Genomic DNA, 72,089 nt, shown 5'->3' with positions numbered 1-72,089 from the left:
GAGGAAGTGGTAATGGTAAACTCAATGAAAGAGTTCAAAAGGAGCCTGGACGTGTTTCTTGAAAGCAATAATATTACAAGTTATGGATATTAGATTAATAGGGACAGAACGTTGATCCAGGGATTTATTCTGATTGCCATATTTGGAGTCGGGAAGGAATTTTCCCCCTGGTATGGGGCAATTGGCATCTGCTTCATAAGGGTTTTTTGCCTTCCTCTGGATCAACACAGTAGGGACACAATATGTATATAGGTTGAACTTGATGAACTTTGGTCTTTTTTCAACCTTATGAACTATGTTACTATATAGATTAGGTTTACCTAATGGATCGGTTCGTCTCTCAGTTCTAGTTTTGTCAGACCTTTTGGCACCATTTTTCTGGCCTTAAAAATGAGTGCCGTGTTATATATAACACGGCACTCATATAGACAGCTCCAACTTCTCCTGATAGATGAAAGCAGTCATGACTGTGTTGAGTTGCTAGCAGCCTCTGGCCCACAGACCAAAAAGAGATTTGGTACAAGCTCCTGCGCAGCCTGTGACAGGACACACAAACCCACTTAACTTGGAGGTAAAAGAAATGGAGGCAAATATAACAAAAAGGAGACTGAACAGCCAATCACAGCTCACTCTGTGACCTAAAGCCCTCCCACGCTTGCTGCCTGGGTGCAGATGGAGGCTGGGAGAGAGGAGCCGACTCCGCACCTGTTGTAGAGCGGCTCTTCTCTGCCGGTGTCTGACCGTCTCTCACATTAATCCAGAGATTATGGCAGCAAAGGAAGCAGCTCAGACTACTACCAAATAAATCTACTCCGGGACGGCGGCTCAGGGTCCCCCACAACCCTGGGGCCCTGGAGCAACTGCCTTATGGTTATTCTGGCCCTGAATGGAAGTGAGCATGAGGAGGTAAGTAAAGGGGGCTTTTTCAAAGAAACCCATAACAGGAAGATTCTGTGAACCTTCCTGTTAATATAAATAAGGTTTGCTTAATCATCTTCTTACAGGTTAAAGTTACCAGCTAAGAAGTAAAATTAACTCTTCGAACTACAACTAAAATGCTGGAGCTCCCAACATATTGATTGCAAAAGAGAAAGGAAAGGTTACTATATAAACATAGTGAAGAAAGAAAAGCATTATAAACACCCTTTGACTGTCTTCACGCTTATATCATTAATGGGCTCCCATGCGTTTTTTGTCACCCAAGACACTAATTTGGAACTTTCACAGGAAAGGAGAGCCAGCACAATGCTCTACAGCCGTTATAGAATCGCCACTCATCCATCAAATACTGGTTGGTTGATTGTCCTGGAACTTATGGCCCAACAACAACTGGGAATCTGCTTGGCGCTGGTTCAGGTGATGTCACGTTCGAGGAACAGGAAGGACTCCTCAGAGTTCTGTCAAACTCATGTAAAGACAAAATATAAAATAAAATACAAGTGCAGTTGGTTTATTCCCGTGAAATAAGTACAGTTTATATTGCACTCAAAAAAGTTTTTTTTGATCATTATATCTTTAAGATTTAATATAATCTGAAGATTCTATGCAAACAAATTAGTTCTTTAGTTAGCAGAATAGATCTGAGTTCAGGATCACAAATTCCCAGACTCTGCGCTAGAAGAAACATAAATTATTGGACCAGATACATTTGGGGAGATTTTTAACATTGCCACGAGTGCACACGATAAATAGAAAACCTTGCGCTTGTGCCTGTTGTGAATGCAGTCGGTTATGACGGTAAATACTGGTTAATTTTGGCAGGGGGGGGGCAAAATTCCACCAACTTTTTATAAATAGAATAAAGAATCATCTGTAGTCATAGTCACATAGACCTTCTGGCTGATTAATCATCTCCACTAATTAATCATCCAGATTACTTATGACCTTTGCAATTCTTAACCCTTTGCAATGCTTTTCACAGGAGCGGAATGAGTTAAATAAAACCCATGATGTGGAGTCCTCATCTTTACTGATTAGTTGCTTGCCAGGCACTTAAACAGTTAAAATCATCTATTTGGTCACATCTAAGTCCTTTCGCCCCGAAGCTTCCATTGGAACCTATTGTAGCTGCGGCCGGATGGATCATATAGCTTAGATATATTTAAACAAACTTTCTACGCAACGTTTAATTATTCTAAAGTGTTGTTGATGAATCGATAACATATTATTTCTCTGGATCTGAGACGTCCCAGCGGCTGGGGCCGGCGACCCAGAGTACTACGGGCTCCAAGAAAACATCTTCAGATCAGTAACTTGTCATCCTGGAGGTAAACAAAGGCGCGCAGCAACAGCGGAGGCAAAAATAACATGTGAAGAGCGAGGCTGTTAACCCCCTCTGTGCGGCACACTGAGAATATCATGTAAAAGAAAGGTTATTAACCCTTTCCTGCTGCATGCCTATAACATGCACAAGAGCCTGTAAAGAGCCTGTTAACCCTCTCCCTGCTGAGATAATTGAAAAAGAATACAGAAACTTGCTTTTTTTGGGGGGGCTAGCGTGATCCGTTTCTACTTTTAACCCTAAATATTTATTAACATTACATACGGGGAGCTGCAGTTATTTTTATTGATTTATATAGCAACATCCTATTCCACAGAGCTGTTATTCCAGGCAAGCATATTTTATTTTTAATAAGCGCTGGAGTAAAGGGAGATACCTTATCACATTCCGGAACATCCAGGGCCAATTCGGCCTTCATGCTGCACAGCGAGGTCGGTGAACTGAACTGCTTCACAAGACGTCACCCTCAAATTAGTGAATAAGCTCCTATGCATTAACGATCTTTCCGCCCTGAGGACCCCGTGCATTTTATATACTGTGGATTAAGAAACATGCATTGTTACTGGTGTAAAGTTTCAAAAGTTGTCTGGTCACCATAGCAACAATTGGAATTATCCAGTGAGCAAGAATATTCCATTGGTGATGTGATGACAAGACCACTTTTCAAATATTCCCAGCCTACAGTGTGTGGGACGTATAAACTCATGTTTCGCTCAGCAACTAGGGAAGTACGTATGCATCAGTCAAAAAAAAAATTGCTGATATGGCAACCATAGCTGCAGTCCTATTGCATTTTTTATTCTTTACTAGACCTACTCCTTGGACGCCAGGTTGCAGGAAATAATTTTCACAGCCTAGATATTGACAAATATATTATATCTTAACTGTCACCTAACTTTGACCCTTTTGTGAATTCCACTTTCTTACTATTTAACATTTTCTTTTGGGTCATACCCCAATCACATCTTCCATGTGGTCACCTCTCAAAATACCAAAGCAGAGCCCGGGGGTTCTGGTCCAATGTGCGTCATGTAGGTGGATGGTCCTGCCACCAGCCTCAGCTCTAGCCCTACCACCGTTCTCTCTCTAACCCCTGCCCCAGATTACGGTGTCATGCTTTGGAGACCTGAAATGCTGAGAGTTATGCTGCGGTGCCATCACGGTGTCCTTCTTCTCCCACGTAAACCTTTCCGAGTTAATGAGGACTTTCAGAGGACCACAATTAGTCAAAACATGTGTTGTCTGACTTTTAAGGCTGTCCTGACCAAATCAGGACTGTTGGCACCTATCGTATTATATATATTTATCTACTTCAAAAGTGTACTAAAATTATCCCCGAAAACACTGCACTACTATAATGTAGCACAAAACAATGAGAGAGAACATTATTTCAGGTTGGAAATGAGGGTTAGTATTTTCTCGAGCAGTGAGAAGTTCTCTTCTCATTGCCCACAAATGCCAAGGAAGTGATTAAATCAAGTCCTTACGTGACCCAGCGATCTAGCGTGTGTTATATGCATTTCCATGTATTTATGAAGTGCTTATACTATGACTTTCCTTTACAGACAAATGGGAAAAAAGCACGCGGATCGAAGTTACAAAATATATTAAAATATCTAAAATGTTTAGAGGAAAAACATTGTCACAGTATCTGAATATCCAATGAATTGAGATACAGAATACAAAAGGTTAACTTCTGTCCTTTGTTTGGATTTTTTATAGCAGATGGGAGAATGGGAAGCATCAGCATTGGGTCTGTGTAAGGAAGTTTTATTTTACTGAGAGGGTGGCACATAAGTGGAACAGCCTCCCATCAGAAGTGGTAGAAGTTATTACAGTGAGGGACTTTAAACATGCATGGGAGGGGCGTAAAGCTATCCTAATTTAAGACAAGATTAAGTATTTAAAAACTTGACTAGTGTGCATTTCTAAAAAAAATAAATAATAAAAAAAAAGGTAGAAAGACTGTTGTTAACCCAAAATGCATTGTTGTATTTGCTTATAGGAAATCTGGTCTAGAAGAAAAGGGGGGAAAAATGTCTAAATTCAAGAAATCTGCATATTTTGTGTTGTTGCACAAAGTGAGTCACACGTCTAAAACAATGTTTTTCTGCCCCAAAATATCTTGTACTAGCTCCTTGTGCCAGAAATAACATTCTTCAGAAAGAAGTGTTTTGCTGCTCATACATTTGAACTAAAAATGTAACTGCATTCCACGCGAAGGATTATTCTCAAACTCGCATTCCCCGAAGAAATAGCCGTTATTAATTACATTTTCATCATTTTTAGGAAAACGCTATCAAGCCGATTTAATTACTTCAATGATTTCTGTGTAAATGGGGAAGATGACAAAAAAAAGGGTTAGCTGCAAGTTAAAGTGAATCTGTCACTTTTCCTAAATCTTACATTTTTACAGAATTAACTCTTTATGTGCCTGAGGAAATGACACATTTCCTGGCAGCTGAAACCCCGAGAAGAGTCGTTACCCAGATGAAAGACCTAACTTACTAGTGCTACAGTACATATCACCTATAGAACTACACAGATTACCACCCAAGTAAACCCAATTTTATTAATTGCCAGCATGCAGAATTCCTCCCTCTGATGATATAGCTGATATGCTCATAGCTTAGCATGATGGCCGTGCCGATTAGACTCGGTGGGCTACCTAGGGTCTAGTAGTCAGTGGTTCCGCAGAACACACACTCCAACATATGGTAAAGTGGCCAAACATTGGATATAAAATGACTTCCCTTAATGCAAGGCCAACTTTGACATAAGAACAGAAAAGCACTTTAATAATGTATTAGATGCAATGAGAGTTCTATAACCGGCGATACCTGAAAGTCGAGATGTTTGGCTACATAAAAACCACATGCGTTTTACAGAGCTTAGGACATTTGTATGTTTCCTATCAGAAGACCCAAACCTTCCCTATTCATTCACCAGTAGCCTTGGGCATGTTTCGAACACATTCATTAGAGACGTTGATTTGGACTATAGATAAGAACCAGTTGGCTCATCCGTTCTCCCCATATTAGTATTGCCAATGTGCAGCTCATTTTGGCGGCAATCGCCTAGGCACGTTACTATACAATTTAAAAAAAAATCCTTATTCTTGGGATTAATTAAAAACAAAATCAACTTAATCTAACAATGGAAGGGTTTGTGGAGTTCATTGGCAAGAAGCTCCATCTCACTCTGCTTCGTAAACAATACCGGCGTGTCGCGGAATATTATTCTGGTTTATCAGATGCATCAAATGGATAGAAATTAATAGAAAGAAAGACATTGTATTTGTTTAAGTACACGGCTAAAAATGTAACTGTAGCCGGCTCTGTGAAGCGTCAAGGTCTGACGCTCGGTCTGACGCTCGGAGACACAGGTGAACTCTCTCAATGATGGAGCGACGCCGAAGCAGCCAATGCTTCGCTGGTCCGAATATAAATGGGAATCAGAACCTTTTTGATTTTATAACTCCTGTAATTCCGCCATTGTTACAAGGCTGCTGTTATACCTGCCTGACTGAATTTAACCCTAACTTACCTAAATGAATTCGTATTCAGTACTGCTGAAGGCTTAAACCCGTCACAGAAATAATATCAATTCATGTTAAATTTTGGCTCATTCAGACTTTTTTCTTGGGACCGCTTAATTATTATGTGTCAAAAAAAAACCTAGGCCCCAACAGGTCATTGCCATAGAAACCATAAAGTTTCTTAAAGGTTGAAGCATTATTTTTCTGTGATTAAACCATCAAACGAAAGACTACTATCCCTTATACCCTTCTTTTTATTAGCAGTTGGCTGATATGACTTATAGTCCAGCAGTACATACTGTGGTAAAGTGTATGGGAGAGTGGTTGATGGGATATATATCCCACCTGGTTTCCTCAGCCAGGCACGGTAGCAAACCCAGGAGCCCTCAGGTGAGGCTTCCTAAACTCATTACTGGGGAGGAAGCCTTAAAAGAGAGGGCTGTTAGGTTTGAAAGGGGGGTGGGAGGAGAAACTGAGTGAAGGAGCAGCAACAGCCAGCGATGCAGCCCACCAGGTATGAAGCTTTATCTATGGAAAACCTGTTACTTTGCTTTGTGCCAGACCTTAGGCTTGTAGAGAGGGATCCGGATGTTAAGTTAGAGCCGGACAGGCTTAGAGTTTGTTTTGTTTACAAGGTGCTCTGTGCCTACAGCATCCAAATAAACACGCTTTACGTTTCAAACCTGTGTGAATACTGTCATTGCTGCCCCATGCGTGAGAGCGCATAAGCATATAGAGTTATTTCATGTTAATCTGATATTCTAGTTTTGGACATAAAAGATATATCATCCATCTTTTCAAAAAAACACGCCATACTGTGTATTTTGGATGGTCCTAATCGTCGACTTAATTAAATTTACAATGTTACGCTCAAGTTTCAGTTACCGGGGATTGCGGCTTAATAATTCAGCTGTTCAGTCAGCTGCTCTGCCTATTCAGGGATCTGGGATTCTCAGAGGTTACCAACTACTCCTGATTCATGGCCAGAGTTTCCACAAATACATCAAGTGACAATTCTTGGTCAAGCGCAGGTCACATGTCTGGGACATTGCATATCTGCATGCCTCCCCTGCTAACATGTTTTTAAAAAAGAAACATGCAACCGCTACATAGAACTAACAATGCACAATGGTGCAGACAGAAGATTGCAAAATTCAAGGACATCTGAAAGCACAGAACATTATTCTGCAACTCCCAGGGACGTCCTTAAAGTGACATTAAACTTCGCTTCCCAACCTTAAGAAAACGATTAAGCAAACATTACTTATATGAAAATAAGATTTCTGCAACCGTTATCTTAAGGCTAGGTTTCCACTTGGATATTTTTCCTGTGTTATTTTCTTGATGAAAAAAGCCAGGAAAAACGCCAAGAAACCTTTTTTTTTCTATGGCGTTTTAGCCTTTCTGTGGAAATTGCTTTTTTGACCTTAGGCAGTTTTTCCAGCCTTTACAAGTTAGAATTTTCACCCAGCTAAAAGGGATTAGGATAAATGGCAAGTATCTCCCCCCTCCTGATGTCATTTCCTTGGTAGCGTTCTACTTAAACGCCCTGGCGGACACTTTTGTCTCTTTTCTGTGGTTTGTAAGGCATGCTTTATTCCGAATGTCTGCTCCTCTAGGAAGATTGGCCCCAAATGATGGTGCAAATTGCAAGGGATACTCACTAACTGAATAAGCTTGGACTCATCAAAGACAATTCTGGGTGCCATGCTGCTAATAAATTACACAGAGACAGCACACAGTGTACAAGCAGATAAAAATTTTACCACAGTACTGGGAAAATGGCAGCTCCTCTTCCTGGGTCCTGCCCCTTTTTTGTAACTGTGGGAAAAAAACGCAATAAAAAACGCCAAGGCAAAACCCACATGGCTTTTTCATGGTGTTTTTTCTCTCCCATAGACTTCTATTGGAGAAAAACGCCAAGATTTCCTTGCAAAAAACGCCAGAGTGTCAACATGCTGCGATTTAAAAAAACTGCCAACGAGCCCAAAAAAAGCAGGAAAACGCCAAAGAGGACTGAAAAAACTCCAAACAAAAAAACGCCAAGTGGATATGGCATTGTGCGATTTCCTATTGAAGAACAGCTAACATCTGGCCGCAGTGTTTTTTCACTAATAAAACGCCGTGTGGCTGAATTGGCGTTATTATGGGTGTTTTTGCAAAAAATACCCAAGTGGAAACCTAGCCTAAGTATTTAGGTAAAAAATCTGAATTACTTACCTTCCGACAGTGAAGATCCAACGGCGGGTAATGGACACTGCCGCTGGAGAGGGAGCAGGGAGTGGTCTGCGGCAAGGTGAGTAAGGGAGGTTTTATACTCAAGCCTTACTTTTCATTTAAGTAATGTTTGCATAATTATTTTACTTAGAGTGAAAAATTAAGTTTAAGATCACTTTAAAGCAAAGCAAAATGGGCAGCCGGTCAGGACCGTACATAGAGTTTCATTTCGCCCAAGTAAAAAGGAGGAGGGAAAAAAATGATGCAAAGTAGGATGGAGAGATAATGATGAAAAGTAGGATGGAGAGATAATGATGCAGCGAGATAGGAAAGATAAGCTTGGTATCGAATGAATCTTTTCACACCGCTTTCCTAAACTTCAACTTTTTGAACCCACTTGATTAGGTTCAGTGAGCCACCTGTGCAGCTCCTGCCTCCGCACTACAGGCAGAATATTAAAGGCCTGACTCCCTGCCCTTTTTGGAAACTTTAACCCGTTGGTGCCCCGTTAAGAGGAAGGGTTAATACACCCTTTTTGGTATGGTAGGCATTAGGAAAGCTAAGAATAATAATAATATTAATAAGAAGAAGAATACAGAGAATAATGGAACGGAATGCCACTGGAGACATTCTCTGCTTGTGGATGGATTAGGAATCCAGAACATACTGATGCATCGAGTCACTGGATCGGAGACAGTTCTGCCAAGTTTTTCAGAATACACAGCAGGGACCCTGGGGGGACATTATAATGAACTTGTACAAACATGCAATGGAGTCTTGAGATGAAGATGATACCTTTTAACTGGGACAATTTAGAAAAAGTAAAGATACATCAGCTTTCAGGACCTCAGCAGTCTCTTGTTGCTTTTTTTTACAACAAAAGACCTCTGAGGCCCCAAAAGGTTTTTAACAGTACATCATCTCCTCTGTTGGCCCAATAAAGATTTCGACTTATATAAAGATATTACCCCAAACATTTGCACTGGAGTCTTTCATGTGTCCTGGCCTAGGGCAGCAGGTCCAGGGGGTGGCAGTCTCCTGGTTGCCCTATTGGGTGACCAGACCAGCCGTTGTACTGCTCCTCAATGGGACAGTTACACACTAGACCTCTGACTTCCCCAACCGGCCCATTAACGTTTACCAAGCCACCACAGCCTCCATAGACTGAACTAAAAGACACAGAGCACTGGATATGACATCATATCGAGAAGCCCTACAATGTGAGCAGCTGGGAGCGCTGCACAGCGCCAAAGGTAAATCTGCCACTTAGAGTTGCCAAAACAATCAGCTCCACGGCGATCTCCTGGAGCGGGACATGGACCGCCCATGTCCCCCTACAGATCGCAATGCGTCATGTGATATCTAGTCACACACTGCACCTACTGTCTGAATTGAAAGTTTCTGCTCATGTGGTCATGTGGCGGTGGACTTGGTTTTAGATTGATCTGGACCTATATATAATTTTCACTTATTTTAAGTTTTCTAATATTTTTAAACTCGTACCTAACGCAAACAAATTCCATACTAACTAACCCCTACTACTCAATATAAAAACATAATCATATTTAAAATCCATAAAAGACAATTAAAAGCAATTATTAGGTGTGGGACACATGGGACCATTGGCTTCTGACTGTTCTCCGTCTCTCTCCAGCTCATGATCACAGTGACAGAGAGGCAGAGAAGAGACAGAAGAACTGCGCTTATGAATGGCTGCGGAACTGATCGCAGACACAACAGTGCAGAAGATCTGTGGCAGACTGACCTTTTGGGTCATGGAGCAGTCACCAACAGCCATACCCCGCGATAATGGTGATCGCGGCGCAGTGGGAACGTTTTAAACAGATGATGTACCAGGTACGTCTTGGGTCCTGTAGGACCAGCTTTTCATGCCATACCTGGAACATCAATGGTCGCAAAGGAGTTAATGTACATATTTTTAATCAAGTAATGATTGGTTAAGTAATACATCGGGTGCAAAACATAATCATTAAATATACTATTGTATGTTCCTTATTTTATAGATGCACCTGTTGTGACACTTCTAAAGTCAAATATTATCCTGCACAAGAGGTACATTTGTGCTGTTTTAGCATACCTCCACACTGTCCTGTTTTTCACAGGACAGTCACGATTTTTAAGCAATGTCCCGTGGAGCTGCCCCACTGTGCTGCTTTTGGGACAGCCCTTTTAATCGGCACGGATATTTCAATTAGTGGTATCATGTTGGTTATTGGTTGAGGCCTTAGGGGACATTCATCAGTTTTTACACGGTAAATATTTGGATTCTGATGGCAATTAATGCAAGCGTCTATTCTTTGTGTCTTAAATCCTATCTGATTGCAATTATCATCTACTAAACTAGCCTCCTTCTGGCTTTACTTTAATACCCAATAAATTAGCCTTCTCGTTGTTTTCTTAAGAAAAAGGAACAGAGCCAGCAGAATTCTGCCTGCCAGCAGACATGGCCAAGTACGGTGTATGACTGGCAGGGAAGAGTCCACATTGGTGTCAATATCCTGTTCAGGCTGCATGTTCCAAAATCCTGAAATCTTACATACGTGTAGGGCTGCAACAACTAATCGATAAAATCGATTATAATCGATAATGAAAATCGTTGCCAACGAATTTCATTATCGATTAGTTGAATCGATTTTTATCGATTATAAAATGAGGGGTTTTTTCAGAGCAAACGCTCTGAAAAATACCCCTCATTATATAAACCGTTTCAGTGACTCACAGCAGCAGCTCCTACTTACCAGCCCCTCCCTGTAATCACTGTGACAACTGGCCCCGCCCCCTTCCTTCTCCCAGAAGGCCAGAACCACATGGCTGTTACACTCATCTAACTGTAAGTATAACATTAATATTTGGGCTGCTGAAAGTTAGGGGAGGTGGGGGTTAATTTAGGGGCAGTTATGGTTAATGGGGTGTTTAGGGTTAATTTAGGGGAAGTTATGGTTAATGGGGTGTTTAGGGGCAGCTATGGTTAATGGGGTGTTTAGGGGCAGCTATGGTTAATGGGGTGTTTAGGGTTAATTTAGGGGCAGTTATGGTTAATGGGGTGTTTAGGGTTAATTTAGGGGCAGCTGTGGTTAATGGGGTGTTTGGGGTTAATTTGAGGCAGTTGTGGTTAATGGGGTCTTTAGGGTTAATTTAGGGGATGCTGTGGTTAATGGGGTGTTTAGGGTTAATTTAGGGTAGTTGTGTTTGATGGGGTATTTAGCGTTAATTTAGGGGTAGTTATGGTTAATGGGGTGTTTAGTGTTAATTTAATGATGAGGACTGAGGGTTAATTTAATAAAGTTAACTTAAGGCGCAGTTAGAGGTAAAGGGGGGCAGACTAAGGGGAATCTAAATCCTGGGGGCAGTGAAGATTAACCCAGTACTTATTTATAAAAGTATGGTGTCAGTGTGATGCGAACAGGTCTGTGACTCTGAGGGGACTATGAGGTATCTGGGGGTATAAGGCATATCTGGGGAGGATGGAGTGACATATCTGGGGGTATAAGGCATATACGATATATAAGGCATATGTGGGGAGGGCAGCGTGGCATGTCTGGGAGGCAGTGTGGCATGTCTGGGGAGGATGGAGTGGTGTATCAGGGGGTATAAGGCGTATCAGGCACAGTGGCATATGTGGGGGTAGAGTGGAGTGGAATATGTGGGAGGCAGCGTGGCATATGTGGGGGCAGCGTGGAGTGGAATATGTGGGAGGCAGCGTGGAGTGGCATATGTGGGAGGCAATGCTCTGAAAAATACCCCTCGTCTTCTAATCGGGGTTGTCTTATAATCAGACCTCAAATAGAGGTCTGATTATGAGACTAAGATCCAGATCCCCCGCTGCAGGGGACCTGGATCCTCCTGTCTCCCCCCCCCCATTTAACACCCCCCACACACACTTACCGGTGCTTCCTGCTGTATTGCCGGGGCAGCAGGTTGACGTCTACGCGATACGCGTACGCAACGTCCGCTGCAGCCGGAAGGAGGTGTGGCTAGCAGCGGGGGTTGTCTGCGTCCGTCGCGCATACCTTCCCCGACTGTCAGATTACAGAGTTCCCCGCACCGGTGCCGCACTCTGATCTCTGACAGCCAGGGAAGGTATGCGCGACGGACGCAGACAAACCCCCGCTGCCAACTCCACCTCCTTCTGGCTGCAGCGGAAGGAGACGTCAACGCGCTGCCCCGGCAATACAGCAGGAAATTGGAAGCACCGGTAAGTGTGTGTGTGTGTGTGTGTGTGTTAAATGGGGGCATAGGGCATTTCTGGAAAGCCTTTTACCCCTATATGCCACTCTTGCACTTAGGGGGTTAAAAGGCATATTATGGGGCAGAGTGGCATATAGGGAGGTATAAGGCATTTCAGGAAATTTCTGAAATGCCTTATACCTCCCTATATGCCACTCTGCCCCATAATATGCCTTTTAACCCCCTAAATGCCAGAGTGGCATATAGGGGTATAAGGCATTTCTGGAGGCAGAGTGCTCTATACAATGCCTTTTAACTCCCTTAATGCCACTCTGCCTCCTGGAATGCCTTATACCTCCCTATATGCCACTCTGCCCCATAATATGCATTTTAACCCCCTAAATGCCAGAATGGGATATAGGGGTATAAGGCATTTCTGGAGGCAGAGTGGCACATAGGGGGTCAAAAGGCATACCATGGGGCACAGTGGCATATAGAGGGTTAAAAGGCATATCATGGGCCACAGTGCCATATTGGTGTGGCAAGCCTGGGGGCAGATGTGCGTAACTGGGGGACAGGTTGGAAAATACAAGGAAATAAAAACAAAAAAAATATTTTTCTCAATCATAGCTTTTATTTAAAAAAATAGTTTACATGAATTAACATTTACTGGTAAAACTTTTTTCCTTTAGGGTTGTCTTATATTCAGGCTTTTTCTTTTTTTCCTAAGTTAATATTCAGATTTTGGGGGGTCGTCTTATAATCAGGGTCGTCTTATAATCGAGCAAATACGGTATATATGTATTTGGGAGTGTATGTGTAAGTGTGTGTGAGAGGCCATGTTAGCATGGATGTGTATGTGTACAGTAAGCGTTTGTGTGTTAGCATAAGTGTGTATGTGTTTGTGTTTTAGCAAGTGTTTGTGTATGTGTGTTATTGTAAGTAAGTTTGTGTAAGTGTTTGTATAAATGTACATACTGGGGGGGCAAGGAGCGATGGAGCACAGAATTTACAAAGGATCTAGCACAGATACATATAAAATACTATCTCTCTAGTTGCACACTAAAAACTGGTTTCAGAATCATGGGCATGGCAGCTAGTTTTGGGTCAGTCATGTGATCTCCACGTTTCTGACCTAAGAGTCTATAGGTCAAATAAAATAATTATCTTTGCTCATGCATCAATATGTAATCACCAAATATAGGGTATGATATAAAAACTAAACAAAACACAACATAGTACTTTACACATTCACTAATTGATACTGAATTTTTTTTTTTTTCCAAAATCTGTATCATCACAGAAGGCAAGGAATTACATTCTTCTGCCTCGAAAAAAATGCATGAAACACTATTCTAAGATAAAAACATTTTTTAGGATTGAAAAGGAGTCATCTGTACCACCAGACATCTCCTATTACATCGATGGCTCAGATTCTACTGATTGACTTATTCTTGTTTTTATTATTTTGTTTTTCTATTGGAGTCTATAGACAATTGATATTCTTTACCAGAGATGAACTTCTCACTGGTAATAAAATATGGTTCCATGTGTGCTCTCCTGTCCTTCACACTAACAATCTTTTATCCTTCTTCACGGTAAATAATTGAATAAGGAGATGAGATCATGGTTCTTTGGTATAAGTTTACAAAAGTATCCCCCTGACCTTGGATGATATCCCATGAACCCTTTAAAAATCTCTTATTGTCATGATTTACCAGCTTCTGATAACTCAGTTCTCAGCCGTTATATCTAGAACTGTACCAGGTGGGTTGGGTTGGGTCTACAAAAAGCCTTGGGTTCTAATATAGTTTCCATTCCGTTTTCAGAATAACGATCAACGTTATACGATGATAAATAAACTAACCAATACCAAAAGGTTTTTTGTTAATACTCTGCCTCTAATTTATTTTTTCAGCCACTTCCTCTACAAATAATCTAATTTGTTCATTTAAAATGTTCGAAAGAAAATGCAGCGCTGTACAATGGTATATAATATGTTCTCACTTTTCATATCAGATGTCAAAATACTGATATAGACTACGCTGGAAACAGATGAACTTGAAGTTCATTAACATTCTAAAAGTTTGTTCTAATGGAGTGTCCGAATGAAGGATCTCCGAAGCAGCCAATAAGTTTATAGTAATGGACACGGAGTGACTCTTTATAAGCGAACGCAGTAAAGCTAATTAGTATTTGGTAACAGCGCTGTGTCAGAGGTGAACTGAAGTAGAGAAGGGTGCTGGAGTCAGGTTATTCTGCAATCTCCAAGGTGTGAAGTAGCCGGCAGAGTAATCGCATAAACTGGAAACTCACACATATACTTATATACATTATATATTATATATGACCAGCATGCAGATATAGATATAATATATCACACAGTTACACAGTTTATGCTGTGAAATGGTCCACCAGTGTCACCAGCCGCCCCCTCTGCATCGCTTCCTTACTGTTGGGCAGCCAGCATATGACGTATGGAGCGTTGGCTTCCTCTGTGGGGTCCTGCCATGGACTCCATGCCTGTTCCATGTTCTTATGATCTGCCTCACCTGGTCCCTTGGGGGGGGGGGTGCGAGACCTGGAGCCGCTACTATGCAGCTATCTGAAAACACTACATTCTGCAAAAACTACAACTGTACTATAACAGATAGACAGATAATCACATTAATGAATGCACGAACTGTAATAAGTATGTATGGTGCATGGCCTAGCCAACCCATTGATGGATGTCGGTGAATATCTGGAAGCTTTCTAGATCTGTCCTAGTGGCCCTGAGAATGGGAGCTGGTTTTGGTGTAGTCATGTGACCTCCAGAACCTGACAGGGTCAAGCTTTTTTACCCAATCCTAACTTTTAAATAGGCAAGTTGGAAAAGACACCAAGAAAGTTGGGTTCATTGCAGAGTAGTTTGAGGACCCAAAAGCTTGTTGATAAAATTCAGGACATGCAAATCTCACCCTACCCTGCTGAAGGTGCTCTTGTGTTGGCATAAATCCGAGCTGCAGTCATGAAATTAACCTTACCTTATAATTAAAGTTCCCTGCATGATTACAGGTATTAGTTAGTTGACAAATATGCTTTGGTTACTGTAACTACAGCAAATTAAGGGATTCATATTTTAAATAGTTGCCCCCATTATACTGATTTGTCTCACTATTTATAAATGAAAACATAACAATATATAAAGGGTGCTGAAACAGTCCTGCTAGCAGTGAGGTCCATATATATATAAGGAACATTTCTAAAAACCTTAACTCTGACTGGCCCGTTGCATTGAGATAACTACTACAAAACATCGGAAAGAGATTAAAACCCTTTTTTTTTATTTTTTTTATTTTTTTACATGGATCAGTGTTTTTTCTTCCCCTTAGCATTGTTTTTGTTCTTAAGAACAGAGGTGTGTGTCAACTTAAACAAGATGCTTTAATCAGCCACTACACACGCCAGGATTTCTTTAAAGTAGATCGATCAGCTGTGATTTTTGTCTCTCATAAATATTTACCTTCGGGAACTGCATGGAATTAAGTTGTAAAATTTCTTACAAATGCTGCTGTTATTCAGTCATCTGTCCTGAGGTCACCAACCTGTTCTTCACACCTCATACTGAAGCTGCTGTAGTTTTAGTATCAACAACATTCCAAATCATGGAGAGAATGAACGTTCTTAGCATGGAGAGGTTCTGTGAGGTACAAGGACCACTTGATAAAAAATAGGAGAGGGAATTGGTGTTTCCAAAGCTGAATGTTCTGTTGTCCTCAAAAGTTCAAAGTGCCTTGTCTACTGTTTCATTGTTTCATCTTGACCCATGACCCATGTCCCATTACTGACTGGTGCTCATATGCTTTGATGAGGCTTAAACATTGATTCTGGAAACCTGATCACCAACTCAAATCATCCCATGGAGTTAGGTACAGGCAGGGCCGGCCCTACAATGGAGCCGAGTGGGGCAACCGCTCCAGGCGGCACTTTTGAAGGGGCGGCACTTTGCCGCCCCAAGCCCTTTTTTTTTTTTTTTTTTTTTTAAAGCGAAAGAGAGAGAAAGGGGCGCCAAGTGGTTTTGCGCTTACCAAGCTGTCAGTACCCGCTCGGCGCCCCTCTCTCTCTCCTCTGCGGTGAGTCTTCCTGTTCGGTCTCGGTGCCGGCTTGTAATGCTGAGTGCCGGAAGGTTAGATAAGGGGGGGGGGGCGGCATTTTAAAATTCGCCCCAGGCGGCATTTTGCCTTGGGCCGGCCCTGGGTACAGGTGTGAAAAGAACCAAGGTAGCAACCCACAGATGCCTTGGAAGTACATTGTCCATGAGGTATGGCTGAAAGTAGTCCTTTCTTTAGTCCCAACCATGACTTTTACACCCAAAAAACAACAACATTTGAACAAGGTGACCATAACGTTTTAATATCTTTGCAACTTTCTACTTAGAAAATACACAGAAAGATACTACTGTATTGTATGTAACTGTTGTGAACATGTGGTTTCGAACCCCAGTTCTTCTGGAAACATTGATTTATCAGATATCTTTGAGGCACTTCTGTATTACATTATGTATTCATTATCAGTACAAAAGCCAACAGTTGGCAGCCTCCGGTGTCATCAGCCCGCCTGGAATATAAATGGAGTTAGCAGGTGATGTTGTGACTGGGAGTTCCAGGTAAGATGACCATGACCTTTCTTCATGCTTTCCTACAAACCGGCTCAGACCAGAGAGGCGTTCTTGCCATCCAACGCTTAATGCTCTTCAGGGTATGTGATTGATCCTCTCCCTGACAGACTTTCCTAATGCCCTGGAACTGGTGCCTATCCAAACAGTTATTGTTATTGTTTTATATAGCGCCATCATATTCCGTTGCGCTGTACAAAGGGTAGACCGGACATAACAAGTAGTATATAACATGTGGTGAAAAAGAGGCTACTTTCTAGGTATGGAGGAAGACTCTGAGACTACTAGACATTCGATAAAATACCCAAGATATGGGGGATATTTAGAATCTAAATACCGAAGCAATCTATCGATTACCTTAAGCAGCAACCCTCTGTAGGTTTATTTAGCAGAGGGAAATAAAAGAGTTGCTTTTAAAAATATAAAACAATCCTTTAACTGAGCCACAAGGTAAAAAGCGGCTTCATCGAGTCCATTAATGCCCCTGTGTAGGTGGTAGTAGTAGGTACAGGAGTTTTTTGCCCCATCACACAGGCAGATCATCTGATACTGTGATTGCATGGCTGTTTACAGCACTTAGCTTGTGCTGGTCAGCTGGACAAGGGTTAAAGTTTCCATTCTATTAAAACCCCCATAGTGTTCACTGCCCAGTAACCCAAGCAGGTGTTGGATGGGGGGGGGGTATTTTCACCTCCAGGGGTAGATCCAGTGTGACAGTGCAGCAGCTGCTGCTCTCAGGACAGGGATCGGGGGGTTGAATTTCCACTCGGAATTTTGCAATAACAAAGATCTGGAGTTATAAACAAAGCCACGTGCCTGGCCGGAGGCGGAGTCCTCATCACTTCCGGCAACAAAGCCAGCTCTATAAATAATGCAGCAGCAGCCGCGAGTAGCCAGAAACACAACAATACAAAGACAGGGGCAGGTGGCGCAATTAACCCAGCAAAGGATCTGAGCTTTACCCTCTTACCCATCTCATACCCAGATGCCTTTCCTAGGACAGGACTGGAGGTCCCCTGGCCAGAGCTGGGTGAAAACAGGGGATGGCTGGAAAAGGTTTCTGGATGAGCAAAGCAACTTTGTCGGTGACATCAGCAGGTGAGTTCCTGCCGATGACGTTTTTCTGTTTTTGTTTTTTTTTGGGGGGGGTGATGCTTAAAGCCCCCTCTGGCAAAGAAGGGTTAAACATGGTGCAGCAGCTGTATGGGCATCCATGGGGATGAGCCTAAAGCTCTGTGTGGGTGTTAATGAGTTAATGTACAAGGTGGAATGTGTTCAATTGGGCTTTGGCACCGCAGAGGTTAATGATTACCTGGTCTATAAGCGTTCTTATACATTGTAGCAAGCTGGATAATAGCAGTGACTGTACTGGTGCCTGAGATCAAGTCTGCATAGACCTTCAAGGCTATATATATATATATATATATATATATATATAATTACAATGTGTGTGCATCCTGGGTCTGCTGTCACCCAGGGCCCCTCCTGCCTGGACATGATCGGAAGGCAGAATGTAAACAGCCCCTTGGCTCCCGGAGCTTTGGAGATACAGAGATCCTTCTGCATTTCGCCTGGAGTCCAGCAGAGGGCGCTGTGGGGATTTAGATCTATAGATCCCTGGCATTGGCTCTGCTCCAATTGCTGGCTTCACTGCTTTGGATGCTTTCTGCATTGTCTGTATTTAATGTTGTTGTTGAAGCAAAATAATACGGCTGCTGTTGGCATTTAGGAAATATGTAATTGGCTTTGTGTGTCTAAATATACATTTTAATGCAGCAGCATATGTATAGGACAAATCCTGTTACACTGTAGCAGCTTCACATGTCTCAAAACATTGGTAAAAAATGCATGGCTCTTGTTGTTGTTGAAAAGTAAATCATTGTTTCATAAATGATTGGAACTTTATTAGTAAATGAATATATAAAATAAGTAGATTTGCCAGCACTTCTGGCTGCCCACCATCAGTACCCCTCTCCCTATAACCCTGTTTGTAAATCCCTCTATATGCTGAGTAATGGTGGTCTTCTACCCCCCCTTCTAAAGCTGTTAAGACTCTAAAGGCGCTGTTCCACTTAGACAAATCCTTAGTTGCCCTGTCTAGTATGTTAAGCAAACTCTGCAGATCTGTCATCTTATTATGTTCTCTGGAGGTTTAATTGCTATGTCAATAACCTATTACTGCCTACTTTTGTGTCGCATGTTTCCAATGTGACATTTTAGTTACAGTAGTGTTAAATTCAGCAGAGTAGGTGGAACGAGTTTTTTTTTTTTTTTTTTTGGTGATATGAGAGCGTTTTCCGGTACAGATCTCCGTGGATGGCGCTCTTGTGACTTCTGTGTCACGTTCATTCAGACCGACAACAAAAACTATTTTTAGCCGGCCTTCTGTGTTCTCGTGTAACAAAAGTATCATCTAGCCAGAGGCTCATTGTGACCGGCAGCTAACGTGTTGGTAACCGGCAACCAAAACAAATTGTTTACTCGTTTGATTTTTTTTTTTTAACCTTTTCAGTGCCTGCCAGAATAGTAATGCGTGGATTGTCAGGAGGCCTGTGCAAAATAAAAAAAAAAATTAAAAAAAAGTGATCTGGCAGTCCTTGACCTCTGACAGCCACATGGTTCCTTTTATCTGTGCCAAGCATGGTGACCACTGGTGGCCCTAACTGTCGGGAGAGTCTACGGGCTGGCTTAACCCTTTCAATGCCCAATCGAAGCAGTGCGTGGCTCGCTTCTCCCACTTATAAAGCAATCATTTTCGGAAGGTTAATGATTTCCCATTTTGTGTTGCATAACCTATTGTATAACCGAACACCTTCGGCTCCACGGCGAAGCGCTGTCCTTGACAGACGGGTCACGTTGTGTTTTTGTGCTGTTCTCGGTTCTAATTTTGTACGCGATGTGTCGTAACGAGCGCCGGCTGGAAGCCACTCTTAACCTCCTTCTTAATGTAAACAATACAGAATGTTCTGCGCGGTGTTTATAATGTCTAGCTGGGGCCCTGATCTGTGTCAGGCGAGTTACAATAAGCTGCATGGATCGTTCACAAGAACTTTTTTTCTTTTATCTTTGACAGAATGTATACATTTTTTAAATTGATCATGCTGCTAAGCAATAGCTCAGTGTGGATGTCATAGGACTAAAACTCCCAGCGTGCACTGGTCGCAGCCGAACACCGTTAACTTTTATTATGTTAACGGTTCATACTTGACTTGCAACAAAACTCCCACCATTCTTGGCCAGGCTGAGAATTGGGGACCAGTACCGGGTAGTTGGCCACAGCCTGATGACTTCCTATATACTTTCCATGAAACCGTCTAGCGCTTTGTGTGACCGTATGGGTCCTTTAACCAGCGCAGATGTCCCGATTGCCTTGTATTAAACCCGTAATCACACGTTATTATTTATTCTTGGATCTCCAGTATGATGAGGCAGGTCCTACGAGGGCGCAGTTTAGGGGACCTGTACCCAAATCTGTTTGATATTTCATTTGCGCGTCTAGTTACACCATCTGTTATAATTAAATGTATACAATAACCGGCCCTTACCCAGACCCGGCACCCGTATTTTCGGTGGATATAGTTACGCCAGAACACCAAGCATTTAACAAGTCTATTCCATAATTTAGTCTAAAAGAATCATTAAACAGGGGTGTTTTTTATCTAATAAGCTTTGGTTCATAGGAAAGAAAACTAGTAGTGGGTACATTGGTTTGCCTTCCAGGGGAGACTTGCTTTATATGGTGTATGATTGGATGTCGTGTATATATTTGTTCTCTAATGTGTTTTTGTTTGGTTTTTTTTTGTCATATTTTTTCTGTCTAGTTATTGCAACGTGGATAACAATAAGGAAAATCTCTTCAATAATCTGAATTATGATGTCGCTGCTAAGAAAAGGAGGAAGGACCTGCTGAATAACAACACAAAGATACAATGTAAGGTGATCCTCAGGCAAACTCTTTTACTGAGTCGCTGTCAATGTATCGAGTGATGTTCAGGAGAGAAGATTAATATTTTCAGCGAAGTCTAAGACTTATATGTATAATATTATATGTAAAATATATACCATAGAATTTTTTATTTTTTTTTATATTATTCAGAAGCCTCGATCATTATACGTCTTTGTTTAATCAGTTTTGACATTTGACTCCATCCAAACCTCTGTGTACAGTTTCATAATAAAAAAAACAATATCATGTATTCTCTGCTGCTAAACAAAACGGAATCGCCTCAAGTCGATGCGAATGAATGTTCCAAATGCTTGTAGAGAAGTATTTTCTGTGTCCTCGCCTCCTATCCGGCCCGTCTTTTAAATTGTAACTTTATCTTATAGATCAGCATCAAGAGAAATGGATCTATGTGCACAAAGGCAGTACGAAAGAGGTAAGACATTTGAATGAACTCAATTTTATGTGTCTCACACACTAGTACAACCTGCTTGTTAGAGATGGTTATTGATATAAATTCTTTGCGTTTCCAGAGGCACGGTTACTGTACCCTCGGTGAAGCCTTCAATCGCTTAGACTTCTCAAGCGCTATCCTGGACGCTCGCCGGTTTAACTACGTCGTCAGAGTGAGTATTCGAAATTTCAATCTCTGTGTAGGGTGACCTAAGCAGCAACCTAGGTCCCCAGGCTAGTAGCGGCAGCATCATGGAGTATTTTTCTGTATTAGCCAAGTGCATGCAAGAAGTACGTTCTGAACATAGACCGACATCGAGGGTCCCGCGAGGCTTCAAGATGATTTACTACAACGGCCAATGGCTGGCTAGTTATGAAGATAAACAAACCAAATAAATCCGATTTTAATTTCTACGAGCAATATAAATATTTTGATTTTTATTTTGGCAGGCCAGTGAATTATGATTTGCAAGTTGTCTTTTATGCTGCTATAAGAAACAAATAAAATCACAAAACAGCTAGACTCTGAAACGCATCAAACAATAATCCCATAAGCTTTTGGCTAGAAGAAGCCAAACACATTAAAAGTCTCCTTCGCTATTATAAATTGTCCTATAATCCTCAATACCCCATATGTCCTTTTTTTTCTTTTTCTTCTTTTTCTTTATTTTCTTTTTTATTTTTTTTTATTTTTTTTTTTTTATTCTCTACCAACGGCAGGGAATTTGGCATTTCAGCGTTAAGCAAATTCCTGCAACTTTTTTTTTTTTTTCTTTTTCTGGAAAACATCTGTGAACTCAGACACAAACTAATCATCATTCTGATTTAGTCCTAGTGTGTGTTGGCTGCTGAAGTGCAGATGATTGATAACCGTTCTGCTGCTCTTTTTAAATACAGCAGATAATTTCCAAACTGACAGCTGGTGTTAAAGCCAACACCCCCCCCCCCCCAAAAAAAATATATTAAGTATTGTTGAAACAGATCTAAAAACCTGGATGTGTCCTCCGCATCAAATGAGTTGATGGGGTAATCTATCACTGTGCGCCTGGAAATCTCAGGATAATAATTAATATTCACACTTTGTCCTGGTTTTAACTTCCCGGTAGAGCTCTGTTCCCTGCCGAGATTCCTATTGACCTCTTTGCAAGCAGTTCAGAAGATGGCTTATTTAAAAAGCAAAACAAAGCTCTCTCCCATCTTAATGGGTCATTTAAGAAAACTACTTTGACATTATCGTGTCCTGGTGTATTTGTGTTTTTTTGTTTTTTTTTTGTTATATAATGTCATTTAATTATTTTTGTAAATTTTTATATACACTTTTTAAATGTTTTATTTATTTACAAATGCCCTCTCATTAGTTTAACATACCCCGAGGTTCTAAGTATAGAAAGTAGCGGTCTAACATCTTGGCGGCCTTTTTAGATCTATTGGTGGAAGATGACCTGTTTTCAGGTTTCACTGGCCCCAATAAAAAAACAAAAGGAAAAACAAAGCAGGATGCTCTTGAATGTCTACCCAGGGGTTAAATGTTACTAGTTCAATTCTGTGGCCAAATATATTGGGGTTTTTTTCTGGTCTTAATAACCATCCCAACAGCTGCCCTAGCTCTCTGAGGTATCATCAGTGTGGGACTCCTTGACTCAGGATCATGTCTACGTTAAATGTTAAGGCTCTTTATTTCCTCCTGGAAAACTAAAACTTTTAGTAATGTTGCAGGTGGCTTAAATATTACATGGACTATACATCCACACTTCCATGGACAGTAACTAGTCAAAAACATTGTAACAGGTGCCGCATATAATGACGCTGAATAAGAACATAGTGTTTCCGGCCATCCCTCTTACATTACTCTTCGTCTCAAGGTTTCACCTTTGCGTCCAGGAACAGGTTAACAGAAGTTTACACATCACGCATACTCATGGGGTAGATTATCACATGATCTGTGACAACATGTAACCCAAGAGCGGATAAGAATGTTATTGCCCAACGGAACTTGTTGAGTCACTGCTGGGTATGACTCCGGGGAATGTTCTTGCGGACGGTTCTAATGATTCCAGCTGCCCGGATAAGAATAACTTTCCGTGGTGGTTTTGTGTTTCCCTTGGGACGGTTGACATAATCAGGGGACAGAAAACAATCTTTAAAAAAAAAAAACAAACAAAAAAAAACAACTTATAAACATATCTTGCCGTAAACCTGCTCTTGCATAATTCTTTTGTTTTATCTATGGGATTTAATAAAATTGTGCTTCGATAATGTTGCTAATTTTTGGCTGTTTTATTTCTTTTGTGTCCCCGGTACCGCTTACAGGTGCAAAAACAAAAATCCTGCCATGAAACGCATAATGATAAATCAGATACATTTTTTTCCCTTAAATTATCCGATATGTACAGATTTATTTTACTGAAGGTGGCAAAACCAGGTTAATTTTGAATAAGAACCATTTAACTCCTAAAGTATCGTTTGATGGGGGAGAAGTCAAATTCGGCATTGGCTTACATGGGTTAAAGAAGAGTAATCTCTGATTCATTTATATATATATAATATTATTATTATTTTTTTTCTTTTTCTTTAATCGCCTTTTATTTTCATGATGTGCTTCTACACCAGCACGCTTGCTTTAAAGCTAAGCTCTCGCTTATTAGTTTGCCTAAACCTGTGAAAGTCTCACATTTTTTAAGACAAGAATTGAAATGTGGTCTCTGCAAACAGTGACTTCATCCTAGAAGTGTTCTTTTATAAAAACACACGTGTGATGACTTAATGTCTTGTGCGATCGCGTCTATTTCAACCGTATAACTTGCGCTCTATGAGAGCCTTTGAAAAGTGTAACTGCAAGCTCTTCCTTCTTTCCAGCTTCTGGAGCTGATTGCTAAATCCCAGCTTACGTCCCTAAGTGGAATTGCCCAGAAAAATTATATGAATATTTTGGAAAAAGTGGTTCAAAAAGGTAAGGATATTTTTTTTTTTTTTTTTTTTTTTTTTTTTTTTTTTTTACACATTGATTTTGTAAGACAGGTTGTTCCATGATCCCTTTTTAGTTCCGATAACCCATGTCAGATGAGTGCCAGGTACCCGGTGGCACCTGTTTTTTTTAATGTTTCCTCTTCTATTCTTTAGTCCTTGAAGATCAGCAAAATATTCGTCTGATTAAAGAATTGCTTCAGACCCTCTACACCTCCTTGTGCACCCTGGTCCAAAGGGTAGGCAAGTCCGTGCTGGTTGGAAATATTAACTTCTGGGTGTATAGAATGGAGACGATTCTTGACTGGCAGCAACAGCTGAACAATATCCAGATCACGAGGGTAAGAACAAATCCAACGGGGATACAGAGATCAAATGTTTTAATTGCCATCAATGCACTACGGTGATCTAAAAATTCTAGCCAGAACGTTAGCATATTAATTAGTGGCGAGCACATCGCGTTCCCTATTTTAGGGTCTATATTTATAAACCAAGCTGTATTTTCAACTAGACCTTTGGCTGCTAAGGTGGATAAACCTAGGCTGGGAGGAAATATTCTGATATGCGCTGCTGTTAAAAACAATGACATTTCTGGCTGTAACATAATTACGAAAGGGCTTTCTAACCATCAATTAGCCTTTTAAACTTGGATTAGCTAACCCAACGGGCCATTGGAGCACAGGAGTGATGGGAGCGATAAAGGGCCATTGGAGCACAGGAGTGATGGGAGCGATAAAGGGCCATTGGAGCACAGGAGTGATGGGAGCGATAAAGGGCCATTGGAGCACAGGAGTGATGAGAGTGATAAAGGGCCATTGGAGCACAGGAGTGATAAAGGGCCATTGGAGCACAGGAGTGATGAGAGTGATAAAGGGCCATTGGAGCACAGGAGTGATGAGAGTGATAAAGGGCCATTGGAGCACAGGAGTGATGGGCCTCTGTACACCTATGAAGAGATTCCATTAAAAATTGGCAATTTCCTGCTACAATAGTCACTTACATTAACCCTGTCTGCGCTGGATTTCTGATCCATTGTATTTTAATGGACAAAACGTGTTTTTGTATTTTTTTTTGTTTGTTTTTTTTTTTTTTTCTTTCATAAACCAGGACACTTTTATGTCGCCCAAAGCCTGGCAGTTTTATGTTAATGTTTTTAAAAGGGCTGTGATTGGGTGAACCATGGCACAGGATAGATCCAAGACTTGTAGATTTAAGACCCTAACAAATCCGTCTTGCAGCCTGTACTCTGCTTTCTTCAGAAGTTAAGAGGTTTTATTTTTTTCGTCTTTAGCCCGACCTGAAAGGAATGACCTTGACGGATTTGCCGTTGTGCCTTCAACTAAACATCATGCAGAGGTTAACGGATGGGAGAGACATCGTGTGCCTCGGCCAGGTGTCGTCGGATTTACAAGTGCTCGGTGACGACCGCGTGTTGTGGAAAAAGCTTTGCCAGTATCACTTTACAGAACGGCAGGTAAGCTAATACGGGTCTGCACAGAATATGCAGGACTTTTAACCGTTCGTTAGCTGCAGGGCCGGCCGAAGACTTAACGCCGCCTGGGGCGAAGTTTAAAATGCCGCCCCCCGCCGACGCCGGGGGGGGCGGCATTATCTACCCCCCACCGGTACTTACCCTTAAACAGTCCTGCGGCGAGTCTCCCTGTGCTGCCACGGTGCCGGCTTGTAATGCTGAGCGCCGGAAATTCACGTCACTTCCGGCGCTCTGCATTACAAGCCGGCACGGAGACCGAACAGGGAAACTCGCCGCAGAGGAGAGAGAGAGAGGGGCGCCCAGCGGGTAAGCGAAAACCACTCGGTGCCACTCTCTCTCTCCTCCGCTTCAAAAAAAACAAAAAAAAACCCGCTTGGGGCGGCAAAGTGCCGCCCCTTCTGAAGTGCCGCCTGGGGCAATTGCCCCAGTCGGCTCCATTGTAGGGCCGGCCCTGGTTAGCTGTCTCGGGTGATAGGATTTTGAGTTCTACACCCAAAGACACGGAGATTTTTATTTATTTTTTAGATTCGAAAGAGGCTTATCCTGTCTGACAAGGGGCAGCTGGACTGGAAGAAGATGTACTTCAAGCTGGTACGATGTTACCCCAGGAGAGAACAATATGGAGGCACGCTACAGCTCTGCCGGCACTGTCACATTCTGTCTTGGAAAGTAAGGCAGTCTTCTCGTGTAATAAACCCCATTATCACACAGTCCTTCCTTCCTATTGTACAGTTCTTGATTTAAATATTGAAGGGCACCATCCACAGTCAGCATAGTCCTCTTTCAGCTGTGATGTCTTTTAATCCAAAGGTTGGCTCGTTTGTCTTGAGTAAAGAAGCCTGTTGAATCTCATTGAGGCTGATTTCAGCGTGTTTAAAATGTGTAGTATAAAGAGGTGCGAGTATTCTTGGTGACTTAACCCACCTGCTATCCAAGTTTTAGTTTTAAATAATAGGTGGTGCTTCTAATCCAGAATACCTGAATAACCTCATGCTGCTTGACCTTGGTGTAGAATACCCTATTCCATTGTTGGCTTTGTGTTTAGGTTTCTTGTACCACCCAAACCAATCTCGACATTGTTTGATTTCAGGGTACGGAGCACCCCTGCACGGCCAACAATCCGGAGAGCTTCCTGGTCTCCCTCTCCCCGCAAGACTTCATCAACCTGTTCAGATTCTGATGATGAAACCCCTCGATTTGTGAGAACTTGGTTGGATTCCGGTGGGACGCGCTCTTTCCAGACTGAGTCTGATGACTTTGCTTTTGTAAATATTGTAAATGTTACTAATGACTGCGAGTCTCGAAAGGTTGGGCCATGGAATTGGATTATTGGCAAGACTGTCTGATAAAGAAGCCTATATCTGTGGAATGGTGGGGTTTTTTTTTGTGTTTTTTTTTTTACAAGGAGGACTTGATGGACCTTGGTCTTCTCAAAAGGACAAGCCAGGTTTCACAGCGAATGTGTAAACGACACATAGAAATGTGGTTCTTAAGGATATTATTCTGCATGAACAAGAAAGCCAAGTTAACAAACTGACTGGGAAATGACTGAAGTATTCATAGTCTTTACGAAAAGGCTATTTGCTTTTGCTGAAGCTGTTAATATCTGTTTGTTTTTGTTTTTTATATATTGTATTGGTCTTTTGTACTCTATCCATTGACTTGCTTTCACTCGTTTCTACCTCTTACACCGAAAACGCTTTGAGGTACCTTTTTATGTACCAGGACATACCGTGTCTGTCATGTTAAGCTGCCTGAAAGCATTTGCTTAAAGTTTTTTTTTTTTTTTTTTTTTTGGTTTTTGTTTTTTTTTTCTCAATTTTCTATGATTAGCACGTTACAGAAAATGGAATACAGGGTACGGAGCTGTAATTGATGATAAAGTACTGACCCCCATCTCTGAATTAAGTTGTCTAGGTGAACAGAGCACTTATATTCATGTAATATTTTTTTTCTATAGATAAAATATATATCTATATCCATTACGAAATAACCAAGGAAATATTTACAAAAACTTTTTTTTTTTCTTGAAATGTAGAGGGGATGCCACTGGAAATATACAATTCTACAGATTTGAAATACATGAAATAATGTGTATTTTTCAGTTCACATGGAATGGTTGGTTGTTTGTTTGAGAAGTGAATTCATATTATTGTACTTGCCATTTTTCACTGATTTTTACCAATTGGTAAAGCTCTGTAAAATCTATTTCATGAAACTTTTCTTTCTTGCTGCTGGCTTAACAGGGTGCAGTGCAGCGAACTGCTTATAATGGCAATATATGGGTTTATTTAGAAATGTATTTTTTTTTTTATTTATTTTTTTAAAACACTGTTCATTCTTCCCTAAAGCAGGGAAAGTTGCGGTTTTAATCCAGACTATGCTTTATAAATGGCCGGCCGCAGTAAGGTTCTTCATCAGAAAGGGTTTGGTTTTTTTGGGGGGGCGGGGGGGTTTCCCTCCTTTCTTTCTTTTTGACTATACCAGAAGGAAAGACTTACTGGGCGTTGAAATTGCAAGTCTCCTATAAACTCCCATTTTGGTGAAATAAACCCAACCTTGATTTCTGATGTACACTAGTAAAGCCGATTTTATAGAACCACTAATATTAAATGGGGGGGAAAATTATTCAAGATGAGTGACTATTTAAATAAATATGTGTTATCCTATAACCTTATTTTAAACTTTTATTCTAGAACAAAAATGTAAATAATTTAGGCCATTGGCTTGGAGTTATTTTTGTTTTTCCTTTCCTGAAACTGTCTTAATTTATCACAGTGAGGAGCAGGCTATTTTAATGTACATTTTAAAGCACTTTTACCGCACAGACAATGTATCTGTTCACATGAGCACTTTAAAAAAAAAAATGTATTGTATGACTTGTGAGATGAGAGTAACTGTATATATTGATGTATGTAAGGATTGAAGATGCTTAGGGTGGATTTCTGGTCACTAATCTACACTAACTCCCAAAGCGGTGGTAAATGTTGGGGAATTTCCTTTTAATAACTGAGGTTCTATTGAAATGCAATTTTGTATTGTTTAACGTTGAATTCAGCAGCCTTTTATGTGCATTCCTGCCTAGTTCCATGTTAGGCTTGGTTTTGCCAAGTCTAGACTGGATAAAAAAAAATTGTGTTAAGGCTCTGGGCTAAACATTAATGATATGCCTAAATTCTAAGAAGGCATTGATGATGGCAGAAAATGGCCTGGCCATTGTCAACATGTGGTCTTACCACCAAAAGCTGCTAATGGAATGGTCCAGTAAACAGGAGCATTCCATTTGTTACAGCAATGAGATCAGTCTTGATGCTTTGGGACAGAATATCTTTATGTTCTACATACAGCCCTGGTAAGCAGATGGTTTCTCTTAAATAGAATAATGAAGAGTTTTTGTTAGCTCAAAGACCATCCATGGTATGACAACTGATGGTGTGCTCCTCAAGGCCACACCATCCACCAAACCCAGCTTCTTCTTGCAGAATTGAGCTTGAAATACTATCCATTTCGTAAATGTTGAGTTTTTGCAGCCTCAATGTCAAGTTGCTTGCAGCGAGTATGTAGACCACAACTTTGACTTTGGGTCATATTCCACAAGGTAAAATACTGGGGCAAAAATGCTTTAATCCAGAAACATTCCATTGGGATGTGTGAATGTTCCTCTCGTAGGACATTGCCCCAGTGTTGTTAGTGTGGCCTTGATGTGTTCTTTCACATGTAGATGGATATAAAGTGGTTTTTGCATATAGTTGGCCGTCATGTGGCTTGGGCATATCTAGGAACTTGCTGGGTTTCACCTGTAGTCCCTTCTGGTTAGTTTGTTAAAGCTTGCGATGTCTTACCCAGACTTATGAAGTGTGTGTGCATCTTTGTGTTTAAACAGTAGATAAAGTGTTTAGAATGGCAGTCATGGACCACAGCAACTCCTTTATACCCAAACCAATCACAACTTATGCCTTCTTATTTTGAATTGGGTGTATATTCTTAACCATGGGGAGTCCTAGTTTGGTGGCCTTCCTTGGTCCTAGCCTTACCGTAACATTTAAACCATTGTAACGCCCTTCTGTCTATTGTACAGGCGCCTGAATGTAACGAGTTGGGTTTTACTGTGTAGCATCATAGTGACTTAAACCAGACTTTCTCAGTCTCCATCTTCATGCCTCCTCCTCACCAATATGGGTTTCTGTTTCTCCCCATTAGAGATTAGCACGGCTCTTTATTGCCGGTCTGACAAGTCAAACAAATGTGGGGGGCAAAAACAAATTGAGGAATGTGTTGTTTTTTTTTTTTTGTTGTTTTTTTCTTTTTTTTTTTTTTCTTTTCTTTTTTTTATACGAGGAGAAAGAGGCCCCATCCTAAGCTGGTGTGTTTCGCACAGGTTTTTCCTATGTTCTAAATGATCACATGCAACAATGTCTTTGTAGCTGTAACAATACAAATGTATTGACTGAATGCAAATTTCATATTTATTGTGGTTTTTTATTTTAATATAATTTGGTTAAAGATGGCACTCTTGATTTCTGTGTATCAATGGCACCAGATTTTGTGAGATACCCAAATGTTTGATAATTTCTGCTATATTCTGACTGCATTGTGTGAGTTTTGGGTTCACATTGATTTTATAACATTACAGTCCTAAGTAGACCTTTTTGTTAATTCTATATTTTTTTTTTGAACTGAAGGGAAAATCCAATGTTGGAAGCCGTTATGCTATATAACTCGTGTATTTAACCAAGATGGCTGCCGATATGTTGAAATTGTAGTTAAGATAGGCAGAAACTTTAATATTAAAGGCACGGTCTTGTCAACAATTAGTTTAGTGCTATGAGAACGCATTGGGAGTGAATAACCACCCTTTGAAATGTTTTGCAATAGAAACCATGGGGGATTCCTAAAATAAATGTGTTGACATCACCAGACATGGCAGTGTTTTTACATTTAAAGAAAAGTCATAGCTGCCTACAAAATGCACGGATCAATGATAAGAAAGGTTAGCAAACTTATTTGATTTTTTTTTTTTTTTTTTTTTAAATAAAAAAACAAATAATAATCTCCGTGGAGATTGGAGTTTCTCCCAAACTGGCCCTCAATCCCAGTGTGTGTGTGTGTGTGTGTGTGTATATATATATATATATATATATATATATATATATATATATATATATATATATATATATATACAAAAATCACAAGTCTTTCCGGCTGCATAGGACACACCGTGATGGGGTTGAGTTCGCACTGACTTTGTACTTCGGTATAATTGGTTTTCGAGACCGTTTTGTTTGTTTGTATTAGAAAGGACCAGAGAATTATCCATACACCATGATCTGTGAATTCTTTTTTTTTTTTTTTTTTTTTTTTTTTTTACTGAATGCATTCATACTCCACAATAAAAGTATTGATACCAGCTTCCCTAGTTGTTTTTTGTCCTTTCTTTTGTTTGCTTATTTCAATTTGTAACTTTTTTTAGGAATAATTTTTTTTTTTCCCCCTTTTTTCTTTTCAGCTGAGGTGTACTACCTCCTGCTAGCAGCGTTGCACATCGTAGAAACTGCTGCGTTTAGTTATTCCTAGATAGCGAGACGTTTCGCTAGTTCTTCTGTGTTTACTACATATTGTCTTCTTGGGAAGAGCAGGTAGGATCAATGGGTGAACACAGGAGGGATTAGTCCACCATATAGGATCCACCAAGTTGTTCAAGCTTGAAGTCCTTGAATTCAGGTGGAGTAATGCGGTGTCATTAACCGCAGGCAGTGTTACAACAGAGTTGGCACAGGTTTTAGGTACATATCTCATAGTGGTAATTTATTATAAGATATATATATATACGGTGTATGTGCATTGCTTATAAAGTTAATGTGCATATCCAAAAATCCATCCAACTCTAGGGAGATTTTTTTTTATACTATTCTACTAATCATTGCCAGGGGCAACAAGCCTGTGGTTAGTGGGGCCTGGGTGCAGTTACTCACTCTAGCACCATATGCCTGTTCCCTCCATTTGCATCACACCACTAACCATACACTCACCCTGTCACTATATACGCGCACGCACACACGCTAACGTCATGCAATGAAGACCTCCATAGAATAAAGTGTCACGGATCCGGTTAGTTGCAGCCTTTGGTCGAATTTCATATAATGAAAACCAGAAAATACACACCTAAATGTGCTTTTCCTCCTTTATTGATGTGAAATAAAGTTGATTAACGTGTCATAAAATAGCTAGTGCGGTGGGCCAATTCCTGACAGGAATGCGGTGAATGCACTTGTATATTTTATATAAAACCCTTCATAAAGCGGTAAATAAAATTGTGGAAGGAGACGGTTACATTTTAATTCTAACAATTCAGTTTCTTCGCTTCACTCGTCACAATCTGAATTGCTGTAAATATGTTTTTTCCTTAAATGTATAAAATTCTCAAGCATTTTGATTTATATTTCCATATACATTCTTATTATGTATTTTCTTATTATTTTTATTCTTTTATAGTATACCGGTACCGTCTGTAGAAGAAAAGACTAATGTCCAAGATGTTTTTGGTAAGGCAGAGTCTAGGTGGCTAAGTCTAGACGGTGGTAAAAGCCGGAAACGACTTAAATGATATATTAAGCTAAAAAATATCCATAGACACAACAATTTGCCACAAACATAAAATGGGATGGAACGCAAAACTGGTCGTGGGAATTCTAAATTACCGGAGACACGGAGGTGTAATAAACCAAAAGAATATTTGTATTGTATGATCACCCATCCAGGCACCGCGTCAGACCTGATGGATAGAAATGTAGCACCTATAGACCAAGGCGCGAGAGCCTCTCGTTGGGGCGCAAATATGTATATATAAATGAGCCAATGTCTCGGACCCCTCCTGAGATCCTCGTGTATCCCATTCTCTAAATATGAAGGTTGGGGCAGGTTAGTAGAATATCAAGATACCGAATCGGTCCTTGTGCTCTTACCCTGATATTTGTTCCGAAATGACCCATCGTATGCCCGGTGGGCCGCTGACCAGCAGCACCCCCCATACTGATCTGCTGCTCAAGCAGTACAGTAGTAAACGATTCTCGAAGGGCAGCTTAATATTACAGACGCACTTAATATGTTTATTCTTCTGTCAGAGATTGTGTACATTGTAAGGCTAACGGGCAGCTGTGTATTATAAACATAATAGGTCCAAGTTGCTTGCTGTCTGTGTGTACATCTGCCTTAAACAAAGAGCCGCACAAAGCCTCCCGATAAGGTCCCCGAGTGCACTCATTACACTCAGAGGCACAACCTTGGAATATACACTATATGGACAAAAGTATTGGGACACCTGACCATTACACCAACAAGGACTTTTGTGACATTGCGTTCTAAATGCTGCATGTGCCTATTATGTGCCAGTATCTCTACTACTTCTGCTGCTGCTCCCCTTTGATTGTCCTAACTCTAGGGTGAAACATAACACCATACCTTATCTTTTCCACTAAATGATTTCAGGGCCTTGAATGTTTTGTCCCCTGAAGTCACTACACATTCAGGAGGGCGTTTTATCTTTGGGTAAGTAAAAATGAAATACTTCCTACTGTAAATTAAGGAAACAGATAACCAAACACACACACCAGGACAGGCTCTGCCACACCGACACCCAAACACACACCAGGACAGTTAAAAAAGAAAAAATGGTTCAGTACTCAACTCCCAGGAAGCTGGGTGCTAGCAGGAAAAAATGGACAGCATAAACCCTCTTGAAGTATACGAACACAGAAAAGAATCCCAGCACTCCAATCAGCTTCCAATCCTTTGGTTACTTTATTCAGAGAAAGCCAAACAAAAAAAGCAACGTTTCGGCCAAACAGGGCCTTTTGAGCTTGACAAAGGCCCTGTTTGGCTGAAACGTTGCTTTTTTTGTGCCCCTTTTGCCCTGCGTTAAGGACGGCTGCGTAGGCCCAGCCAGTCCGGTCCGGCTGCATAGGCCCAGTCAGTCCGGTCCTGACTGGGCCTATTTTAAGGTAGGGGCCTGGAGCTTCAGCTCCATCAGCCCCTACATCAATCCAGCCCTGCCACCGGGCAAGTGCCCAGTGTGCCCGATGGCCAGTCCGGGCCTGGTTCCCTGGTGTCCACTACTGAATTTACACTCAGATTTGGGGGAAACTGAAGAGGGAACTTTTTTTAAACATGCGTAAGATTCATAAAATCCAAAATTCAAGAAGGAAACATTCTCTGGGCTCCTTTGCCAGGACAGACGCCTACATGGAGTAATTTACAGTAAAGGGGCACCATGGCTTTTCTCCAATTTGCGCTTGTGAGTTCAGACCCCTTTGAAATCAGTAAGGACTGATCTAGAAACAACTAAATTCTCACTGACCTGGGGATTTGCCAAGATTCTACCCTGAAACTAGAATGTTCTCATATGTCACCAATTATTGGCATTTCAGATTATTTGGGGGTTGCCATTAACAGTACAAAAATGTATATTCTGTGTAGGGCCGAACTGGGGATGAAACGCAGCCCTGGCACTTTAAGGCCAAGTGTATCATCATGCAGCGGCGCGTATCAAGCTGATGGCCGGATCTGCGGCTTGAGCAACAGTAAGTGTATGGCACCGTTGGCCACCACGCGTTTGCCAGATAGCCGATCTAGGGCTGGTTTTAAGTAAGCATTTAGTGTATGTGGACCTGTTGCAGAGACGGTGGTAGATAAATGGGACAGCCAACCACCAGAAGCGGTAGAGGCTAACACAGTAAAGGAATTTTAACATTCATCCTATAGGCATAAAGCCATCCTGAATCTAAGACGAGACCAACGACTGATTAAGGTCTGAGTGTTTTCAACAGGGAAAACGAGCGACTAGACGGGGAGAACGGGTCTGATCTGCTGTAAAATTCTGTGTTTCCAAGACGGTATTGCTGCAGCATTTATATTATATCTCTAATAACATATATATGGGTTTTTTAAGATCAGAAAGCGAGATAGGAATGGTTAAGCATCGAACGCGTGTCCGATGTGGCTGTATGTGTAAATCAGAGCTCGACGGGTTTACTATTAATAGTTTTTATTCGGGGCCAATAAAATCTTGAATAACCCGCAGGGAATGCCGTGTTATGTAAACACAATGAATCATCGAGACTGTAAATCTTATTATTTTATGCACGTCTATGCCAGGTCATTGGCTCGCAGCCGTTTCATTGCATAACACGGGAACAGGTGAGATATTCCATGGATATGTGATTGGAATTACATGTGTGTGTAACAAGGTGTGTGACAGAGGCTGCACTTGTGATTGGTCAATTTATGGGATTCTTTGGTTAAGTCAAACACGTGGATAAGGTTTAATATAGGTCTATACATTGTGTATACGTTCTACGTACTTTCAGAACAACATGTTTCCTTGGTTAATTGTGTCACATGGTATCATAACACGAGCTTAGGGATTATAACTTTAGGTTTCAGATACTGTAATGGGTTCTGTGTCTAGTTGCATTAAATATTATAGATGCACCCAGGGACGTAACTAAAAACCACAGGGCCCTGGTGCGAAAATTACCCCGGGGGCCCCCCAACAGCTGGTCTGTGCCACCATTGCCCCCAACTAACTTGTCTGTGCCTTCTATGCCCCTTGCCCCCCCTTCCAACATACTCTGGCACACATATGTAAACACACTTACACAAATGACACACTTATTTATACTCACTAACACACACATTCATTCTAACACATACTCCATCTCACCCCACTTACACATGCATGCTCACATTCAATCATTCAAACACACAACCTCCCGCTCCTGCAGCTTGCTGTCCGGCTACTCGCACACTGTGCGGGTAGCCTCAGTTTCACCACGGGGTCACGTGACGTAACGTTACCCGATACGCCCCTGTCTCACTGTGCCAGTTTAAAATACTTTCGAAAGGGCCCATTCGACCTGGAGAAAGGCCATTTCTAAAAGATTTTGAATCAGTATGAGGAGAGAAGAACAAGGGGTCGCACCGGGCATGGGCCAGGTCGCAGTAGTTACCCCTGTAGTTACTATGTATTTTTTGCTGCTACCTTTGGTTTTTCTTCTGTCAAATAATGTATCAAAAAAATTTAAGACTGATCCAAAAAAAAAAATTATCAGTTCACAATACACTTTCTGACCTTAGGGTAAAAATGATAGCAGGTTTGTTAAATGAACCACATATCTGTTGAGGCCAACTTCTAACTCATTAGACTTGGACAATGGTGGCGCATTGATGCTCGATTGCCCTCTTCTTCTTCCCTGGATATTCTCAATCACAAAGAACATCCCATTCAATACCTTAGCCGTGGAGAAGAGGCGACTATATTTAAAATTGCAGGGTTGTCGTTTCTGCTTCTAGGTAGAATGTTTTTGTTTTGTAACTAGTGTTTATGGAAAAAAAAAAAAAAAAAAAGAGGGAAGGAAGCCACAAAATCTCAACATTTTGGCCTCTAGCGCTGGCAGGTCACATTTTCGTCGATCTTATGTTCATGATGACATCTGGACTCTGAAGAAGAGTCCCTGAGTCAAACTACGTCGTCATCTCCCATAGTCCCCAGCAGATTAGCATTTATCGGGGGGGGGGGGTTTCTCACGATCGCAGCTTTCAGTTCACATGGCAGCGAGAGACACAGAACGCTGATGTCGCGGCTTCGGAACGCGCTCGGAGATTTCAAGGATTTCTAGAACATTTTACTCGAGTTATAAAAGTCGCTGTCTATTAAATTCACAGAACATGAATGAACTAAGGTGGAAGATGCCTACAATCTGAAGAAATACTTTTTTTCCCCACTGTATCAACACTTTAAACCCTTTCTTGCCACTTGGTTATTTGCTTGGAGTAAAATGTGTTCATTAAAGCTACCTACGCTGTGACTTTTTTTGTAAATCAGTGAATTTTTAAGAATAATTTAAGTAGGGGAGCCGAGATCTTTTTGTAAAACATGAATAAGAAGTTGAGTCCTGTTCTAATATCCTCAGATTTCAAGAAGGAGACACAGTAACGCAACAACAGAAAAAGAGGTAACTTAATTGAGGAGCTGTCATCATAAAGAACGTGAGAAGAGGAAGATGAATGTATCCATAATATATAAAATAGGTCTATTCACTACAGGGATAGCGGTGGTTTCAACGTGACTTCACTATACAGTCTGAAGGTCCATCCCCAATAAGCTTCTGCCGCAGGAGGCGCTTGGCCGTCCCTGCATAGAGAATTCTCCAAAGCCTCCTTACACATTGAATTATACATTATACAGGGCGAGCCCAGCCCTTCATAATATAATATATGAAAAAACATTACATATGCTGCGGAGGCAGAGATACTGAATCTTCCCTTGTGCTGTAACCCCTTTTATCAGGTCCAAACTGGCCATCAAGAAATTTGCTAGGGACGTTATGTCATGTGAGGGTACTTAGTCCTTTGCAGTATATAGGAAACGTAAGCCCCTCTTTAATGAGCAGACCCAAAAACTTACCCCATAACACAGAGCAGGAGCCGTCTATCGGGGTCCAACACCGGGCACTAAATACAAAAACCACCTGGTTCAAGACAGCTTACTGAATATGAATGTCTCTGAACAAGAAACCACTAGAAGCCAACGAGATATGTTTGCATGACAAATATATTATTTTATTGCTCAATTCGTAGCAAAACATCAGCTTTTCTTACAAATGTAAAAGGACAGTTGCCTGAAAGCGGCTGGGGGCAAGTATAATGGCGTGTGCACGTTGGCATGTACAAGAGTTTGGCCAAACAACCCCCCTGCAAGCCTGGGGTGGGAAGCAGCAAATGCATAGTGTTGAATTCTGTAGAATCCCCCATATATTTGCAAGGGGGGGGGGTAAACAATAATTTAAAGGAGACACTTATCATATGCATTAAAGCGCGTATGATGTCGGGAGCGTCCCTTTAAGTGTGAAACGATTGTTTAGAAACCACTGTATATTGTGCCCAAATTTGTAACCAGCTGCTCAACCCCTTGTTTATAAGTTCAGATCCTAGTCTAGAACCAACATATAGTAAGCGTGTTTAACACGTGAACAAGAAATTTGTATTTTTTAATGGTTCTATAAGACATGGTTCAGTCCCCTCTGTAATTTGCAGGGAGACTCCTAGCTTAGCAGTCTGTGGCTTAACACGAGTTCACGTACAAAGTTCAAAGTGTTCCGTCTGCCTCTGAAGGTTCCGTCCCCTAATCCCCTAATCAAATATTTTAATATTGAAATTCACATTTTTTTTTTTTATGTTTAAAAAAAAACCCCAAAAAAACCCAAATGAAAAACTGCTGGTGAAATAGAGCTACTAAAGCAAAAAAATTCGGATCCATGGCCATATAAAAGTACCCTCACAGCACCAGACACACGAGTGACGTTTGGCCGCGAAACATTTAAAACATATAAATTATGCACGATGGAAACTATTGGGAACAAAGCTTCCTTTCATGTCCCGATGAATGGGAAAGGGTTAAAAGGTTCCTGCTTCAAACCCGGGGCAGAACTCCTTTGTAAATTCTTCTACCGTGTACACTGTACCCCATCCGATTACAGGGTCCATACTTATGAAATCATCCAGGTTCATGGTCGCCTCTGGAAAGAGAACAAAACATTAAACGATTAACACACCGTTTACAGGCTACTTATCTCACGGATATAGAACGCCGGACACGTCTCCGCAAATTTATACTTTTCAAAAAACAAGAAAACGTCTTAAGTTAGGTATAATAACGTTCTTAACCCACGTAAAGGGTATTCCATATACAAAACTTTTTTAAATAAATTATTGATTTATTAGGTATCGTACTTAAAAGGTCAAGAATACAGTTTTGTTTTTTTTTAGATTAAACTTTTTTTTTTTAAATGTATTAATTTTTTTAGTACTGTTCTGCGATGACAATGATGACGAATTATACAGAGAAAGACTTAAAACTGGAATCTAAAACAGAAATTCCTCTGTACATTTGCCATCTTTGAATACGTTGCAGAATTCGCTTTAAGAATTCCTGAATTATACAAAAAAAAGTTTGCAGGGAACGGCCCTTCATAGTGAAATCGGGGAGTCGAAACCACGACCCTCCTGCCAGCTCTCGCTTTATTAAATAAACCCATACAGAACATCCTGATCAGACAGGGATGATTAGAAGTATATACTGCGGGTCAGTTTGGGTCTCTTACGCTCCCCCTGACACTTTCAGAACATTATTACGAATGCCTACCGCGGATTTTCACGGATAAAAATAGACGGATAAATAGCTTTCATTTTTCCAAGTTGGTTCTGTAAGGGCGGCTGCTGAAAGTATTTGTAACCCATTGTGTCGCGTACTAAAACAATACCCATCTGGAACGTCTCCAGTGGAAACTCTGGGATCATTAATCATTCAACGTGATCATTGGTGTTGATAGTAAAAATGTAAGCAGACAATGGGGCGAGCGCACGAGTCCCTGCTTAACCCCCTGCAGCACCCAGGCGCATGTTAGGCCAGTCTAGCACCATCTCTGTAGAGCTCAATTTATCATAGATCAGTAATTTTATATTAAAGGTCCATTCCCACTGTGTTTCCCTGTTAAATGCACATTGTTATTTGCATGTCAATTTTGCAGGGGCAGGTATTGTTTGGATACCAAAGTCGGAAGACGCCTGTCTATTTTAACTCCATCACCTGCTACCTCTTCTGGAAACATACCCCACTACGCTTCTTGCATATGGACATAGATCCCATCACTCCTGTGTTCCAATGGCCCTTTATCACTCCCATCACTCCTGTGTTCCAATGGCCCTTTATCACTTCCATCACTCCTGTGTTCCAATGGCCCTTTTTCACTCCCATCACTCCTGTGTTCCAATGGCCCTTTATCACTCCTGTGTTCCATTGGCCCTTTATCACTCCCATCACTCCTGTGTTCCAATGGCCTTTTATCACTCCCATCACTCCTGTGTTCCAATGGCCCTTTATCACTCCCATCACTCCTGTGTTCCAATGGCCCTTTATCACTCCCATGTTCCAATGGCCCTTTATCACTCCCATCACTCCTGTGTTCCAATGGCCCTTTATCACTCCCATCAGTCCTGTGTTCCATTGGCCCTTTATCACTCCCATAACTCCTGTGTTCCAATGGCCCTGTATCACTCCCATGTTCCAATGGCCCTTTATCACTCCCATCACTCCTGTGTTCCAATGGCCCTTTATCACTCCCATCACTCCTGTGTTCCAATGGCCCTTTATCACTCCCATCACTCCTGTGTTCCATTGGCCCTTTATCACTCCCATCACTCCTGTGTTCCATTGGCCCTTTATCACTCCTGTGTTCCATTGGCCCTTTATCACTCCCATCACTCCTGTGTTCCAATGGCCCTTTATCACTCCCATCAGTCCTGTGTTCCATTGGCCCTTTATCACTCCCATAACTCCTGTGTTCCAATGGCCCTGTATCACGCCCATGTTCCAATGGCCCTTTATCACTCCCATCACTCCTGTGTTCCAATGGCCCTTTATCACTCCCATCACTCCTGTGTTCCATTGGCCCTTTATCACTCCCATCACTCCTGTGTTCCAATGGCCCTTTATCACTCCCATCACTCCTGTGTTCCATTGGCCCTTTATCACTCCCATCACTCCTGTGTTCCAATGGCCCTTTATCACTCCCATCACTCCTGTGTCCCAATGGCCCTTTATCACTCCCATCACTCCTGTGTTCCATTGGCCCTTTATCACTCCTGTGTCCCAATGGCCCTTTATCACTCCCATCACTCCTGTGTTCCATTGGCCCTTTATCACTCCTGTGTCCCAATGGCACGTTGTGTTCGCTGATCCAAGCTTAATGCAACACTTTTGCAATTATGTTACAACAAGAAGTTTTCTTGACTTGATGAAAACAGCCAAGCGACCCCAATCCTTTGAACGATGTATATTTCAATAGTTCCTATAAATCAGGGGTGAAGACAAGTTGAAATCTCAGCACAAATGGTATTATCACCCAGCCCATCTCAGTTTTTTCTAGTGTTAACAGGCTGGGGGGCAACTCAAGCATTTTTAAGCCCTTTTACTAAACAGCTTTAATGTAGTAGATTTATCAATGACTGCGTGTTAACACATTTTAAAAATAAAAAACATATAAAAGAAGTCCCTCTAACTTTGTAAAGCGATGTTTATCTTGGCCCCGACAGAGAGAGAGAGACAGTTTACAAGCCTGAGATGTTTTATTTGGCAGACGCAGAGATCTTCGGAGGGTAATCTCAGGGTTTTACATCAGGGACAGGTTTATTTTAGGACAGGGATGGCCTCATTTTCAAAACCAAACTGTCAATCAAAAAAATACTGCGGCCTGCTGATTACTTTGTGGACCAGACCATAGACGATGTGGGTAAACCCGCTAAGGTCTTACCAATAATATTATGGGGGATTACGCACTAATGGATCATTCAAAAGAATGGTTTTTTTTTTTTTATATAAATTGTATCTAATAAGCATGTCCAAAAAAAGGTATCAGGTCCATTCTCCAGACTGGAGACTCATGCGCGGACCGCAGGATGCATGGTAGTCAGCACGGGATCAGACTGACAGCCAGTGGAGTTGTTACTGAAATTCGCCACTTTTTGTAGGAATTACTGGGAAGAGCTCAGTCTGAAACTAAACATTTCACGTTCAACAATCTGACATTAAAAAATTAATTATATATATATATATATATATATATATATATATATATATATATATATATATATATATATATATATATAAAAATAAACAAGATAATGCCTAAGCTCAATATTTCTATTGTATTTGGGGGAGAAGCTCCAATTACAGCCCAGTAAGTTGTTACTTTATAACAATAATACTTACGTTTAATAACGGCTCTATAGTGCCCCGCGGTGGATCAGTTAAAGCAGAATCAGACTTACATTAACAGGGTTAACAAACTGTGAGCACATCGTGATATCAATGCAAAGCTGGTGTTGAAACACAAAAAGTTAGCTTTTAACATAATTTAATACATCTAAGATAATAGATTTTCCATTATACACATTGATTAGTTTTATTAAAGGTTCACTTCGGCCATCCTATGCATGTAAATGTATGATAGTTGGGTGCCACCTTTTAGCTTTCTTTGTTAACATGTGCATCTGTAGAAAGGTTCATGAGGATCGGAACATTTGCTCCACTTCCCCACCTCCCGGCTATGAGCTTGTAGGAGAAGTGCTTCGTTAAAAGGACACTCCAGCCATCACATGTACATTAACGCATATGATATTCAAGGATTCTGCAGAATCCCCCCCATATCCATTTGCTCCATCCCTGACTTCCCAGCTAAACGCTGTGCAGAAGACCCCCCCCCCCCACATACTTACATCCAGTGCTGACTCGGGTGAGCATTGCGTGCAGGGGTCTTCACAAACCCCTGTGCGCATGTGCAGAATGTGCTGCCATTGATTTCAATGAAACCACTTGCCTGCTTCTAACAGACAAGATTTGTGAGACCATGGAGGGGGGCAGCTGCTGCAGCAGAGTAGCCTCTTCTGTGTCAGGTCCTTTATTTTCATTGTTTTCCTGTTTTTTGAAGGATATTAAAGCACACAGAGTCCTTTAAGATCCATTCCTTTCACACGTGGTGACAGAAGCATTAGACTGTGCTTTTAAATGGATCTCCTGCTTAACAGCGCTAGTTCACATGAGACATCAGGAGAGACCCCCTGCATGCGTGCTCGAAAAGAGATCCCACCATATAAATAGGAACGCTTTCCTGCCAGCGGCTGCTTCGAGAAGCAAAAACTGACAGAGAGCAGAGGGGGACTGAGCATCCTCAGCAGGCCGTCTCTTTATTTTGAAAGTTTACTAAGAAACGCACATCCTCCCAGAAGCTCTCAAGCTCCACCACCTGCGCAACCGAATAGGATCCCATACAAACCTGCTCAACCATTTAGAAAAATCCAGAAACGGTAAGAAGCCTTCACTGACCTGCCGTTCGGATGCACGGATAGGGCGGCGGAGGTTTAATAAACTTGTCCCTGTGATCCTTCATGTGAGATCGATCAGAGGCAAACGTCCTCAGAAACTCATCCGCTCGAATGACTCTCAGATTCCTACGTGTGAGATATGAATGGTCACAGCACGGTTACCTGCATGCAGCACTAGAGCAAAAAAAATAAAATAAATAACGCACCTCTAGGATTTGCAGCGATGGCCAATATTTTCCATCAATTTAAAGGGAATATTTATTTATTATATCAGCTAGCAGTAATGTTAACAAATGTGGAAGCTCAGTTTAGCATATTTGCGAATGAATGAAAAATATAACCATCGGTGCCAGCTTCCAAAGATAAAAGGCAACAGTAAAGATGAAACGGATGTCTCACCTCCTGAAGCGCACGTCCCATTCGTGGTCCGGCTTGAGAGCCTCTCTTATATACATCTCGCAAGTGCAGGGGAATGGCAGCAAGGAGTCTAGGTCATAAATCATACCGGGATTTCCTTGGGTAACGTGCAGCAATATAACGTGATAATCCTACAAGGAAACACTATATGTCAACATGTCACTGAATGTCTCCAACAGCCTCATTAGATACAAATAAATAACAGATTCTTAGACGTAATGTATGTTTTACTTCACTGAGAGGGTGGCAGATAAGTGGAACAGCCTCCCAGGAGAAGTGTTGGTGGTTAACACAGTAAATGAATGTAAACATGTACGGAACGGGCATAAAAATCCCTGAAACTAAGACGAGACCAAGATTCTAATCTTTATTGCAGGAAACAAAAAAAACAAACAGACTAAACGGGCTGAATGGATCTGCTGTCTTTTTCTGTTAGAGAAAACATAATTGAAAGGGGAAGTCATGGCGGACGCAACAAGGGTCTCAATTTGTTTATAGGGTGAGCCTTTCCATGCTGATCTTTAGGGCGTCCCTCTTTCAGGCACCTAAAAAATCATCAAGACAAAGTTAGTGGAGCCTTTTTTCCAGGGGCATATCCACAACTACAGCCGTTCGGCAGAAGCTCAGCTCGTGAAAGTTTATGAAAGGCACCAAACTAACTACTTACAGAGGACCTCCAGCGTCCCCGCTGATCCCGTCCTCTTCTATTTTATGGAAAGGCAGCGAGCCGTTCCGCGGGACTCTGATGGAAGAGAGCGTTATCAGCTTGGCAAGTCCCCTCCTCGCGTGAAAAATATAATCTCTAGCTATTTCTACGCTGACTCTGCTCTATTTCTACACCAGTACTCAGGCATTAACCCAACAACATGACTTACTTCAAGCAGAAACTGCAACCCTGCTGCTGCCCTCCTCCACGGACCTATGACGCGGAAAGCCAACTAAATTAAAGGGTGCTCTTTCTGAGCATGTGCACGGGGGTCAGAAAAGGTCAGAGCTTTCAGCCGACTACTTTGCATTATTGTTTTAGTCATTATGGTTTTTTCCGATAATAATGGAAATAATAATAATTTATTAGCAGATCAGATCCATTGGGCCCGTCTAGCCACTCATCTTTCCTGATGTAAAGACTCGGATCTTAATCAGTCCTTGGTCTGGTATTAGATTCAGGATCGCCTTCCGTCTGTCCCATGCATTAAAATTCATGTTGCCAAATTCTAGGTTTCTTTCAAACAGATTGCTTACTTTTTTTTTTTTTTTTACATTTCTTACATTTTACTAATCCTGTGATGACATCACTTGGGCTGTTAATTATAATATTATAAGTTAATTATAATGGTGATCGAAACCCAGCGAGGGGGGGCTATGCGCTGGTTAAGCAAGAAACAAATAACCCCACAATGAGAACATACAGGCTGAGGAGGAATAAGCATGCATATTTGCTCCTTTCCACCGGTGCCCAGACGGACTCCATGGACCGATAGAAAATATCGCATGGCCGTGAGTAAAACAACAAGGGGAAATGGTTAAATTTGTGTTTTTGAGATGTTTTTAGATAATCAGCATCACTCACCCATACCACAGGTTCATCAAACTTTCCGAGTCTCTGCTTCCAAAGCGGTATCTGCAGACATCAAAAACCACAAAAGAAATCTGTTACAAATGAATAATACCGGTAGTGCGACACGGAAATAAATAACGCTTTAAATAAATTCGGGCCATCTAGTCTGCTCTCTTTTCCTGATCAGGTCCCAAAGAGAGGTGGATAGCTCTATGTCTGTCCTATGCATGTTTAAATTCCCTCACTGTGTTAGCATCCACATCATCTGCTGGGAGACTGTCCCATTTATCTACTACCCTCGCAGTAAAGTAGAACTCCCTCACATTACCTCCAAGTCTCTGACCCTGTAGTTTTAGATCTCTTGTTCTTCCCTCCTGTACGCTGTAAAATTACCTTACGTGTTTAAGGGTTAAGAGTGGCATGGAGGGGTTAAAAGGCATATCAGGGAAGCAGGATGGCATATAGGTGGTATAAGGCATATCTGGGGGGGGAATGGCAAATAGGGGTTTAAAATGCATGTATGGGGTATAAGGCATTTCTGGGGGGCATAGCTGCATATAAGGGTGTATAAGGCGTATCTGGGGGGGGCAGATGTGCATAACTGGGGGCAGGTTGGCAAATAAAACAAAAAAAACACTTTTTTTTCAATCAGTTTTTAGTTTACATGAATAGGGTAGTCTTATAGTCAGGCTTTTTCTTCTTTCCTAAATTAATATTCAAATTTTTTTTGGGGGGGGGGTCGTCTTATAATGAGCAATTACGGTATATATATATATATATATATATATATAGTACACGCTCACCGCACCAAATCTTATTCATTGCCAAAGTATGTATGAAAACTTACAGATACAACTTAAAGAACTAACTTTAGACCTGCTAAGGAACTTGAAAACATCCATAAGTCCCTACAGACACTGAGGTTTCTTACCGCTCTGCTGTTATTGGACAAGAACACGGCATAAACTTCTTCCAGATGCTGGGGGTGAAGATCTCGGATGTACTCGCAAAGTTTCCAGACGTTTTCTTCACTTTAAGAGCAAACGTTTGACAATGGTTAACGGGGTCGTGGTTTAGAAGAGACAAACAGCAAACAAAACGTAAACCGAAAAGGCAGCCCAATAACATGAGAACACCTCTTAACCTTCTTCAAAGATAGAAATGGGGATTATTCACTAAATAGGGAGTTTGCAAGCCAGTTAGGGCACTTCAGCCATCATATGCACAAGACTTTTTGCATGTAGGTGCATCGAGAGATTCATCAGATCCTTTCGGCTTTCATTTCTTTCGGGTAACTATGTATCCGTATACCAGACAAGCTGCCCCTTCTTCCGAGCTCACAGCTACCTGCAGAGTGTCCTGAAAACTCACTTGTTCACCCCCTGTAGAAAGCTGTAGTTGCTGATTTTGAGTACCAGCGGAAACATTCACAATGTTGGCCATTAAAATAAAATCGATCAGAAATATATTGTATTAACATTCTTATTATTAGCGGCTGTCGTTCACCTTCCCAGTATGCAAAGCGCTCCGGTCTATTGATATAAAGCGTAAGCAGGCGTTTCCCAATCCCGGGCAACAATGACTCCAATGACATCAGAGCACCAGCACGTATTCATCGAGGATACAATAGAAGAGTTAACGCAAGAGAAATGTTTGTACAGTGTGTGTGTGTGTGTGTGTGTGTGTGTGTTTTTCTGTACGGCCCCATGGAGATGTTCTGTGTGTGTATTGTGCGGGTCCCGGCAGGGGGGGCTTTTGGAGGCTCCAACTCCAGTATGGTCGCAGACTGAATGCCTAAGCTGGGTTCGCAGGATCCGGTCCAGAACTTTGATGAAGCCCACATCAGGCACAGGTGGTGGGCATTAAAAAACCCTGGAGCCTGAGATCTGAGAGACTGCGGAGGGGAGAGGCTTTTATTTTATCTCTTGGGGGGATATTTTTTTTTTTACAAATAAATAAATCCGTTTGCTGCACATTAGTGTTCCTGGGCCACATTGCCCCTGAGGACCGTGCTTGTCACGACACAATGTTCTAATCGGTGGTCAGAGCTCTAGGGACCCAATTAAAGGGAGAAAAGGGATCAGGAAAGACTAAGATTTCAGTGTTCATAGCCGAGGAAGAGGGTTTTAACACTTAAACGGGTCTAACAAAGTAAAGGAGGAAAAAATATTTCAAAAGAGCACAATAAGCTAGTTTTACTTTACTACGAGGGTGGCAGATATGTGGAAAAGCCTCCCAGCAGAAGTGGTAGAGGCTACTACATTGAGGTTATTACACACATGGGGCATACGGCTCCTGAATCTAAGACGGGACCAGCGACTGATTAAGTCGAGCCTTTACAGCGGGAGAAACGGGCGACTGCATGGTCCGAAAGTGGTCTGCAGGGCTCCTTACCAGTAGCAGCTGGTGTAGGTACAGGCGTCGCGCTCCGGGAGCACAGGTGACGGCGGTAACGTGCGTTCCATAGCCGCCATCCAGCACGCCAGTCAGTCTGTCACATACCCAGCCTGCCCCTACCACCCCACGCTCCAGGAGACACGACTGAGCAGCGCTTCCGCTGTAAACACGTTACGCCCCTTTGTGTCACGTGACCAAGCGGCGTCCCAGCTAATATGGAATTAAACCATTCGGGAGTAAAGGGAGAACCGCTATGTTGGCAACTACATAACTAACTGACTAGCCAGTGAATGCTAACGGTTATTGGGCTCTGACAGTTCTGATTTCCGAGGACCGCATTCATTCCTCACGGTCACTGAAGAGTTAACCCTAACTCCGTGGTCTTTTACGTCACATGAGCGACAAAGCAAGCACGTTGCAAAGCCAACCAATCAGATGAAGGGGGGGAAAAACAACTTTGCAGCACACACAGCAAAAGTTGGGGATACATCCGCGAGATCCCGGCCAAATAGTCCTTGGAGCGACAGTTTTGGAAGGCAGTTTGCTCCATGTTTTAATGCCTGCGAGTTTAAACTGCGGCAGCACGGGTCTATTAGCAGCTTTTCGTTGTGTTTGTAGTGTTTTTTATTGCATGTTATACTTCGCAAATTTCCGGTGTGCGGAGGGATCTGGTTGCTTCTGACTGAATGTGTCAGTTTGTACGCGCGAGTGTATCCGCGTAAGTGGCGCCAAAATTTGGAATTCCAACTTCCGCCGATGATATAGACGGCGGGCGCCATGGTGCTGTTACGAAGTAGCTCAGGGGCCCCTGCGCCCACTTACCGTGAGACGGACTCGCTGTTGGACAGCAGTTCCGAGTTCCTGTCCCTGCAGTCTCCGTCAAGAAGGCGTCTCAGGAGCTCGGATAGGCTGCGGAGCGAGAATCAGTGCAATGGTACCAGGCGGGACAGTGATGTGAGTACCGGGGCTGCTGTTGCTGCCTTCCTGTATAGGATAACGGAGAGGGGCAGCACCTGGTAGTGAGGACGTCCCCTTCTGGTGTTATGGAAGATCTGAGGGGGATCCTGGCGCATGGGGTAGTTCTCCCTATGTTGTAGAACTACATCTCCCATGATTCCTCCTTACAGACAGAGGCTTATAGGGCTTCACAAGTTAACCTCCAGCTTTCCCTCCTCCGTGTTGATCTATTTTCGTTTACTGTTATTCTCTGGTACGCACGGCGTTCACTCCCTTGGCTCTCCAGCTGCTGGAATTCAGCTCCCATGATCCCCCTGGTATCCTCAAGTCTTGGTATTGGGGGAGGGGCTCTGTCATTTTGGTAACACTGTTGAAGTGTTCACTCTCTTGGGCTATATATATCTCAATACCCCCTGTCAGCTTTCTACTTTAATGAGAGGGTGGTGCATAAGTGGAACAGCTTCCCAGCAGAAGTGCCTAATACGCTGAGGGAATTGAAGCAGGCACAAGACCAGGGGCTTGTTGAGGTCCGAGTCTTTGCCATGGCAGTATAGTTCCTCGTTGGCCCCAAATTCTGTGTTTTTAAGGCTGGTGCCTTGGTATTGTTAGTTGCCATCATTCCCTTCCAACTTCTGATATTGCCCGGTATGTGACGCGGCCGTTCCCAGTTGCTGCCCTACAATCCTTGCAGCCCTCGTGTAAGCATTGAACTCTTAGGGTGTGTATGTGGCTGCTGTTGTCTAAAGCCCCCCTCCCCTGCCGTGCTAATTTTTAATAGATTAATAAAAGAATCTTTATTTACGTGTATCCGGACCTTTAAATCTGTGGCGCGCTGGCTGTTGGGTCTGGTTAGACTCGATAATGCCTTTTGGAAACAGATCGAGGAAGGAATGTTGCGTGCGGTTTGTGATTCGGGGATTCCAGAGACCTGGTCAGAGATGGGAGATGTTCCGGGAGATGTTTCTGTGTCCAGTAGGGGAGCGCTGAGTGCCCGTTTTGAACAAATCTAGGTGTCCTGGTTGCTTTGATGCCTACAAATTAAACCGCTGTTTAAACTGTTTAGACTTGGGCTTTTGGGGCTTTTTTGTTTTTCGTGGCTTTCATTCCTTCGAGGGGTAATATACGTCGTCTCTGGCAATAAGTATGTCTTGTCCGGCTGTTGGATTACCGCTTCTGTGTCTTATGTATGGTTTTCTTTTGAGCGCCTATAGATCTCCGTTTACAGTATAATAAACAGGACACGACTCCAGGTTTCCAAAATGTAAAATCTGTTACACTAGCGGCACGCGAGTGACTTCGCCTACGCACCACCTCCATGGGTTCTGCAAATATCCACCTGGTTGGGTGCTGTCGTTGGGGCGCGTCCGGTTCATGGTTTGAATGCAGTCGGTTTTACCGTCTGTTGTATTTGTCGCGTTCACGTGTTTCTTCTCTGGTGAATGTTAACCACGTGTTTACTCCTACCAGGGTCCCTTTTCGGAAGATGATGACCACAGCGCACGCCCCTTAGGAAAGACAAAACCAGAAAATGGTCAAAACTATTCAGACTCGAGTATGGAAAAGAAAAACACACAAGAGAACAATACGGAAGGCAAAATATTTACTAGGTATTGTATTAATGGTTGAATAGATCTACAGAGAAAGCAGCTGAAGTTTGTGTTTAGTGGCCTAGGTGTAGGATGTTGCAGCGTTACTGTAATTGGCAATGGAACAACTATACTTAAGCTGCTCTGAACCCAAAGTATTGTGCATGCGCATCCACTTCAAAGGCCATTGAAAAGCAGCTCTGTCACTTTTGCATAAAGTAATCTTCTTTTTTGTTGGTGTAGGGCTGACTAATTAGAGGTGGTCGCTTAGATTGCAAAAGTAGATTCTACGGCCACCAGGAGGCAACCTGCCCATACCTGTTGGCTAGTGTACAAAGGGGGGGGGGGTGTGTAAGGTTTCACAGTGGCAGTCTATTCACTAAAGAGGGATAAGTGGAAATTTCAACTCCAAGCTATGGCTTTGCATTGTGTTTGGGTTGGCCTTGTCCGTCGCTTGTCCTGCGACCCCTTTCTTTACTCTGATCTGAGCCAAAAGTACAAAAAGCCTCCTTAGTCTTTAAGTAATTAGGTGAATTTAATAACTAATATTGTTATTACAGCCTCTTACTGTGTTCTTACTATACCTCTTTCCTATGGCTTTTTCAGGAGGCTGGCTAGGCTTCAAGCAGATACAAGTCTGGATGGAGTTTGCAAACAAGGTACAATGTGCACTTTAATAAAATTAGATTATTCTAAGCAACCTTAAATTTAATTAGCTGCCGTACCTTCAAAATTCATATGAAGGCATAATGGATAAGACATTTTTTTGTGTGGTCCATGTTGATCAGCTGGCCATGATGAATAGATGTTTCCGTTAAAGACAAATCAATGTGTTCGTCAGTCTTCTAGAGTTTTTATTTGTAGTCCACCATTACCGAAGGCTTTTAAACTGTTGGTGTTGACGATTGGGTTTAGCTTCCAACCCCTTGAGCACTGTAATTATTCCTTGATGTTTATCATATAATTCCAGATGAACTCGTAGCAGATGGCAAACAATTACAGAGAACAAGAAATGCAGAGAAAACCAGTGGTTGTGAAGAAAATGGTGATGTTGAGGTCCGTAGAAGTGGCAGAATCAGAAGAAGTCTCTACAGCACCACCAATCAGTCTGTGCTGTTCGACAAACTGATAACAAAGTACGTTATTAAAAAAAACATTTACTCTGAATACCTTATTATGGATGAACCCTCCTTTGAAATGCATCCTTACCTCAACTTTTTGCATATCTTTATATGGGGAGGGGGGGTACCCTTGACCTTCATCATTCCCTTCGAGAAATTGGGTTATGTGTTCCTGCCTCTCTTTTAGCACCGCCGAAGCTGTTTTACAGAAAATGGACGACATGAAGAAAATGCGTCGCCGCCGTATGCGGGAACTTGATGACCTGGGGGTCTACAATGATACTGAAGAGGTAATAAAATATTTATTGTGACAGAAGAACTGTCTAATGCCCAGTTTCATATTCCATTATATTTCATTGGGATTTTAAGTTTGCAAGATATGGGCATATGGTATGAGTTTTCGGGTTTTCCTTTATTGGTATTCTAGACCCTTGTTTTTTTCTGTCCAGTAAAGATCTAAAAAGAAAGGTAAATAGCATAGCAGGATTTAGTGCTCAATGAGCAGAAAACAAGTCATAAACCAAAATAGCTTCCTTGAACTTGGGTTAAAGAGTTTTAGTCCTGCCTACTATTTGGGCAGGTGCTGCAGTCCTAATGAATAAAACCTTTGCTTGCATGCCAGTCTTTAGTCTTCCCATCTTGCTCAGAGCAAAGGTTCTCGGCACCATTTTCGCCTTGTCTTGCTAATTAGTAGTGACAGCTAGATGGAGTCAGTACCATAATAATAATCCTGCATTGGATTATTAATCGTTCAGCTACCATGAATATGTGACTTAAAAGTACCAAAGCTATACATGTAAATTCTTGTTGTATGTGATCTATCTAATATATATTTATATAAGTGTCATAATTTAAAGCCATCACAAACTTAGAATCCCTCCCTCCATAAGGCATAGTTCAGTTGGTGAGGAGTGTGTTGTATTTACAGATCCCTATCCATATTACTTTAATGTTCTGAAGCATGTCTGCACACCTGGGCCAAATGGGCAACACCTGGATCTTCTGTCTAAAGCGATCACACGTGCTCTCTGCGTAGATGACTAAAGAAATTATTTCTACAGATCCCTCTGGGATCCCTGTAAGATTTAGATGTTGAATAACATTCAAAATCCTAGAGAATTAGACTTCATAGTCCTTTTTTACTTAATGAAAAAGACAGCTTTTGCATGACTACAAATCCTTTTGACAATATTTGAGAAATGTTTTTGATTCACATGAGACCATTTTATAAGAAAGTATGGTGTTAATCTATTCTAATAGGAAAATACTGATATGTATTCCCGGGTTAAGAGAAAGCGTGGTGTTCAACGACTTGAAGAAGAAACTACAGATAATCAAGAGGAAAGCGAAGGCAAGTGTTAATTCAATTAATTACCAGATAACTTCTTAACCGTTGCTCTATTCCATTCTATTGCTACCAACATTGTCATTTGGTATGGCATACACTATATGGACAAAAGTATTGGGACATCTGACCATTACACCAACAGGGAGTTTGATGACATTGAATTCTAAATACATAGACATTAATATAGAGTTGGTCCCCTCCTTTGCAGCTATGACAGCTTTCACCCTTCTGAGAGAAGGCTTTCCACAAGATTTGGAGAGTTTTTATGTGGGAATCTTTACTCGTTTACCAGTATTTTTGAGGTCAGGCACTAATCTTGGATGAGAAGACCTGTCTCACAATCTCCATTCCAGTTAACTCCAAAAAGTGTTTGATGGGGTTGAGGTCAGGATGGATGCATAGAATTGTCCAAAATGTCTTCGTATGTCCCCTCAGCATACCAAGACATGTTGGACGATGCCATACTTTCAACTTTGTGGGAACAGTTTGTGCGCTGGGATACAAAAAGATCTTCCCCAAAGCAAGCTCCATAAAGACATGGTTGGATGAGTTTGGTGTCGACTATCTGGATCGGCCGCACAGAGCCTCAACCTGACCTCGACCCCATCGAACACCTTTTGAGATGAACTAGAACAGAGATTCCGAGCCGGGCGTCTTGTCCAACATCAGTGCCTGACCTCGCAAACGCTCTACTGGATGAATGGGCAAAATTTCCCACAGAAACTCAAGATCTTTTGGAAATCCTTCCCAGAAGAGTGGAAGCTGTTATTGCTTCAAGGGGGGGGGGCACAACTTCATATATAGCTATGTATTTAGAATGCAATGTCATAGAAGTCCCTATCAGTGTAATGGCCAGGTGTCCCAATACTTTTGTCGATAGATTGTACTCTCCCAGTGTTAAGAAGTTAATTTTTCATTGTATTGTGTAGTTTGGGTGCACACGAGTGTTTGCAGAGTTTGTAATGAACTCAGAATTGTTTTGCCTGTATATTGGGTTGATTGGTTTTAGTGAATGCTATAGAAATAAAGACCATGTATGCATTTTGGAAAGCATGGCATTGAGTAATCTGTCCATATTTGTGCTAATAATGACCACAACCTAGAGCTTTCCCTGTGCTATCGCAGAAGATTCAGTCACTTCTTGTCAATATGTGCTTTCACAATTCATCTGGACATTTTGACAGAATCCTCTGAGGAAGGCGAAGGCCAAGACGACGATGAGGAAGATGATGGCGATGACGACGACGATGATGGAGAGGAAGATAACCAGAAACGATATGAGTTGCGACAGCGGAAAGCTGTGGTGCCTTATCAGGCTCCCTTAGCAGGTGTTTATCTATCAAATGACTTGTGTCTTTACTGTTGGATTAACATTACTGTGTGTCGTACTACATGTTCTGGCATCCCTTGTAAATTATTTCAAAAGGTCTTATCATCAAAACAGTGTTAATCTTCTAATCTTAGGTATAAAGCACTTTTCCGCAGTTAGAAAAGACTGCTGCATGTTTTATGTCTCTGTCTACGTATAAAGTGCTCTAATTATTAACATGGCTATCAGGTTTATCAAGAGTAAATGGTTTGTATGTTCAGGTTTTTCTTCAGCGTGATGCAATTTGATAACAGGCTGACACTTGTCATGTCGGCATTCTGTAAATACTCCTTTGTGAAAAACAAAACTTATCCAATGGCTCACAGAGTATGACTTTCAATGCTTCTCTCGACACCCGCTTGGTAACTTTAGCAGTGCTAGATGAAAGAACAGCTGATGTTAGAAATGTTCTCATTTCTGTGGTTTATCAAATGGGTTTTAACTAAGCAACTCCCCATTAAATGATCGTGCCTTTTAACTCTTTATGTATGTGGGCCTGGTTGTAAGGTACTTGTTTTTGTTTGGCTGTAGTACATCCATACATTTGTAGCTGTTTCTGTAGTTACTGTGTCCTTACACTGCGTGTAAATGTATATAATACATATTTTTACTTTTCATATCCAATGACAGTCTTCATAAGCAGTAGCTTTTTGGGTAAAGATAACATCTAAGCGGGAAGACTAATTTTATTTACTTCTTTCTGTCAAAGTTTTACGTTGGATTGAATGTGTGACATCATCTAACTTCTGAAATAGTTTGCTTCCATCATTTATTTTTCTGCATACTGACTTTAATTCATTTGAAACAGAACCAAGGCACCATAAAAAACAAGGCATGTTTTACACCAACACATCCTCTCCAGTGAGGCGACGGTATCGCTTTGGTTCCGGGGGGCCGCGAAGCCCATACTGCAACAGACGCCTTACCAGGTTTGTATGTAAATGTTTTAAAATGTAAATGTACACCAAAAATATCCTGTAATAAGCTAAACTCCACTGCCAAGACAACATATTCAGATGTTGTTGTTGTTGTTTATGGGGCAGTGAATGTGTTGCCCATAAACCTTACTCCATAAAACACACAGTCGCCAGGTTATTTTTTCTTTAACCCCCCCCCCCCCCCTTCAGTTCCCTATGGACATACCGGTACATCCAGAAAATGCATCGCTAAAAACCCGTGTGTGTGTGTGTACATCCTTGACTTTCTTGCACGGGAGATCAGGCTGCCCGATCTCCTGTAACAGCTTTCTAGCCGATCGGACATCACTACCGACGTCACCTGGAAGGTCATCGGAGGGCCCTCGGCACCTGTCGTCTCTGTTAGTCAATTTGTTGTGTTACATACTACTTGTACAGCGTTACGGAATTTGATGGCGCTATATAAAATAAAATAGATTGCTCAGATGACACACACTGATCACGGACACTGTGATCTCTGAGATCAGTGTGATCTGTCCTGCCCCTGTTCACATACCCTGTGCAAAAAAAAAAAATCTAAGCAACACAGAAGTGTTGGTGAAAAAAAGCGCAGGAAATACTTTCTGCAGCCACCTTTCACAGTGATTGGTGGCCAAATAGCTGCATGGAGAATGCCCAAATACCCCTGATACGATAGTCTGTGTTCTCTGCTTTTCAGAAATATATACTTTGTGGGTATTTTTTTGTTTATTTGTTTAAAATTTAGATTTAAAAATCCTACGAATAATGTACACCTTATATAGTATGTTCCCTATAAGTGCTGGGAAATTATGGAAATTCTATATAAATGAGGTTTTTCTGAAATCAGGACACCTGAATTGATAAACTTGGAGGGGATTTTCCGTCACTTCACCTAATTTTGTGAGAATTCAGAGGGGAAATATATATTTATTTAAAAATGTCTAGAAATTAGTTTTTTACTAAATTTCTCATCCTAAATTTTCAGCTAAATATGGTATCAACCGAAAGCCTTACATTAAGTATGCATTGTGCAGGGCCAGCAGAATTGGAACCACAATTCTCCTGTAACTCATGTTTTTGTGGATAAACTTCAGATACATAATTGAACAAATTGTGATATTTTATTAGCCATTGCAGATTCTTTTTGTATTTGAGATCTATAGCCTTGCATGACAACCAAGTTAAACATTTCACTTTTTTTTTCTCCACCGACTTTAAAGAAGGAGACATGCTATTCATAGCAGTGATTCCACATCTTCCTCCTCATCATCTGATGATGAAGAACATTTTGAAAGGCGACTTAGTCGTAGCCGAAAAAGAGCAATAAGCAGGTATGGATTAGGAAACTTGTGGGGGGTGGGGTTGAACCACAACAATGAAGTGGATGATGAAGTTGGGAGCAGTTTTAATTGCTGCTTTTCGTGGTTTTAATGCAAGGGCATTAGATTCCTTTGTTTCTTTTTTTTTTTTTTTTTTTATGTAAAAGGTATGCAAGAAATTTACATGGTTGTTTCCTTTAAAAGAACTCTGGTTTTTGCTTATTTAGGTGCCTTCCTTTCAATATGGCAAGAGATGATCTGAAGGGAATTCACAAAGACCGGATGAAAATCGGAGCTAGCTTAGCAGATGTTGACCCGATGCAAATAGATAAATCTGTAAGTCTGAAATCACATATGTGGTTCAGTATGGGCTGCAGAAACATAATTATTAAAGAAAACAACAAGTGTATAGGCCGGCAACTGGTGCTTAGTCTACACAGGTGCAGCTTCGCTTGGAGAACCACGTTAACAGCCTTCGCTATATGCAGAATTGTGGGTTATACCTCTTGCTCGCCCATTCAAGACATTCATTTTACGTGACTTGAGAGCCTAGTCTTGGTAGACCCACAGAATCTTTCTTGTAGCCGGAGGGTGTCCCCATTGTCATTGACCTCACTGATGTTCCCAAATATTTGTCTTTGTTTACAGATTCTGCAGAGTCTGTCACTTTAAGGGATCCCTTCATATATATTATCATATAAACGAAGTAACCTTTCTATATTGCAGGCGATAAAATAAGTTAAAATCCTTGGTCTGAGTTGCAGCCATATAATTGACCTCTCACCATATACATCTTTTTAAGTCCTTGGTGATCCTTTCAGTATACAGACTACCACTTTGAAAAGAAACAAGCAAATGCCTTATAATTCCTGTTTTTAGGTGAGATTCAGCAATGTTGGAGGACTTTCTAAACACATTGATGCTCTTAAGGAGATGGTGGTGTTCCCATTGCTGTATCCTGAAATCTTTGAGAGATTTAAAATACAGCCTCCCAGGTATGTTTCGTGCATTTAATCCTTTGGGGGTTGAATACCTGTATTGTCGCACAGTTACTCATATTGTCCTGGGATACAAAAGTATTAATTGGGCAGATCCTGGCCTCGTTTCTGTCAGGCTTTAGAAAGCCCTTGCATGTTTGCGGTGAAATAAGTCCTAGAACACTGCAGCTGCAAGCTTGATGTTCTTACGCGTTTCTCAGGCAAATGTCGCAAACAGCGTTGCCTGTTTTTTGTTTTTTTGTGCTTGGTCTTCTAGGTTATTCCCAATACTGGTAAATGTAGGGCCCCTGTACAATCTTTAAAGAATCTTGGGACTTTGATCATTATTTATTATCCTAATGATGCATAGGACATGCGGGTTGTTTAATTCAGTTCCCCAATATGGATATATACTTTCCCGTTAGGCTAATAGTTGACTTAAGAAGACCTGATAACCGTTCCAGGGTAGCGGTGAGCGATGCTGTATGTAACTGCACCACCTAATTGTCTTTCGTATTGTATTCTCAGAGGCTGTCTGTTCTATGGCCCCCCTGGTACCGGTAAAACATTGGTGGCCAGGGCTTTGGCCAATGAATGCAGCGTTGGTGACAGACGAGTGGCTTTCTTTATGAGAAAGGGCGCAGACTGTTTAAGCAAATGGGTTGGAGAGTCAGAGAGACAACTGCGGCTACTCTTTGATCAAGTATGTATTCCACTTATATATTCAAAAAAAATAAATCTATTATTTCAGATAGTGTAACTTACTATTTAACTTTGCTTTAGGCCTATCAGATGCGCCCTTCAATTATTTTCTTTGATGAGATTGATGGTTTAGCTCCTGTCAGATCCAGCAGACAAGATCAGATACACAGGTAAATAACATAAATATACGTGACTGAGAATACCATTGTACAGCGCTATGGAATTTGATGGCGCTGTCTAAAACAATAAATAAATAAATAATAATGATGATAATACATACATGTGTCTATGTATGTATGAACCTTTAAATTTTTTTTCTTTTTACGTTAGCTCGATTGTTTCTACACTCTTGGCTCTAATGGACGGTTTGGATAGTAGAGGAGAGATTGTTGTCATTGGAGCAACCAACAGATTGGATTCTATTGATCCTGCTTTGAGGCGACCTGGGCGCTTTGACAGAGAATTCCTTTTTGGATTGCCTGACAGAGATGTGAGTATGTTGTTCTGTAAGCCAATCACTGAATGACTAACTTTTATTTAGATTAACCTCCAGGTAGTCCGTGGTATTGTATGCTATACGTCATCTTTCCATGCAGCATGCTTCTCAAAGGCTCTCGTCAAACTAGTGTTCTTGAGCACTTTGGAAGCATGCCCATTTTTATTTTGTTTATGTAAGTGATGCTTTAGAAACATAACGTAATGAATGGCGAGGGGCGTGATGTGACGTGACGTGTGTACTCGCTTATGGGCGAGCGGATGGGTTGACTAATCTAATGTCGATGAGGAAAAGCTGAAGATGTTGCTGGTCCTGGATGGGTGAAGCCAGAATACCGCGACCTTTTTATTTCAGATGGTGAAATGAATGGCTGTGTTCCCACTTGGAACAGAATCAATGCTATGGCCGCATAGATGCCTATCGGCAGGAATATAAAATATGAGAGTAGAACTATTCATGTAAGACCATCTGAAATCACAGGAGGACGATAAGCTGCCCCACTACTTGGGGAAGAGTACTATACGAAAGCTGAACTTGTGTATGAAGGAGTAGCTGCTCTCCGCTTTACAGGTTTTGAAATCACCCGCTCCACGGAGTGCAAGATGCGTGAACAGGGCGAGAAAAGTATTTATATTTTAACAATTCAGGTTATAAAATCAGGTGTCTGTCATTACTCCTATTCTTTGGGGATACAGGGATCAGAATTCTACACCTATAGTGTCCTACAATTGTCATTAAAGGCAGGATATAAAGTGCAATGAATGGGAATGGTACCTGATCTAATAGTTCTAAGGTAGTTTAATATATTCACAGGATTGTAAATTGATTTACTTACTTTCTTACAAATCTACCCCGACATAAAAAGTAAGACGAGATCTTTATTTATCCAAAAAAGTCAACATTTTAGACTGGCACCGAAAAAAAGAATCCTAATTTAGACAAAACCAAATCATTAAGCCGTTATTCCCCTAAAGCTCAAGTCCAGGATCCTATGAAACCAAGTCAAAGAAGATCATTGAACTTGGACCGCAGAGACTAAGGACTAATGAAAACCTGGACTCGGGAGGAAGATAGAAAACCTCATCAAATGTATCCCAAGAATCAGTCTATGAGAGATCATTTATATGAAAAGGATCATTTAAGATCAAAAATGATGTAGAGCTGAATATCTTTAAATTAATGGAAGAAGTTGCCAACAATCCCTCTTCCCTCGGTAAAACTCTGAAAATACAGGAAGAGTCTAGATCAGGGGTGGGCAATTAATTTTCCCATGGGGCCACATGAGAAATTGGAATGGTTTTAGAGGGCCAGACCTCTACAAACTACAAACTCCGAAGCCTTGTCCATTTTGTTAACTTATGTGCTGTTTAATAAAGTTATTCAAGCCTACGTCATTGGTAGAGGTGCTTGAATAAGTAAGGCCTGAATAACTATTAGCACAGCACAGAAGTGAACAAAATGAACAAGGCTTCGGAGTGCATACCGTATTTTTCGCTCTATAAGACGCACCTAGATTTTAGAGGAGAAAAAAAAGGAAAAAATATTTTGAGCTAAAAAATGGGCTAAAATATTTATTACAATAACTGAATAAGCTATGAACACAGTAAGACACACACAGACACAGTAAGACACACACAGACGCAGTAAGACACACACAGACGCAGTGAGACACACACAGACGCAGTGAGACACACACAGACACAGTGAGACACACACAGACACAGTAAGACACACACAGACGCAGTAAGACACACACAGACGCAGTGAGACACACACAGACGCAGTGAGACACACACAGACACAGTGAGACACACACAGACACAGTGAGACACACACAGACACAGTGAGACACACACAGACACAGTGAGACACACACAGACACAGTGAGACACACACAGACACAGTGAGACACACACAGTGAGACACACACAGACACAGTAAGACACACACAGACACAGTGAGACAGACACAGTGAGACACACACAGACACAGTAAGACACACACACACAGTGAGACAGACACAGTGAGACACACACAGACACAGTAAGACACACACAGACACAGTGAGACACACACAGACACAGTGAGACACACACAGACACAGTAAGACACACACAGACACAGTGAGATACACACACACACACACACACAGTAAGACACACACACACACAAACACAGTAAGACACACACACACACAAACACAGTAAGACCTCCCTCCCTAACCCCCCTTCTCAGTATCTCCCCTCTAACTCCCTAACCCCCCCTTCTCAGTATCTCCCCTCTAACTCCCTAACCCCCCCTTCTCAGGATCTCCCCCCCCGCCCCGGTCACTTACCTTAAACTCCTGTGTTGGAAGCGTGAGGCGTTTGTCTCGGGTGCCGGCGCTTCACTGCTGATCGCCGGCGTCTGACGTCATATGCCGGCGCCCAGCGTAAAGCGCCGGCACCCGAGACAAACGCTTCCAACACAGGAGTTTAAGGTAAGTGACCGGGGCGGGGGGGGACACCGGACTCATTGGTGAGTCACCAGGACACTCTTTGCGGGCCGGTCCGAGCTATTCAGCGGGCCGGATGTGGCCCGCGGGCCGTGCTTTGCCCAGGTCTGGTCTAGATCCTGCAGACTTCTTGAGCTTCGCATTTGCACCAAGTGGGACTAAGCGTCCTTAATTCATATTTTAACGGCATGTAAAATGTTCACTTTAATTTAATCAAAGAATTGGAGAGAGGGAAACTTCAGCGTGAAGAAATAAAGGCTCCGATTCAATTTAAAACGGGTAATTTTAGGAGTAAAGGGCAAAACACAAAATTTAAGTGAATCTGGTTAACTTGGACAGATCTCTTAAGACACCGAGAGATGGAACGAGGCGCATAGTCTTAGTTCCCAAATGGAAACAAACTTCGTTAGGAGCGAGAGATTACAACAGAAATCTAAAAGCAATTGGGCACTTTGGTAGGGTCTTGAACATTCTATAATTAATGCTCATTTACGAAATATAACTTAATCAATCATCTGTACAATACAGGCTAACTAGGAATATTAGTATTTCAAGATGTATGACCTGATGTAAGTATGCCCCACGCCCCATGCTAATCTCAGTAACATAAAAAGCATTCAATATAGATATTATTTGTTGTCATTGCTTTCTGAATTTAACAATCAAACAATATATCCCCGCCCCATTAATATTTTTTATGTATTTGTCGAATGATGAGCATAACTGTTGATCTTACTGTGTATTTTTGATACTATTAAAGAAGGGGAAAAAGAAGCCAACATATTTTTTATTTTTTTTTTGTAGGCAAGAATGGAGATTCTCAAAATTCACACTAATGAATGGAATCCAAAACCGTCTGACCTTTTTTTGGAAGAACTGGCAGAAATGTGTGTAGGTAAGCATAGTTTATCTGCTTATTTTCTTAAAATTTACCAGTTCCCACTTATTCCTGAAAGCATCCTGTTTTTTGTATTTTCTGTTAAATTGATATTTTGAAGGTGCAAATTATGACATGAAATATTTTCCAGGCACAATTAGGTTGCCTTAAAAGAAAAGAAAAGAAAAAAAGAGGGAAAAAAAATCCTAATTAGCGGAGTAAGTCTGCTGCTCTAGAATCTGGCTCTATATGGAGCCGTTATTTCTACATTGCATATTTACAGATTTAGGATTTAGCTCCATGTTACATCGTGAAGGTAGTCATGCCGTGCAGTATTTTATTAATGTGACCCAAATGCTTTAATATGCCTCTATTAAATGGACGTTTTAGGATACTGTGGGGCGGATCTGAAGTCTGTATGTGCTGAAGCCGCTCTCTGCGCTCTGAGACGTCGCTATCCTCAGATTTATACAACATCTGACAAATTACAGTTGGATGTGTCTTCCATTAAAATCACCGCCGGAGACTTTGCAGCAGCCATAAAAAGAACAGTTCCAGCGTCGCAAAGAGCTGTGGTCTCCCCCGGACAAGCTCTTTCACCGATAAGCCAACTACTACTTCAGAGCACACTTCAGAACATCTTGGAAGTATTAAAAAAAGTCTTCCCGCATGCTGATGAAGTACTCAAGAAGAAAAGAAAAGACTCCGGTAGAGTTTGCCACTTTCAATATTTCTTTTTGGCATTATAGATATAGATATAGATATATAGATATAGAAATAGATATAGAAATAGATAGATAAGTTTAAAGCTCTTTGCCAGAAATAAGAAAATATTTTTGTTATATCTATAAAACTGAGCCATTGGGTTGCTGGTCTTTTCTCATTAACACAGTCAGGTTTAATTGCCTGGTTATAGAACACCCGGTCATGTGAAAATAAACCTAATCTCTTTTGCACCCTTAAAATCCGCAGTTTTAGCTTTGTCCTTTCTACTAGATAAACCTGAACTGGGGCCACATAATTAGGCCTCCCTTTTATAGCACTTTTCACTAATCTTCATCATCTGTTCTAAAGTATATTTATAATAAAGCTACATACATCACGGCGAAGAGATCTCTTTAAATTTCCACTGGTTTATTCTGCAGAATTCCCCATTCAAGCTCCTTTCAAACATATATATTCATTGTTAAGGGGGCTCTTGCCTTCCGCGGACCGTACCGCTCGCCTGCGTGTTTTGCTCTACACCCTATTTGCTGGATAGAATGTTGCCAATTCCCCGTAACAAGTTTCATGTCCAATGAAAAGTAATCGATAAGAATAAGCTTATCTGGCCTATTTTGGTAACTTAGCCCGTAGAAGTGCGTTCTGATGACTACAAAGTTTGTGTCCTGGACCTTTTGTGACGGAATATATTCTCAGCCTTGTCAGTAACTTGACTATGATTTGATCTTAAAACATGTCGTCTTGTAAATGCCTCTATTTTAATTGGTGGATTTGCTTTGCATCTTCTCTGTAGAGCTTTCGAGTCACCTGCCAGATGACCTGTTGGATGGTGATGATGGACCATCTGTATTTGATGCTGAGCTGCCTCAGAAGCAAGCAAGCAAGAAGAAACATCCCTTCCTCCACTTTAACATGTAGGTGCTGGTATTGGCTGCTTGCTTTTAATGAAGTTTAATGATTGCTGTGTCTGAGAAACATCTTCTAGCTGTGTTGCGGAAGAGAACGTTTCTAACTGAATTCCAATTGTATCATGGATGATGTAAATAGCACAAAAAGTAGTCTCGTAAAACAGAACATGGACTTAAATGAGAAGGGCAACGGTTTAAAAGTAATATCCTGAAAATATTAATTTGCTGAGAGGATAGTGGACCCATGGAATAGCCTTCTAGCAGAAGTGGTAGATATTAATACAGTGAAGGGGTTTAAGCATGCAGGGGATAGGCATAAGGCTATCCTAGATAAAATATAATGCCAGGGACTGAGCAAAGAATTCAGAAATGGGCTGATGGGCTGAATGATTAGCTGTCGTCGGGTGTTTTTATATGAAGTTGTATGCGGTTCAAGGAAAAAGAGCATATAATGTTGGTCACTTTCTCTAACGATTACATTGCATATGTATATTTATATTATATACTCCCAGAGGTTATTAAAGGGGGTTACTGGATTAATATGAAGAAAAAAAAATCTTGTTTTGTAGAGATGCCCATCGGCAGCCAACTTCTTTCAGACCCAGGCTACTGATAGCTGGCAAACCTGGACTTGGCCAAGGGTCCCACTTGGCTCCTGCGGTTATACATGCGCTAGAAAAATTCACTGTCTACTCATTAGATCTGGCAGTCCTTCTGGGTTCCAGCATAACATCCCCTGAAGAGTCATGCGCACAGGTAAGGTGAAGCAGGTCATGCACAATCTGCCTCTTCCTTTAAATTGGTCAATTGAGGGTCCCTTAATTTTCTCGGCTATTGGCCGCCTATCACAGGATAGCCCCGTCAGTAGAGGAAAGGATATGGTTGCAAAAGCTTTGGTTTCCAGCATTGGTTAAAATTAGACTGTATGTATGTATAATTTCTGTTCACAATATTTTCTGATCCCACATTGTCTGCATTTCTCTCTATGACTGAAAGCAACCAATATCGAAAAAATAGCCTAGAAAAGAAATGTAAACCCTCAGCTTTTCTGACGCAGAGTCTCTCGTGCGTGGCCTTTTGTCAAGATATTTAACATTCTCGCTCCAGTGAAAACCACATAAATCAGTCCCTGTGTGCTTTATTTTGAGACGCTGCATTATATTTTTGTATGATTTGCTCTTGTTTTAAATTTGCTTTTTTTTTTTTTATTGATAGTGAGTTTGTGCAATAAATTGAAATAAACATTTTCTGTTCCTCATGAACTTCATCATACAGATAGATGTTACATTCTTTCCAAGTCTAATCGTTTGGTATTTATTTTTGTGTAGGTTTTCCGTGAAGCAAAAAGAACACCTCCGAGCATCGTATACGTTCCGCATATACATTTGTGGTGGGAGACTGTTAGTTACACCCTGAAGGCAACATTCATCAGTTTGCTTCACAACATTCCATCTTTCTCACCGATCCTTCTGCTGGCCACCTGTGATATGGACTATTGTGACCTGCCACAAGAGGTACTGTACTAAAGCAGCCTTCAAATACATTGTGGTACCAGGAACGAATAGCATCAAACACTATTTCCATGCATTTCCACCTAAAACGTGCTAGCAGCCGTACAGATTGATTTATCCAATGGGTTGTTGTTACTACATATTTGTGTCCGTTACTGTTAATCACAGGCTGCTCTGACACAGGATTTAGGAGGCGCCATTAGACTTTGATCTAAAATGCCATGTGCTAAAACAAACTATATTTCATGTGCTGGTTGTGCTAAAGTGTGTAACAAAAGCAATGGGCTGTAAGTGATGACGGCTCGTAAGAGGACTGGCAGCAGGTTAACTTGTGGTTAGATTTTATTGCATCCGCCATAGAAAGACGAACAGAAGTTTATTCATTTAATTTACGTGTCATGCATCTTCCTTACATGTTCCCTCAGATTCAGCACCTGTTTGTGGAGGATTATGGTGAAGTATTTCAAGTTCAGCCTCCAGGCAAGAATGAAAGGAAAGCTTTCTTTTCGGATCTCATCTTGAACCAACCCACCAAACCGCCGGTTTCCAAAAAGAAAGCAAGTTAGTAATTTTAGGGCCGCCTCTGGAAATGTCTAATTTGTAAAAGTTGTCTTACGGACGATGATCCTACTCATTGTTTCGCTGTACTCGTTCTTGTAGTGTTGCGGACCCTTGAGATTTTGCCTTTGGCTCCCCCGCCTGAGCCACGCGCATTGACCCCCGAAGAGCTGAAGCGATTGGAGGAGCAGGAGGAAGACCACTTTCGCGAGCTTAGACTCTTCCTGAGAGATGTTACAAACAGGCTTGCTATCGATAAGAGATTTAGAGCTTTCACAAAGCCTGTTGACCCTGAAGAGGTAATGAGCTGATCTTCAAAGTCAAGCAGTCTGTGAAGTTTAGATTTTTGCAAAGTACAGTAGGGATAAAGTTCTGTTAACAGGAATGCGTGTTACACTCGTGGATATGAGTATGTTCTTTAGTACGGAAAGTATTTTATAAATAGTGGATTGTTTTCCTTCTCTTAAGGTCGTTAGCCCCCTCCCTTTGTTAATTACACACTGTCATACAAGTAGAAAATCCATAGAATGCATTTAGTTGTCGAGTTCCTCTACCGTATAACATGTTAGGTGTGTATTGTGTCTGTGCGAGGGATAGTTTGTCATATTACTTGACACATGCTCCTACATGCGATGTATTCTATTTTTTTTCTTTTTTTTGTTTGTTTTAGGTTCCTGACTATGCGACTGTTATCGAGCAACCGATGGATCTCTCAACTGTTATAAGTAAAATTGATCTACACAAGTATCAGACCGTGAAAGAATATTTAAGAGACATTGATCTAATATGCAGCAATGCTCTGGAGTATAATCCAGACAAGGATCCTGGAGGTTAGTGTTGCCTAAATTGGTTTATTATGCGTTTATAAGAAATTAAATTGATCATTGTGAAGCAGCACTTTTTTTTTTTTTTTTTGGTGCGATCTAAATATGAAGGAGCAGATTTAGTGGCATTTTTATCAATCCAGGGTATAATGATTCTTACATAATGACATAATGGTACATATATGACAGCAGGTGTGTCGTCATTTACAGTATTTGATTCAGTTCCTCCACATGACACAATTTTTTGGCCTTGGATTAATTTCATACGCTGCTTGTTTTTCCAGATCGTTTGATCCGACATAGGGCATGCGCGCTCAAAGACGCCACTTATGCCATAATAAAAAAAGAGCTGGATGAGGAATTTGAGAAGCAGTGTGAAGAAATACAGGAATCCCGCAATAAGAGAGGTATGTTCTGTGAAGAATAATAGTTTGCGTAATTACTTTTTTTTTTTTTTTTTTTTTTTTTTTTTCCTCTATGCACGATTAGAAGTCATTCACATACTAAGACATGCATAGAGCAACCTAAAGTACTGTATGGAACTTTTCTTTAGGATTTTCAGCTTCGAAATATGCTCCATCTTATTACCATGTACTCCGTAAACAAAAGAATCTTCAGAATGGAGAGAGAGGGGAAGTGGATCCGTCAGGGAAAGAAAGCATGTCTGGTGTCCCATTAGCTGTGAGCACACCTACTACAGGTTTGACATCCATCCTACATCGTAATTAACTCTTAACTGATTGAAGGGGCATTAACCCTCTTGTCAGCATGGCATAGATTGTTTGCTGGGTATCAGATCTCTGGCAGAGCTCGGCGAGTCGTTTTGTGGAAGCCTAATGTTTGCAACGCATCTTTTGTAGTTAAAACAAAGAAGAAATGTAAGAGGAAATCCCGTTGGAGTTCTGGCATATTTGCGAAGAAGAAGTTTTCGCCGTGTCTCAACAATGATGAGGCTGAACTAAATGAAGACTCTTCAATGGACGCAGATGATGATAACCACGTTCCAGGCGATCCCATGAGTTCCCCTGTGAGCGCAGCCAAAGATAATGTAACACCTATAGACAATTTCAGGGCTTCAGAACCCATGGTGTCTGGAGAAACTACCAAACAAAGTGAGGAGAACAAGGATACCCAAGAGTCGGAGGGTAAGTGCAATCCCACAGTTACAAAAGTGGCCTTTTTCTACAATAAGGTCTGTGACAGCTATGTGATCTGCTCTATCCTATGTCATGCTGCTGGTGGTGTTAATTTAAAACTAGAAAAGGTTGTAAGGTTATTAGACTTAAGTGGTAGTGATTGGTGATTTAGATAGCTAGCGTTTGGGTTTGTGCGCAAGGGTATATGTACACCTTGTTATCCAATCTACTTTTTAACAAATATTCGGCCCCCCTGTGCGTTGTGATAACATGGGTTTTTTCTATTCGCATGTTTATGGTGACACTGTGGATGGTTACTGTATTGGGAGTATAATTGCACGGTAGTAGTTACCAGTAGCTTCCTATTTGGGTCCTCTATTCACCAAAGAGGGAGTTTGCAGGAGATTTTCGAACTACATTTGAGGGGCAAATATTAAGGAGTTTCTCCTGCAAAACTCTAAACTACATATCTAGTCAACAGACCCCTTTTGTATAGAGCTTACAGAGCACATGGATGGATGGTTGCCAGTAGAGCCCAATCCCAGCAAACAGACAATGATCTGTAGGTCTGTGATTCATCTCTGTGCCAATCGCTGCTCCATCTGAGTCTCTACCGCTTTACAGACATTTTACGTGCATTTGTTTTATTTATATGTCCCACTACTGTAATGTTATGGGTTAGTTATTTGTATCAATGTTTCCAATTTGATTAAGTCTTCCCCTAGACCCGTTGGTCCTTGACTGATGCTGCAGAATGCACAGGAACGAGCTTTCACAGGTTGACACAAATGGCAGTATTGATGAATATGCACTAATACTGCTTATTGCTGCAAATCCTAACTTTTGAAGTTTGCCGCTTTTGTTTTGTAGATTTGTGCATTGTGGATAAGCAGAAGCTTCAGGTAAGTTCATATTACCTTATTTTGGCAAGAGAGGCATTTAGCTCTAGATGAAGTACAAATAGATGTTTGTAGTAAATTGCTTACCTGCTCAGCACTATGAAGAGCCTGCCGAAACACTTTCTGTTTATGATACTAAACGCATCTAACCGTTGGAAATTGCTTATGTCTGTTATTACCTCTGTGTATCACACAATGTGTCTTTAATAAATCAATATTACATACTGTATTAAAATTGATTACAAGCACATTTTTCTTTCTATGGATTAAATTCATGTTTTTCACAATGAATTGATTTTCCATATATAGATTTACCATATACTCTATATTAACGATGACAAAATATGAGTAATACGTGTTCAGTTTTAATTGAATGAAGAATTGATGTAGGTCATATGGGAGGTGTGCAGTTTTTTCTTTTCTTAAACTATATAACGTAATATAGCCATTCGTTTGACTCCTCCAGCTTGAAATAAATAACAGCCAGAATGAATTACTGTGTCCACTTTGCCTTCCTGGTATCTTGCGCTAAATGTTTTTTGTTCCCCCCCAGGAACTTCTTACTAAAATTGTAAAAATAACCAAAGGAAACAATGTATCCCAACTTGAAAAGCTGTATTCTTCCATCTGTCAGTGTCTTTACAGACACCGTGAGGATTATGACAAAACTCTGCTACTAAAGGTAACCGGTTCCTTCCTCTTTCACATCCTCAAGACTATGTTGGGATAATCTTACAGGACACATTTATTAAGAAAAATCAGGGGCTGTCATAAAAGTTCACCTGATCGGTCCCCAGTGCATCACCGAGCACTAGACTGGCAGCCCTGTTTAGCTTGGCTAGACTGTATTAACAGGGGTCTCTTCTACTTTTCCACTTTACTGCTGGTCTGGGAATTTTATTACTTAATTCTGATAAGTGATACACTTGTATAGCGTAAACATGGGATTGTTGAGACGTGTGGATTTTGTTTTTTGAATGCTTCTTTCTAACACGTATTTTTATTTTGTTACAGGAAATGGAAGAGGAAATTGAAAAATCAGTAATATTTGATGGCTATAATTGATGGAAATTGGGAGAAAGGGGGGGGGGCGGCTTATTTTAAAAATAAAATATCTAAACTTTGTGGTGACTGTTCTTTTAATATAATTACATTTATATATTTTGAGACAAAAAACAAAATAGAGAAAATGATCACATAAAAGTGTAAAAATTAGATAAAGTAGATATGCCAATCTACTGGTTAATAGCAGGCTGAAAAACCTCACACTTATGGTAAATACCTAGTACACATACGCATATACACCGAGGAGTCTGCAACCAGTCTCCATCAAAAGAACATTAGTGAGGGAAAAAAAAAACCAGGTAATCCAATCAGTTCTTCACAAAACAGGAACTCAAAGATGTCGCTCTGAAGCACTAGGCACAGGCGCCAATATATTGGTCAGGACCTACTTTTTATATCTTCTCTCCTTTTTATTTCAATTACCCATATTATTCATTTGTATTGTAAGCCCTTGAGCAGGGCTCTCAAAAGCCCACCATTCCTGACAAACTTTGTATAAAAGGATCATAAGGCGAGACGGCTGCACGCGGGTGGGGTTCTCATCTCCTGTGTCTGTATGTATTAATGTGTATTTGTTGTGTGTTAATGGCCCCATTTAACCCCTTCACGTCCGGTGATGTACCATGTATGTCATGCCCAAGTGGGCTTATCAGTTCTGTGATGTACCTGGTACGTCATGCTAAAAAAAATTCCCCCACATCCCAATTGTGATTGCAGAGTGCTGCTGTCTGCCCAGGTGTATGGGCAGACCAGCACACCCACCCTGAACCTTTAATCACTCCAACAGAAGCGATTCTACGGCTTCAACAAGCAATCCTCAGTAAACCGGCGATTGTGTCCTCAGCTGCCCCAGAAAGCTTTAGGGAAGGGGGCTGTTTGTTACTTGGGTCCCCACACAAGTATGGGGACCAGCCACAACATTCCCTTCCTGCCCGATCGCTCCATGAGTGGGGTTAGCCTATTCAATGCCGTGATCCAGGCAGACCAGCAACCGCAAAAAAAGGGCCCCCACAAGCCCTTTTATCACCACAGAGGCTCCTCCTTGCAATCGCCGGTTTACCTGTGATCATGTCCCAGCTTCCAGAGGCAGCTTCAGGAAAAGGGATGAAAGCTTCTTGTGCCTTCATAAGTGGGCTGATGATGATCAGATCACTCCTGGCCAGTTGGAGGGATCTGATTATTATGACACCCCCTCGATGAACCAGCACTAGAAAGATTTGAGTCATCATCTAAAGTAATAATAAATTAACCCACATTGACGGCGCTGGTGTGGAATCAGCTGCATGGGACACATATACCGTATTTGCTTGATTATAACACAATCCCCCAAAATTTGAATATTTAGAAAAAAATAATCTGAATATAAGACTACACTATAAGAAAAAAGTTTTATTAGTAAATATTCACATGTAAACTATTTTTCCATATGTAATAAAAACTGATTGGGAATGCTTTTTTGTTTTTATTTACTTTCATTTGCCAACCTGCAGTTATGCACATCTGCCCCATGGCCTGCTACTGTGTCCCCCAGATATGCCTTATACCCCCATATAAGCCACTGTGCCCCACCTGATATGCCTTATGCTCCCCCCCACTTACCGATGCATCCCTAGTGTTGTCCCCTGTGCTCCAGACTCCCTGGTATCAAGTGGGGGCAGCCGGTAGAGGTCTGCATAATGCGCACAGACAACCTCCGCTGATACCCAGGACTTCTATGTTGGAGCACTGGAAGGTCATGTGATGCCGGTGCTCCATCACAGAAGCCCCAGCGGGAGTGTCTGGTTGTATCGGAGGTTGTCTACGTGCATTGCGCAGAAGTTAACTAGCCGCCAGATAGGAGGATTTAGGTTTCCTGCAGTGCTGCGTGAGATCTGGATCTTAGTCTAATAGTCAGACCTCTATTTGAGGTTTGATTATAAGACAACTTTGAATATAAGGCGATAGGTATTTTTCAGAGCTTTTGCTCTGAAAAAACCTTTGTCTTATAATTGAGCAAATATTGGGGGGTTAAAATGATATATGGGCACTCTACTGTGTCTCAAATGAGATGTGGACCCAACAAACTGATCTGTCAAAATTCCATGTTTGAAAACTGAAATGCGCATGTTCCAATTTTGAACCCACAGAGCCAAATAGACATACCCTACCCATGCATATGGGGTATCGCTGTACTCGAGGCGGGGTGTGTGTTTCTGAATACAAATCACAAGTTGTTTCAGTAACGCTGAAATACTGTGTTTGGATAGAATGGGTTTGTTAAAAATGAAATTTTACCATTTAGGACACATTGGAGCTAAAATAGTTAAATAAAAAGGTTAAAATGCTCCTAGTAAAATACTTTCGGATGTCAACTTTCAAAAAAATATATACTTTTGTTTAGTAGTTTTTTTTGTTTGTTTTTTTTTTCTGGCTGCTATTGGGGCGCAACTCCCAGCACACCACATTCTTAAAAATTCTTGTTTAGAAACAGCAATGCATGGCCTTCGTATTTAACCCTGTAACTGCCAAAATAGATGAAAATACCAGGCATACGAGGTGTATCCAAAAACAGGACAAATACCCAAATATATTTTTGGAGGCTCCCCCCCCCCCATTTGCACTGGTTATGTAGTTTTTGTAGGTAAAACTGAAAATTTTGCCCCACACCACATTTTTAGATATTCTTCATACTAATTTTGTGTATATATATATATATATATATATATATAATTATTTCAAAAGAAAGCCCTACTTGTCCTGAGAAAAAAAATGCACCCCTCTTAAAAACACTGCCACATTCGCCCGTTCCTATCACAAGATGTTACTAAGGTTCTTGTCCATGCCTTCGTTATCTCTCATTTTGACTATTGTAGCTCTGTCTTATCTAGCTCCTCTACAATCCACCACGAATGCCGGTGCTAGACTTCCTCTCCCCTCTGTCAGTCTCTTCACTGGCTGGCGGTGGGCTTCAGGATTAATTTCAAAATCCTCACTTACTTCCGAAGCCCTTCACAGCGCTTCCCCTACTTACATCTTCTCATTTGTGATGAGCCCAGCTCACCTGTTGTTTCTTTATGCCATCTTTTATTTCACCCTGTCTACCCTTTTGTACTGCGCTGCGGAATCAGATGGCACTATATAAAACAATAAATAACAATACTACACTAACCAGTCTCTCCGCTCATCCAATGATCTCCTTCTATCCTCTCCTCTGATTTCTAGCTCTCACGCACACTTGCAAGATTTCTCAAGGGCTGCCCCT

At 41.3% G+C, this 72,089-nt stretch overlaps 3 protein-coding genes across 4 annotated transcripts; 2 read left to right on the top strand and 1 right to left on the bottom strand.

Moving 5' to 3' along the window:
- Positions 1–17,866: 17,866 nt before the first annotated feature.
- On the top strand, positions 17,867–26,913 carry LOC149305666 (F-box only protein 32-like). 2 transcript variants are annotated; one of them, XM_089477332.1, is made up of 9 exons: positions 17,867–17,979; positions 20,703–20,812; positions 21,211–21,260; positions 21,358–21,450; positions 24,134–24,227; positions 24,398–24,582; positions 25,533–25,715; positions 26,259–26,402; positions 26,824–26,913. In XM_089477332.1, exons 1-9 carry the CDS (start codon positions 17,867–17,869, stop codon positions 26,911–26,913), a joined length of 1,062 nt encoding a protein of 353 aa, XP_089333458.1. The 2 variants fall into 2 exon arrangements, with proteins under 2 accessions (XP_089333458.1, XP_089333459.1); XM_089477333.1 differs by lacking the exons at positions 24,134–24,227; positions 24,398–24,582.
- An 11,270-nt stretch (positions 26,914–38,183) lies between these two features.
- On the bottom strand, positions 38,184–47,117 carry LOC149305665 (protein N-terminal glutamine amidohydrolase-like). Its single transcript, XM_089477280.1, has 6 exons — positions 47,038–47,117; positions 45,575–45,674; positions 44,656–44,706; positions 43,068–43,216; positions 42,670–42,794; positions 38,184–38,305 (listed from the first exon to the last, which is right to left on the bottom strand). Exons 1-6 carry the CDS (start codon positions 47,115–47,117, stop codon positions 38,184–38,186), a joined length of 627 nt encoding a protein of 208 aa, XP_089333406.1.
- Positions 47,118–47,817: 700 nt separating this feature from the next.
- On the top strand, positions 47,818–68,848 carry LOC149305664 (ATPase family AAA domain-containing protein 2-like). The gene is made up of 27 exons (XM_089477279.1): positions 47,818–48,056; positions 50,190–50,242; positions 50,554–50,719; positions 50,892–50,994; positions 51,965–52,055; positions 53,237–53,380; positions 54,230–54,350; positions 55,580–55,690; positions 55,906–56,014; positions 56,558–56,673; positions 57,184–57,358; positions 57,439–57,527; positions 57,688–57,847; positions 61,152–61,242; positions 61,615–61,932; positions 62,741–62,861; positions 63,425–63,611; positions 64,184–64,369; positions 64,792–64,927; positions 65,027–65,223; positions 65,595–65,754; positions 66,033–66,155; positions 66,302–66,448; positions 66,609–66,893; positions 67,755–67,786; positions 68,337–68,465; positions 68,798–68,848. Exons 1-27 carry the CDS (start codon positions 47,818–47,820, stop codon positions 68,846–68,848), a joined length of 3,840 nt encoding a protein of 1,279 aa, XP_089333405.1.
- Positions 68,849–72,089: the final 3,241 nt, after the last annotated feature.

This window comes from Sceloporus occidentalis, unplaced genomic scaffold (genome assembly GCF_023333645.1).
Source record: "Sceloporus occidentalis isolate IW3139 unplaced genomic scaffold, rSceOcc1.0.p SCAF_11, whole genome shotgun sequence".
NCBI lineage: Eukaryota > Metazoa > Chordata > Lepidosauria > Squamata > Phrynosomatidae > Sceloporus > Sceloporus occidentalis.
Note: the sequence above shows the minus strand (reverse complement) of the source record. Positions and strands in the feature narration are given on the sequence as shown.

Bases quoted from the DNA above. Each gene is read 5' to 3' on its own strand.
- LOC149305666 (XM_089477332.1), top strand. From the start codon at position 17,867: ATGCCTTTCCTAGGACAGGACTGGAGGTCCCCTGGCCAGAGCTGGGTG. The intron at 21,261-21,357 runs GTAAGACATTTG...TTGCGTTTCCAG, and splicing joins ACAAAGGCAGTACGAAAGAG to AGGCACGGTTACTGTACCCT. The intron at 21,451-24,133 runs GTGAGTATTCGA...CCTTCTTTCCAG, and splicing joins GGTTTAACTACGTCGTCAGA to CTTCTGGAGCTGATTGCTAA.
- LOC149305665 (XM_089477280.1), bottom strand. From the start codon at position 47,117: ATGGCGGCTATGGAACGCACGTTACCGCCGTCACCTGTGCTCCCGGAG. The intron at 45,675-47,037 runs GTAAGGAGCCCT...TTGCTCTTAAAG, and splicing joins ACCTACACCAGCTGCTACTG to TGAAGAAAACGTCTGGAAAC. The intron at 38,306-42,669 runs GTCAGTGAAGGC...TTCTCTTTCCAG, and splicing joins TCCGTGCATCCGAACGGCAG to AGGCGACCATGAACCTGGAT.
- LOC149305664 (XM_089477279.1), top strand. From the start codon at position 47,818: ATGGTGCTGTTACGAAGTAGCTCAGGGGCCCCTGCGCCCACTTACCGT. The intron at 50,720-50,891 runs GTACGTTATTAA...CCTCTCTTTTAG, and splicing joins TTCGACAAACTGATAACAAA to CACCGCCGAAGCTGTTTTAC. The intron at 56,674-57,183 runs GTATGTTTCGTG...TTGTATTCTCAG, and splicing joins TTTAAAATACAGCCTCCCAG to AGGCTGTCTGTTCTATGGCC.